The sequence below is a fragment of the Drosophila simulans genome, unplaced genomic scaffold, assembly GCF_016746395.2.
Source record: "Drosophila simulans strain w501 unplaced genomic scaffold, Prin_Dsim_3.1 Segkk87_quiver_pilon, whole genome shotgun sequence".
In the NCBI taxonomy this organism is placed as follows: Eukaryota; Metazoa; Arthropoda; class Insecta; order Diptera; family Drosophilidae; genus Drosophila; species Drosophila simulans.
The window spans coordinates 2129-67529 of record NW_025416883.1 but is presented as its reverse complement, the minus strand read 5'-3'; the positions used below and the strand labels follow the sequence as shown (position 1 = coordinate 67529).

The 65401-nt window shown below is 37.2% G+C and overlaps 1 protein-coding gene and 1 pseudogene across 10 annotated transcripts; both read right to left on the bottom strand.

Moving 5' to 3' along the window:
• Window positions 1–6074: 6074 nt before the first annotated feature.
• LOC27209227 lies at window positions 6075–7357 on the bottom strand (annotated as a pseudogene).
• A 12907-nt stretch (window positions 7358–20264) lies between these two features.
• Window positions 20265–56495, bottom strand: LOC27208688 (homeobox protein Nkx-2.1). Of its 10 annotated transcripts, none has more exons than XM_039298301.1 (8): window positions 56366–56495; window positions 56158–56190; window positions 54197–54665; window positions 52264–52475; window positions 45784–45935; window positions 40208–40303; window positions 32621–32707; window positions 20265–20943 (listed from the first exon to the last, which is right to left on the bottom strand). In XM_039298301.1, the coding sequence occupies exons 3-8, from the start codon at window positions 54622–54624 to the stop codon at window positions 20512–20514; spliced, it is 1407 nt and encodes a 468-aa protein (XP_039154235.1). In that variant the 5' UTR covers window positions 54625–54665; window positions 56158–56190; window positions 56366–56495; the 3' UTR covers window positions 20265–20511. The 10 variants fall into 10 exon arrangements, with proteins under 10 accessions (XP_039154235.1, XP_039154233.1, XP_039154236.1 ...); XM_039298299.1 differs by having other exon boundaries at window positions 56244–56477; XM_039298302.1 differs by lacking the exon at window positions 56158–56190 and having other exon boundaries at window positions 56366–56494.
• Window positions 56496–65401: the final 8906 nt, after the last annotated feature.

Genomic DNA, 65401 nt, shown 5'->3' with positions numbered 1-65401 from the left:
GTGAAATTTGGCAGATTTGTTGGCGTCGGTCGATAATTTTTAGAAGCGTGCGAATACGAAAGCATGAGTGAGGAGAAGAGAAAGGGACAGCGAGGTGCCGTTACACGATCGTCGGCAAAGCGAGGAGACGAAAATGGAAATGCAGAAGAGCAGCGTCTATCAGAAGTGTGTGGAGACGAAATAAAAGAGATGCAAGCAGAGAATAATAAAAGTCTACAAAAAAATAATTCAGCTGCTTACTCTTAAGATTCAAGCTGATGAGATTACCCAGAAAGAGCCGAAAGTGACTGCAGACAATTTTGCAAAAATTGTACCCGACTTCGATGGCGTTAGCATTCCAGTGAAAATTTGGCTTGAAAATTTTGAGCAGAGTGCAGATGCGTATGAGCTTATGGAAAAACAACGATATGTGCAGGCACGAGGAAAAATGGTTAAAATGGCCAAGTTGTTTCTGGAGTTGGTGAGCACATATAAGCAACTTAAAAATGCCCTAATTGGCGAATTAAAGCGCGCGTCGAAAAGTGCCGATGTACATGCAAAGTTGACGCACTGGAAGAAGAAGAGCGACGAGCATGCACGAATACATGCTAAAAATGAAAAAAATTGCAGCGCTCGGACAAGTCGATGTTGAGTCTATTATCGCTTATAAAGTTGACGGGCTGGATATTAAAAGCGAGTTCAAATTTGCATTGTACGTCAGCAAATCATACCGCGAACTATTGGAAAAATATGAGTTGTACGAGAGCAAGTGTGTTATCGAAAAACCGCAAATGCAATACAGTGGTGGCAGAAAAAATATAACCGATGGAAAAAGTATTTGTTGCTACAACTCCGGTTCTAATGAACACACGAGAAAAGACTGCAAGGCAGAAACAAAATGTTTTAAGTGTGCAGGCAGCGGTCATATATCTTCAAATTGTCCACAAGCTGTAAAAAGTGTTTAAGTCATAAAATAAACTAAGCGCATGAAAGTATTTTTGCTGAACGGTACAGAGGTCGCCTGCCTTGTGGACATAGGATCCGATGTGTCAATCGTATGTCAGTCTTTGTACAAGAAACTTCTAGGTACTGTGATGCAGAAGTGTTATTCCGCTCTACGAGGCCTTGGAAATGCTAAGACCCAGCCGCTAGGTTCATTTATGGGCAGAGTACACGTTGATGGGATCGAGGCCGTACAAAAGTTTGTTGTGATACCAAACAATCACATCGAGAACGACGTAATATTTGGCTTTGACTTTGCATCGCAGTTCTGCGTTACTTTGAATGACGGAGAATTCACCTTTACAAAGGCGTCAGCGCAGCCGGAATGCGCTGAATCAAAAGAGCTAAGTATGTACAATATTGTTGAGAATGGTAGTAACATAGATGCTTCTCCACAGTATAAGCCGATGATCGAGTCAATGATAGCTGAGTACAAGCCAGCCGAAAACAACGCTGAATGCCCATTTCGTCATCAACAAAGCCGTCACTCAGCTGTGGGATCCGAGTCGATCAGAAAAGAAGTTGACGTCTGGTTGCAGGATGGCATTATGCGCAAATCTTCATCGAACTTTGCCAGTCGAGTCGTCGTAGTAAAGAAGCTGAAGGAACTACGGGCGTTGAGTAAGGAGGCTGAGCGCAAGGTCAATGCCCTGGAGGCAGAAGTATTACAGCTGACTGAAGATCTGGCCAGCTCAGAGAGGGCGCGACGTGCTGCTGAAACGGAGCGTTATGCTTTAACTCTTCGCGTCGCCGAACTCACTGATCGTATCAGCAGCGTGGAAAAGGAACTGTTCCCGCTGCAGTGCAGCAACAAGGAACTGACATCGAAGATCGAGGAGCCTAATGTGGAGAACACCTCGCTCCGCACCGAGGCAATCAAGTGGCGGCAGCGTGCTGCGCTGGTAAAGAAGAGCAATCGCAACCCATGCGCAATTCAAGCGTCTGCAGGCTGAGCGCGAGCACCTGGCCAAGTTGCTGACCGCCGATAGAGCTGAATTACGCAAGGAGGTAAAAACACATATTCAGCAGGCGCAGCAAAAGTATAAAGACAGCTATGATCGCAAACGCAAGGGCGAGCGTACATATAAAAAGGGAGATAGGATGGCTTTTAAACGAACTCTGTGACTGGCAAAAAACTAGCTAGCAGTTTTTTCGGGCCATATGAAGTAGGGGCCATATGAAGTAAGGTAAAAAGAAACGGCCGATACGATGTACGAAAAGCAGCTCAGGTGGAAGGTCCTACAATAACCGCAACATGCGCAGAAAATATGAAGCTATGAAAGTACGCGTCTAGTACTGTAGATCTATAGTCGTCTGGGTCAGACGACAGTGATCAGGATGGCCGAATGTAACAATAATTATCGATATTCGATGGTCGATAATCATCGCAAAGGGTAGCGTCGTGAGCGCAAGTAGACATAAGAAAATAGAACAAGCATAGAGAGAGTCGAAGTAGAACAATGCGGGTTGAAAGTGGTTAGTTAAAAGATCTTAAAGCCGAAAGTGTCCGGAGTAAGGCAAAGTTCCGTTGTCGTCGTATGTCCGAAGAGCAAGAAGTCACGAGTCATCTTTTTAATTATTTTATTAAATTTTTAATTTTAATTATATTTAATTAATAATATAATTAATATAATAAGCAAACTGTCATAATATAAAAATATTGCTAAGATAAACAATTGTGCTAAACAATAAATATCCTATATATATACATTATATACTACATATACACTTAACAATTCCAAAATTGCTTTAACAAATATTGTCACTCGAAACCACATACATACATTCTTTACTTTACTAATGCATAAACAAATGTCAATATAAGTAAAAAACAAATCTCAAAATATACACAATCTCACACAATAATTATACTAAGATAAACCATTAGCTTTTAAACATACAACATTAATAAAATAGAAAAAAATACTAAAATATTTAAACTTATAAAAACATAAAGCACACTTACGCATTTACAATTTGTTCATAATAAATGTCAAAAAATTGGCAAAAAAAAAACTATAACAAAAACCACACTTTCTGTATTAGGATCTCATTTCAATACCGAACTTCCTAAAAAAGTTACCCGCTCCAGTACCCGACTAGTCAGTGAAGATACCCACGAAATCCCCTCTATACAACAAAACATGGCCTCGGGTAACATTTCCGACCCTTCTAGGTCACTAACCCCTACGGTTAGCAACACTAATAGCAACCTAGCAAGAACCTTCCAACCAAATGACATTATGACCTTTGTCAGCCACTTACCCCCGTTTAACGGTTCACCCAGATACCTTGATAGATTCATAACCAGCGTAGAAGAGATACTCATGCTTATTAAGGGAGCTGACCAGACACCTTACGGACTTCTTACACTCAGGGCAATATCATAGGATCAAAACATCATCATAGGAAGGGCAGACGAAACTCTAGAATTCGCCAACACTCCATTGATATGGGATGAGATTAAAAGTAACCTCACCAGAATGTATTCAAAGAAGGTAACTGAAGCTTGCCTTTTACGCGAACTTTAGCAATTCGAAGATAACCTCTGATTCTGTCAACTTATCCTTGGTATCTCAAAAATAAAAGCCAGCTTTTCTCATCATTTCAAAACAGCGGAGAACTCACTGCGGTAATTGAAGCAAAGAAAACTCTGTACAACCAAGTTTTTTTTTTGGTCTCCAACCAACCACATTCTTCAAAGGGCTAAAAGAACCATTTAAGACCTTAATTGGACTCAAAGACTCAAAGAGTATCGAACAAGCATATAAACAATACAAAGTCGAACAAACTTTGTCCTATAACAGGTGACCTTATTCTAACGCCCCGATTACAGAGCAAGGCATAAAACCCAACCCAAAATCAAAGCTATTCAAAACTACCCCTGCCCCAAGAACAGGAAAGTGATTAAATCCTTCCTGGGATTACCGAAAATGCATAATAGACTTTATCAAAATTAACAAACCAATGACAAAACAACTGAAAGGTAAAAAACACGTTACAGTTGACGACGAATTTCTGAAAGCTTTTGAATTTTCTAAAACTCTACTCTCAAATGACCCCATTTTACAGTACCCAGATCTTACCAAAAACTTCATGTTGCCTACGGCCGCAATCAATTTCGCCTTTGGAGCCGTCTTGTCCCAGGGTATACCACAATACAATAAGCCAGTCTGCTTCGCCAGCAGTCCCTTAACGACACCGAGATAAACTACTCGACCATCGAAAAAGAAATACAGGCTTTCATTTGGGCCGTACAGTGTTTCAGACCATATTTATTCTGTAAAAATTTAATATCGTGACGGATCACAAGCCTCTAATCTGGCTAATGAACTTCAAAGAACCTAATACTAAGATTATCCATTGGCGTCTTCAACTGCTGGAATATGAGTTCAGGATAATGCACAAAAAAGGCTCCCAAAATGTTATAGCTGATGCATTAAGCATGGCAGACGTTAACTTGAACCATAACGAAACCGTTCCCGAACCTGCCCCTAACCACCCTCAATCCGACAAACCTCTCAACGATACAGTTAACCCAGTTAACAGTTACACCGTTTAAAAAGAAAATTAAAAGAAAATACTACCAGCCCTTATTTGACTTTAACGATTGTGCAAATATACTCAAACAAACATTAAAGCCAAATAAGACATACGCTGTCTTTGCCGACGAAACCATTCTCAAAATACTGTAACAAGTACACGGCGACTTTTCTTCAGTTAAATACTTTTTCCCCCATATGAAGAACAGAATTTCGCAGTTAATCAACTAATGTGAAACTTGTCTAACACTTAAATACGAAAGACACCCCCAGAAAATCCAATTCTTAATTCCCCCAACACCTGGAAAACCGCTTGACATCATCCATATCGACATTTACTGTATCAACAACACATACAACCTGACTTTGATCGACAAATTTTTTAAATTCGCGACAGCTTACCCCATTGAAAATCGTAACTCCCTGAATATAGTAAAATAACTAAAACATTTCATAGGTTTATCCTCGGAATCACCGGAAAGATAGTCTATGACCAAGGCGCCGAATTCTCCGGCAACGTATTTAAAACATTTTGCTCACAATTGAAAATACTCTTGCACGAAAAATCCTTTCAACAATCTTCAAGCAATTCCCCCGTGGAACGCTTACGCTCCACTCTTACAGAAATATACAGAATAATCCCTTTACTCGCAAAGACCAATAACTAGTAACCGAACACTATGAATTATTACTGGCGGAATGCGATCCATTCTGCAACCAAGCTCACCCCATACGAACTGTTCACTAGCTGAACCCATTCATTCAACAAAAACACCGAATTTAGCACCGAACATGATTAGAAAAACTACATACTTTTCATTAAAAACTGTACTTAATCGTTAAAGAAAAACTTGAAACTAGAAAAACTTAATGGAAATAGAGAAGATCCCATCACAGTAGAACCTGGAAATATAGTGTTGAGGTAAAAATCAGGAGGAATAAAGTAACACCCAGGTTTTCTCTCACCAAGTCGGTAAAGACCACGGCACTACACAGACTACCATTAAAAGACAGAAACTACACAAATCATAGATCAGGAAACTAATATTTAAAAAAAAATAACTACTGACTGCTACCCTCCCCTCTCCCGTTAATTATTGCCGTTCCATGTTTACTTGGACCCATAAGTCGTTACATATTACAAAACATAATACTGCAACTCTTGTTAAAATAGACTTAGGAAAAGAACTCATATTAGAAAATTATAAAAACACAATACATGTAACTTAACTTAACTTAATCAAATACTCACCACCGTCAATTCTCTTCTGGAAGAAGACGCACTAATCGATTCTGTACTTATATTAAAGTCAAAGCTTTCTCAACTACAAACTAATAATCTAGATTCATTTGACTATATGTTAGGGTGTTAGGAGTCACCAAATATACAATGTACTAAGTAATATTCCCTTTTGTTGCTGACTCCGCAGCCAGAGTCATTCGTGTGGATAAGAATATAAGAATAATAAGAATATTACATAAAATATAATATGATTATTCCTCTTTTATATTTTAGCCGCTAAGAACAATCTGAAATAAACTTTACTGCTATCTCGACTTCGAAACTGTGCAGTTGATCTTTATTGTGGAAAGAACGAAAAATACAAAACTCCCCTCCAACCAACATTTACTGAATGGACATGCATCATGACTGCCGCTGTCGCGACGATTTCATGGGAGTCAAAAAAAAAAAAACAGAGCATTGTTGCACTTAGTTTAACCGAAGCTGAGTATGTGGGGCTTTCAACGGCAGCAATGGAGGCTGTGTACTTAATTAAGGTGGTGATGGGATAGGACTGATTCTAAGATGATTATCAGCAGTGATAATCACAACGCACAATAATATAACAAAAATTTTATTGACATCAAGTATGATTTCTGATATTCTTACTAACAATTTGAATAAAATCAAATATCTGATAGATAGGGGAACTGGACTACAGCATTATATATTGTTTTTGTGCTTTTTGCAAATAACTTACTTGCATCAAAAGCTTATACAAAAAGGGAAACCAACTACAGAAGCACAATTAGTATGAATTCACTGGGCAATAAATCATTTTGGCCCTATATATTTAGGAAAGGCATTTCATAGTTAAAACAGACCATAGACCCCTTAGTGTAAGCAGCTTTTCTGTTACTATTACGTTATCGTAGCTATATTTGGGTTTATTCTCTAAACTCTAATTTTTCTTTCTTACAAAATATCAATTTCTCTGACAACACCAAAACATAAACAAGTTACAAAAACAAAGTAATTCAGTGTTTAGCACGATTGCTTAAGTTCTGATATCCTGGGCCAGACGCGAAAAGATATGCAGCGTGCTGAATCCAATTACAGCAGCCACCGTCAGCCAAAGTCAAATTTTCAGAATGTGGAGCACGCCCTCCAGCCAGACGCCTTTGAAGACAGTCACCGCCAGAAGCAGACTAAAAAGCGGCTTTACTGCCTTGTCCAAATCGTGACGGGTAAAGATCCAGATCAGGGTGGCCGTAGGAATGTGCTGCACCAGAAGAACGTTCGACTCCAGGCACTTAAGCATGTAGATCCAGCTAAACTCGGTACCTCGGGCACCCAACCACACGATACTTCGGGAAAAAATCACTTCGGCGGTAGCCCATCCAAGTGCAGCTGTTATGAGCTTTGAGGTAAGGACGCATCCAATCAGATCGGTAATGTCCACGCTACATCGTAGGATCTCCGCGAAGAAGTTGAACTCATCGCTGGAGGATGGAGCGTCCAAGTAGAGGAATGTGGCCAGCACTAGCATCTTGACGAGCTGTGTGCTCCATTGAAAAGTAATGTTGGCACCTTTAACAATAAGGCAGAGGAATGATTAAATAGAAATTTTAATTTTTATTGTTGTGGTTATTTTTCGTGGCTATTGTTTAACAGTTTTTGATATGTCCATTGCCTCAGATTTACGTTCTGATCTTATAGTAAGATCTGGGCACTAGTTACTCTGAGTACTGTGGGTAACGTGTACTATTGAGTTGCTATTTTCTAGGACAAGAACGATTATTATTATTAGAAAGGTTTTTATGACTCCAGTATTATTAGAGCCAATTCTGTTCTGTCTCTCATACATATCTTTTTTGATAAAAAATATCTGTTTCAATTTCTGTTTTTGTCGTTGAGTACGATTTCTATGGATTAAATTCCTTAATTTCCTTCTAAACCTTGGCATAAATTAACAAATTCAACTACTGTCTGATTCTGTCTGGCAAGGGTGTCTGCATTAACGTTTTGGAAGCCCTTCTGGGGTTCAATACGAAAATCAAAACATTGTATTTGTCAGGTCTCGCAGCTGCCAGCAGCACCTAAATGCATATACTTTTACCAGCATTGGAGGCACAATTAGTAATTAAAGGCATTGATCCGATGGTTAAGCAAGATTGCGTATACATAAAAAGTTATATTTGTGCGCGTACATTGCCAAATAACGGAAGCTGGCGCTAATTATTCTTTGCGCTCATCTTCACGCTTGAACCAAATTTTGAGTCTGCCATTCCGTTCTTGTTGCTGTTGAAACGTTACCGCTGACGCAAACAACAGTGATACGTTGTTAAAACGCATGAAGACTGCAATATATGTATAATAAAGTGGAATGATTGATATTAATTTTAATGAGAAATTTTATGATGTTCTCGGGGAACTTATGAAGTCCTTAGTTCGGGGGAAAACTTCAAAGCGCGCCTCTCAAATGCAATCCCATTTAACCTTTGCTGATGCATTTGTTCATGGGATTGTGGCCATCAGCAGCGTTCACTCCGGAATAGGGCACCGTTGCAGCCCCCTCTTGAGATTTCAAGGGACCGGCGCGTCGTATTTGCTTATTAAAAATTAAAAGAAGTGGGTTTTCTAGTTCAAGAAGAAATCCTAAGTGTTATACTATTGTCAAGATTGCCTCAGTCGTTTGAAGGCTTCGTGATTGTACAAGAAGATCAAGTAAAAAATTGTGAGCAAACAGTTTTTGGAATTCGGTCCGCAAACGAAAATGACAAGAGCGATAATAAAAGAAACGGAGAAAAAGAACACAAGCAAGAAGCAAACTGTAAAAGAATAGTTACATGCTGGAACTGTGGAGGTAAGCTGCGAAGTGCAAAGCGAAGAAAAAATCGCAAGAGAGTAAGAAAGCAAATCCGAAATCATATTCAGCATTCTGCTTTGTCGCTCAGCTAGACAATTTGCGAAAAATATGTGGTGTTTGGAATCGGGTGCTACTGCTCAATTGTGCTCTGAGGAGAGATCAATATTTAAAAAAAAAAGAGAATATAAAGAGCGCATTCTCTTGGCTGGAAACAATTAAATTGTTTACATCTACATTCATAGATGACAAATCTCGATATGTATATGTCTGTTTCCTGAAGACGAGAGATGAAATTCTTGAAAAATTTTAAGAATTTGAAGCATTTGCGGAGAATAAGACCAACAAGAAGATTAAAGCCGTGAGAAGCGACAACGGGCGAAAGTATTTAAGTAAAGCGTTTCAGTCTTTCTTGACAGAAAATGGCATAAAGCGACAGTTGACGGTTCCACACACCCCTCAGCAAAATGGTGCGGCGGAACGTGCTAACCGAACTCTGGTAGAAATGGCTAGAAGTATGATGCTGCACTGTTGGTGTTTGGCTATGGGCAGAGGCTATTAACACTGCTGCCTATCTAAGCAATCGCGCCGAGACGTCTTCTTTACCAAGAATGACTCCATTTCAATAATAGACAGGGAAAAAGCCAACTGTGTCACACTTGAAGGTTTTTGGGTCTAAAACTGTCGTGCTGGACAAAACCCAAAAAAAAAAAGAAGTTCGATCCAAGAGGACAGGAGCACGTTTTGGTAGGATACTCTGAAATTTCGAAACCTTATCGTTTGTATAATCCTAGCAAGCGAAACGTCTGTGTGGCTCGGGACGTCATTGTATTTGAGAATGACCATGATGACTGTGCTCGGAACGAACAAGATTCTGGTACTTCCAACGTTCATCTTAAGAAGCTTAAAGCCGTTCCATTGCATCCCGAACTTGTCTAATGATCAAGACGATGATGCACCTGTCGGCGAGAACTTTGATGAAGAAGGAGGAGAGCTTTCCTCTGATTAGCTTCCCGCCGAACCAGCTAAATGGAGAGGTCGTGGGCGACCAAAGAAAGTGTACACTGGCCTACCCGGACGACCACGTAAGCAGTACAATATGGTCAATGCTGAAGAAGTCCCCATCCCTACGAGTGTGAACGAGGCAATGAGTATGGATAATTCTGCTGAATGGAGAGCTTCTATGCAGTAGGAGATGGAGAGTATTCAAGCCAATGCGATCTGGACGTAGGTGGATCTCCCAGAGGGTCAGAAAGCTATCGGATCGAAATGGGTGTTTGCAAGCGTGACAAGACTAAGGGCTAAGTAGAGCGAGAATGGAATGAGCGGTTAAATGCGGTGCTGCTCAAAATGGAATTTTTTGAAGCCAGTTCGAGCGAGCGTGAACTTGGGAAAATATAGCGTCTAATTGCAAAAGAATTTATAGTTGTGGACGGCTCTAAAATGAAGCATTTTTTGGGAATTGAAATCGAACGTGACGGCGAAACTGGAGGCATAGAGATTGAACGTAAGCAGTACATAGTGAGGCTCCTGAATGACTACAAGATGCAGGGCTGCAAGCCAAACGTTATACCCCTATAAGCTGGATTCCAAGTAAAATGCGACAGGGTTGGATAAAGTTGCCTACCAGTCATTAATTGGATCCCTAACGTATTCGGCAATAACTACTCGTCCTGATATAATGCATTCTGTGACTAAACTGGCACAGCAGAATGCAGACCCACATAAGGAGCATGAAGCTGCTGCGAAGCGGGTGCTGAGATATCTAAGAGGTACAACTGATTTGAAGCTGCACTACTAGCGTACTGGTTGGTGTACCAATACACTGCTTTGTCGACGCGGACTGGGCTGGTAATTCTACGGACAGAAAATCGTTCACCGGTTAAGTATTGATTGCTGCTGGAGCTGTTTTTACATGGGCTTCGAAAAAACAATCGATGGTTGCTAAAAGTAGCACAGAAGCGGAGTATGTGGCGCTCTCGACTGCGGCGAGGGAGGCGCCCATGTGCGAAAGCTGATAAATGAGATTGGCTTATTATTATTATTAAGCGGGTTTCTATGTGTACTGCGACCCAGTAGGATCTATCGTACTAACCCTTCATGACTTCAAAGATCTCCCTGAAGTCCAATGCACTGTATAAATGCCATAATTTTATTGGGGTTCAGGGATGAAATTGTTTTCCGTGAGACTACATACATGCCCAGGAGTCTGTTCCTCCTGATGGAAAGCGCCATGCAGTCACATATAATATGTGCAGAGCTCTCCTCCTCCAGGCAGCAGAAGCGCCAATCTTATGCAAATGACTGCGAAGTCGGCAGTGCCCCGTAAGAAGGCCAGTTAAAATGCGCACGGTGTTTTTCCCGTGTGTCATTAAGGTCTTGAATCTTTTATGGTTATATTCACGGAGGAGAATCTTAGACTGCCTAAGTCCTGGTAGGTGTTCCCAGAAGGACAGACGTTTTTCTTCCTCTATTGACTTAAGTAAGCCCAGTACTCTGTGGTGACCAACACCACAGAATGGTTCGGGCCCAATTAGAGGGTTCTCTGCCCCTTTCCTGGCTAGGTTGTCCGCTATCTCATTTCCCGGGATGTTGTTGTGTCCCGGGACCCACCTTATTGTGAGTTTGTTGACAGCTACTAGTTTGTCTAGGGCTGTCCTCACTCCATTTACTAGCTTAGATGTTATCTTAGCTTTGCTGAGCGCCTTTATGGCTGCTTGCCACGATAGTTCCTTTGCAGATTAAACTCCGCACAGCGTCCAATAGCACAGAAATCAGCTTGAAAAATGCTGGTGTATCTGCCCATTGATTCGTGGTAATTGAACCTGCGGCCTACAACCCCCAGCCCACTTCCCTCGTCGGTGAGGGATCCGTCTGTATACCACTTTATTGTTTGTGGTTTCATAAGGTGTACTTTCCCCAGGGTTGTCCAACTGCTTTTATTACTGAGATGAGTGCTGAATGTCTGAGCGAACCTGTGCTCAGCTGGCATCTCATCCCTTGGTTGCATCAGCAAAGGGATATCCCTCTTTAGGCTTTCAGCCTTTCTTGTGAGGTTGCAGTCATTTCCTGCTCCCTCAATTCTTATTAGGGTGGCTTTCCGTTTCATTTCAATGACGATATGAAGCGGCGTTACCTCCATTAGTACTTCTAGGGCTGCAGTGGGACAGGTACGCATTCCTCCTGTCATGCATATGCAGGCCATTCTTTGGAGCTTATGAAGTTTCACCTTAGTGGTGCTAAGGCGTGCTCTATCACCCCAGGCTATTACTCCATATGTTAGTATGGGTCTGACTACCATGAGGTACAGCCATCTTATTATGCGTGGTGAGGTTCCCCACGATTTTCCAGCAATTTTCCTACACGTGAAAAGTGCTCTGGTGCACTTATCAATTGTGTTATCGACATAAGTTTTTAAGCTAAGTTTGGAGTCGAGGGTTATCCCAAGATAATTAACTTCTTTGCTGGCCTCTATGTGACATTCTGACAGGTTTATTGCCTTCATTCTCTGTAGCTTGCACCTATTTGTGAAAGGAACAATAACAGTTTTGCTAGGATTTAGGCTCAGGCCTACTTCCTTGCACCATTCGCTGATCATATTGAGGACAAGTTGAATGATATCGCAGTGTTTCCTCATATTTACCTCTGGCTATAATGACAATATCGTCAGCATAGCCTTGGCAAAGTATACCTCTGCGGGTCAGTCTGTCCAGCAACTCGTCTACCAGCAAGCTCCACAAGAGAGGCGAGAGGACACCCCCTTGTGGTAGATACTGTGGACGACTGTCCTCCTAAAGTGGCTCGCCTAGATGCCAGTAGTGATTTGATCCATCTGCTGGTTGTTGCATCTAGTCCTCTTTTTGCCAGGGATGCGTTGTCTGTATGTCTAAGAAGGCACATAACGCCACTTCCTTATGAGTAAGTGAATCCTCAATAAGGCTTTTCAGGCGATATAGGGCAGTATCAATTGATCTGCCCGCCCTGTAGGCATACAGAAGGGCTTAAGAAATCTCCAAGTGCAGATTTATGGCGATAATCAAAGCGCACAATGTTTGGTAAAAAATGACACCATTCATGTAGTAAGCATATCGATATTAAGTATCATTATGTAAGAGAATTATATTGAAAAGATAATTGAAATTAAGTATGTGCCAACAGAGAACATGGTATCAGATGTATTAACAAAGAATTTGAATAGAGTTAAGCATAAAAGATGTATAAAAATGACGGATTGTATTGATTCTTGTATTGAGTAGAGATTGATTTTTTCAAATGAATATTAAATGTAATGTTAAATAAGCAACTTGCCATGTAGAGGTTGACATATTGCGTTGAGAAGAAGTGTTAAATTGATGTATGTATTTAAATAGCAACGCAATCGCAAATCAACGGAAAAACTTATGCTATAAGATCAACTCTTTAATTTGAAGTCACACTGAAGCGGGACTCTCTTATATTTTATCTCTTATGCTGTCAACTGCCTGCATGAAGTCATATTGTAACATACTACTTTAGTTCTAATAAAGTACCCAAATGAATAATTATTTTTAGTATTATTATTGTTAGTGTTATTATTATTATTTTTTTTTTTTTTTATTATTATAATTATTATTGTTTTTATAATTATTACTATTGTTGGGTCATGCAGCCGCCAAAACTGTGCAGTAGACTAATCTCATACTCTTTAATATTGTAAGCCGAATTAGTCAGTGGTAGCAGTTGCGATGCCCATAGTGCAAACCGTTGTTCTCGCACGCATTTATCTGTACGGCGCTCATTCCTTGTTCTTTTTTGTTATATACCTACGTTAAGCTTGGGCGCGGCATTTCGGTTGTCTGTCCCGCCATTTTTCCACTTCTTCGTGTTTCGGAAAAGACTAAACTTGTGCATTCGATATAGCTGCCGTAAACAATTCGCAAAATAACCAGTATCGTAAAATAAACAAACTTTCTTCGGCTATTTATTATTCGCAACAGCTATTGAAAAAGCTCAATAGCTAAACATTGGTGACCCCGACGTGATAGTGTTAATTTGCATGCAATAATTAATGCACTCATCCCGTTTATAAATAAATATAAATACATTAAATCGCAATCGGTTGGGCAAGTGAGTGGTGATTTCGGTGATAGTGGCTGTGTTTAAGCGAGCTAGCATTACATATATACATGCATACATTGCTACATATATCGTTGCGTGCATTGACTCCGCTTGCATTTTCGGCATTTATTTTGTGCTCATCTTCCCGCTGAACCGAATTAAAGGCGATTTGTTGCTATGCCCGCTGAAGGTGACAAAAACATGGTGACCTTTTTAAAGCGCAAAGCCAATGCGCTGTTCAGCAGGTTGCAGAGGCTACAAACGTCGCTGTCTAATGAGACGCTAAGCGTATACGACGAACCCACTCTTACGGTGAGGCTGGAGCAGATTGATGAGCTGCAAAGTGCCTTCAATGTTCTGCATACAGAACTGGAGGAATTGGATTTCGACGAATTTGGCAGTGAAATGAGCGAGTTTTCGATGAATTCATCGTTGAATTCAAGGCTAGTGTGCGCGCGGAAATAGCCAAACGCAATGTGCATTTCGCGCCGCACTCAACGCTTGCGGAAGGTGTTGTGCCCCACCAGTGTAGTGGTCCTCAAACGCAGCCGCGGCCGAGGCCGATGCCGTTGCCGCCTGTGCAGCTGCCAACGTTTGGCGGAGGCTACGCAAACTGAGCGGATTTTTACTCCGTGTTCACGAGCATAATCGACAGCCATCCGGACCTCTCCAACATTGAGAAATTTCAACATCTGCGGTCATGTTTGAGGGATTCAGCGCTGGAAACTATCCGATCATTGGAGATTTCAAACAGCAATTACGAAGCGGTTTTAGAGTTGCTTCAAAAAAGGTTTGATAATCGGCGTCTCGTTTTTCAGGCGCACATCACCGAGATTCTGGGTTTAAAGATAGTACGGAATGGTTCAGTGGCATCGCTTCGGGAATTGTCGGACAAGTTTAACGCTCACATTCGTGCGTTGAAGTGTTTGGCCACCACTGAGCAAATCGCTGGCTGTATCATAGTGCAAGTGCTGCTGCAAAAGCTGGATGCGGCGAGCCAAGCTAAGTGGGAGGAGCGCTTGGAGGATCCGCTCTATGCCAATCTTTTTCCGTCGTGGGAATCGAAGGCTGCATTCCTGGAACAGCGATGTAGGACTTTGGCCGTGGATTGCGCCATGGCAACCTATGCGCCAGGCGTTCAGGTGGGCAGAAATCGTTCGACGCTAGTTGGTACCACCCAAAATTCTCTTGGTTGCATGCTTTGCCATAGTGCAGAGCATGTCATATATTATTGCCCGCAATTTAGAGACTTAGCGCCAGTAGATCGTCTGCGCGAGGCAAAGAGACTAGCACTTTGCCTAAATTGCCTAAAGGCAGGTCATCAGCTACGGCAATGCAGCTCGAGCCGCTGCCGCACCTGTGGAATCAGGCATCATACGCTGCTCCATCTAGATGGTCCGCCTTCCTCGCAGCCACTTGTTCCGTTGTCTTCAAGATCCCACGCTGAGCCTTCTGCCCCGCTTTCGACTTCTTCTACTCTAATTGCCCAGGATCTCGGTAGTGATCTTGTGCTGCTAGCCACTGCAACCGTTCTAGTGCAGAATCGATCGGGACTGTTCGTTCCCTGCAGAGCCTTGTTAGATTCTGGCTCTCAATTGCACTTGGTCACCTCTCGGTTTGCAAATCAACTGCAACTTAAGAGGTCGAGGTCGTCCGGCTCCGTCACTGGAATAGGGGATTCCAATTTCGCGACTGATGGATTCTCGGTAGGAATTGCGATTCGGTCTGTCACTTCGGATTTCTCAACGAGCATAACAGCAGTTATCGCTCCCAATATCACAGATTGCCAGCCAAGTTTTAATGTGGACATTGGGGACTGGAAGATTACAGAAAACCTGCTGCTCGCCGACCCGGAATTTCATAAAGCTGAGGGCCCCGCCTAGAAGCAAGGGCGGTCGGGCGATCGCCTATTCGCCTGCCCACCCGAAGTCCGAGGCGTAGAGACGGGATCGAGCGAGGTGAAGACCCGGAGATGATAGTCACATTCGAGGGAAGCGACCTAGAATGGGAGGAGGACCCAGTCGAGGAAAAGAGAAGATGGAGGCTGGACATGGCCAGGGACCCGGCTGCAGACCGGTACCTACCGAAGACCGCCCCAGACTTTAAAGAGGGGAAGTGGAATGCCAAAGGGAGCGAGGAGACGTCGGGCGTTATAGTGGACGCGAACGTCAGGCTGTGCAAGCTGAAAGCTGACCGATTGGAGGCAATAAGGGCCCCACGGCCCGACCGCTTGGCAGCACGGAAGGAGTACGAGGCCGCCAAGGCGAGGATCCACATGCAGAAGAGTCGTCCTGGAGGGAGGTGGCCTGTCCTCGGGCAGAAGATGGTGATGTTGTATGACGAAGGCAGGTCTTCGCCCATCCTTACCTCCAGGGAGACACCGTTCCACTTACTGAGGCTGGGGACTGCTGATTGCAGCCACTCAGCAGTGGTTGCGTTGCGGCAGTCCACTATCAGGTGGCCCACCCTGAAGTGGATTCCTCCAAACTTGATTGGAGAATCCCAACCGGAGAGGACTATTTCCTCCAGTAGTGCGTCCTCGAGCTGTGAGAGGTTCTCACTGCTAAGGACGACTTTGGGGTACCCCTCTGGTACGACCGCAACTTTAATGGCCCCAGTTACGGTCGCACATGATGGCTTGCGTACCTCAGTTGCCTTTGCAGCCCTTGAGGTACTTGGGCCATCGAAAGGAGTAGTCAGTGGCCTGCTCTTCTCCACCTTCTGCCTCTTTAATCGTTTCCGTCGGAAGCGTCAGGGTAGAGTTTGCCCGCTTCAAAGCAGAGTTGGGCCTTTGCTCTAGCGGCTGCGGTGTCTTGGCCCACCCAGCAGCGCAGCCCGCAGTTTGAGGAAAGGTTTAGGGTGGAAATTTCGTCTTTTACAAGGCGTCTTGCCCCACGGACTTCGGCGTAAACCGGAAGACTGCACGGAGCGGCCGCCGCACCAGCTTGAGGAAAGGGTTAGGATGGAACGTCCTCAGGGACTTCGGCGTAATCCGGGAGATTGCACGGAGCGTCTGTAGGAACTGAACAGGGACTGGAGGTTGCGACTAGCAAGGCGTTCGCCTTGTAAGCGTGGCCAAAAAGCTACTTTTTTGATTACGCCATTATGTTAGTATAAGATTCGACTTTAGTGTTGCGTACCAGGAATTTAAAAAAATACCTAACGAGTAAGATACCAGCTGTATACAAGCGCACAATCGCTTTTAAATTAAAAAAAAAAAGGAACAAAGAAAAGTTTTTATTAAACAAGTGATAATGGGAGCGAAAGGAACTTTCCCTGTAGTTGAGTGTTGTAAGCGATTTTAGGTGTATTCGCAGAAACAAAAACTAATGTTTAACTAGAGATTTAAACATTATATTCACCTAACTTCACCATAATATATAAACTGTGTTGTAGGTAATTTAGTTCATTTGAATGTGATCTTAAAGTTTTCTTGCAATTAACCTCCAAAGCAGAGGCTGCTGATGAATTGTTTAATTAATTTTTAATTAATTTGTTTGTTATTATTTATAAAATAATAAATAATGCAATCATTAAAACGAAATCAGTTGTTTTTTGCTTGGACTAGAAGAAGCAGACGAAATTAGAGAAATTCCTATACAAAATTAGTTAATTAAATATAAAGGGGAGGTGCCATGACCACAATTTTTGGTATCTAAAAGATATGGGCTAGTGTAACCCAATGCAAAAAAAAAAAAATAATTTAAATATCATCCTCCGTTCCGGAGTTACCATCTAAAAAATATATAGGGGCGCTGCCACGACCACATTTTTTGGTATCATATAAGATGTGGTCTAGTATAACTCAATACAACTCTTTCCGTTTTGAAGTTATTAGTTTTGTCTACAGAATGGTACCATTCAGCCTCTAGTGCATCGCCCAAAATGGCGAGTCCACTCTTCTGTAGATTTTTCTTTTTGTCAAGCTACTCGGCGTCACAAATACCCCTCCAGATAGGCAATTCGTTCTTCTGCACCGTGCGCAATCTTGTCACTTGACTTTATACGTCCAACACAAACTTGTTGCGCTGCTCTCCGATCAATCGCTTATCAATCACCTCCTATGTAGCTGACATCAAACCTCAGGTCAAAACCTAGGTCGGTTTCTCTATCATTCCCTCACGTTGCAGCAAGAAAATTTCACAATAATCTATGTGCAACTTTGCCATTTCGATAGTACCAACGAATAGCACAACGGTTTATCCAATTTTTACACACACAGTTTGATGACTGATTTTCCAAATATTTCCGACTGAGCCCCCAAAATTGTAGCTCCAGGGTTGCGTTTAATGAGAAAAGAATTATTATTAATATTAAGCAAAACATGTGTGTGTGATTGTAAGCTGTAATAGTTTGAAATGTGTGAATAGTTAAATTTCTGTTTGAATAGAAAATTTGTTCCGTAGTGGCCAAGGTGCAAATTGCCCGCAAATCTGAATTCATGCAATCACTGAACTCCCAAAGACCATTTGGTGATTCGTTCTCGACACCTTTTAAACCAAATATTGGCGGAACGTGTGACTGAAGTGTAAAACTCCATGAAAACGAGCAATTTCCAAAATTGGCAACCAAGGCTTCCTAGTTCGATCCGCATTGCTTATAATGTCAATGGATGTTGACTTGGCAGCGATTAAAGCCGTCAATCAGCAAAGCAGCTATTCCTCGGTTCAGTTTCGCGTTCACATCCATACAAACTACAAACGGAAAATTCAAGCCGGTGGGCACTCGATTTCTCTGTAAAATGTAATTTTTTCAACGATGTCTGCGCCAAATCAAACGCCAAGCTTAGGGAAGTGATCCGTTGCACTCGCGAAGAAAAGATAACTTCATCGAGTTTTCCGTAAAAAAAACAAAAATAACCAATATGCCACCCTTAGGACTAACATTAATAAAAATGCAGAAAAATGCTAATATTATTGTATTTGTAGCTCTACTTTGTTTGGAGATGCAGACTGGATTAAGTAAAAGCTTGGCTTCATAATATGAACCCCTAGGCATATCCACAAAGTAGTTTAGCTGAATAAATAGCGCGACAGCTCTAGCGAGATAAGAAAGAAAGGGGAGAAGAGAGACTCCATGAGCGCTTTAAGTACAGATGCGCGCATGGCTAGACGCTGGCGATCTGCTCCGAAATCTATTGTTGCCAAAGTGCATCAAAAGATTATAGTGTGGGCAACATGAAAAACTTTTTGTTAACGTCCTGAATATTAAAAAGGTCGTAAGCGTTATTGTCAGCGTCGGTTTCGTCTATCTGACCTACGTAGTCGTCCAAGTTGTCGTTAATGTTGTTATAATCTTCGTACTCTGCAATAGCTCGTTCATAGTCTATCCTTGTCGATAGACTCTCGGTGTGTCATGTTTCGTTTTCCTCAACTTTAGTTGTATATTAAAGTTCTTTTGCCGCTTCAACCCATCTGGCATTGGACCTGGTACAAAACGAGGTCTGTTCATATAGGTAACCATCCGATTTATCGATTTTAAAAGGTGAAAGGCAAAGGTGTAATGCTGATGATAAGTCTTAAGCTACATTTTTGTCTTTAACCCTTCTGCTTCTCTTCCTAATCCCATACGGATGATCTTGTTAGGGATTAGGGATAGATGCTTTTAAAGTGCTTGATGGAATTCTTCCACCGATTGATTAGCACTTTGTATACGGATTGTCATTTGGTATTCTGAGGTCTTAATGTCGCATTTTTCCGCGTAATGACTGATCGCCAGTTAAATGAGGTACTGTAGGATTCCAGAGCCATGTCCGCATGCCCTACAATCTTATTACGTATCGTATGTAAGATACCATAGTATTTTGCAGTACTCCGAAAAGCACTATACGCTTATAAAATATGGTCTTCGGTCTACACCTGAAAACTGTCGGATATTTTTTATTATATGTGTTACTCTTTTAACGTTTCCTAAGTTCGCTGCGTGTTCTGCGGCCATTATGTGTTGAATGTTTTTTTTGGCAAATCGATAGAAATTCACAAGAAATTTAAAGTGATGAAGAAATATCAGGAAATTTTTCAAAAGTGTGCGCGTGGCAGTTTTTGCCGGTTTGTGGGAGTTAGACGGGGCGTGGCAGCAGGGGCCAACAAACTTGCGCTGCGTCTATGTCTCTAGAATCTGTATGCTGAATCTAAACATTCTCTTTATATGGTATGAAACGCTTCTGTTACATACTTTTTAACGAACCTAGTATGCCTTTTATTCTACGCGTACAAAATAAAAAAAATTGAAGTGAGAACAACGTCATTATTTATTAAAATCCAATTAGAAACTTAACTACACATGCTGTCTCTAACAAGCTGCGAGTATTAAGCAGTCTGCTGTGCCGCCCTACTTGGCAAAGGATCGATGTCGGTTCGCTATTTCCAATGGCCCACGATGAACTGCAGTCTTCTTGTAATCACAAGCACTGGTGGCGGAAGTCATTGCTAAACATATTCTTGGAGCTCTGCGTGTGCAGACGGTGAGATTGCATATTAGGGTTTGTTGTTGTTTGTTGTTCTAGATGTTGACATTATTGTTGTTATTATATCCAGGAATACCAATGAAATAAATATTTCCAATAATAATTAAAATTTATTTAATACATTGGTCTATTTATTTACACTTACAAATACATTTATTATTTGAGCATTTGCTTATATAATTTTTTTTACTATTGACGTTTCGATAGGTCTATACTACAAATACTCATTTTTCATTTTATGAATCTAATTTCCGATATAACATTTTTTAAATTGTATATATCTCACTTACATAACCGAATGGAGTACACTTAGGTAAAAATCGATTTTCTTCCATGTTTACCATGCCCGGCCTTGTAAGGGCAGGTAACCGCCACATTGCTGTTGATGTCCATTAGAAATAAAGTTATTTTGGTTTCTGTATGCCATTGCCAAGCTATTCGACATCAAAGTATTATTGCAAGGTTGCTGTAACATAGCAACGTTAGAACCTCCAACAGTCCCATAACTAGCTAGTAAAGATGACGATGTGTCCGGTGAGTGGGAGTTGGGAGCGTCTCCTGTTATAAGATTGAGACCACTCGAAACATTTGCAGTTACCGAAACTATTCCACTATTGGCATTTCCACTATTTGCTGAACCGGTATTATTGCCTGCTGACGTCGAATTGGTTCCATGCTGTTGCGATTGACTTGAACTGTTATTTCCAGAGCACGGTTTACCGTCTTTTACCAGTACAGGAACAGCAACTCGCCTTGGTGAGCTTGCAGGCTAAAATAAAAAGAAAACAAAAAAATGTCACAAATTTCGCTTTATAATATTTAGAGTACCAGAAAGAAATATTTTGAATATAAAAACATTTATTTGTTTTTAAGGGTCAAAAGGTTGTTTAAAGTATGTATCACGTAGAAGGAAGCGCTTCCGAAAGTATATATATTCTTGATCAAGATCAATAGATCCTGAGCAATGATCCTGAAAAAATATATATACATTAAATGGGCGAAAACGCTTCCGTCTATCTTCATTTTCTATTGTTACCTATTCAATGCTGGACTTGATGGATAAATAGCCGAGTCGAACCGGCCATGTCCGTCTGTATGTCCGTTCGTAGGAACGTCGATATCTCAGGAACTATAAAAACTAGAAGGTTAATGTTGCCACGCCCAGTCTATCGTCCACAAACCGCCCAAAACTGTCACGCCCACACCTTTATAAAATGTTTTGATATTTTTTCATATTTTTATTAGTTTTGTAAATTTCTATCGATTTACCAAAAAAATATTTGGACACGCCCACCCCAATGCCCACAAAGTTGCCAACCCCAAAACTTTATTTTATTGTTTGTCCTGCCAATTAATATACCATACCTAATATCGCCAAATACGATCACGCCCACACTTTTAAAATTTTTTTTTTGATGATCGGGGAAACTCGACTCTACAATTATCTCCTATTGTATATTAACAGAACACATGGGGAAATATGTTCGACTCGTCACTACCGTAAGTTTGTTTTGATCATCATCATCAAATGATGATTGATCCAGGGAAGGCTAAGAAACAAAACTTTGTTTCTATAGTCGAACCACCGAGGCGGGTTTTGTCACTGCTGATAGTGTTCCTGAACGGCCAGCTTTTGCCGGTAACCCGGACTCAGTTCTGGAACCTTTTGGTGGTAAACTAATCGGTTGTGATTACTGGTTGTGAAACCAGTGCCAACGAATCATAAGGTCTAGTGGTCCCAAGCTGCACTCCCTCAACCGCGGATTGGTCGTATTGCTACGAATCTTTTCTAGCTCCATACCTTACCAACATTTAAAAGTCATCTGAAATCGACAGCAGTCCAGTTATTTTAGATTGTTCAGTCATTGTAAACAGATAACAACCAAAGTACCACGAGAGCTCAGAACTTTCTACTTTCTATACAATCCACTACCAAATGTGCTAGTTTAAGTCAATCAAAAGAAATCTATATCTCCTTGTTGTTAGCCTTAATTATGGAAACATTATCTGTAGGTCGACTTTGAAAATATGCCTCTGTGTATGGTGCCTCCAATGGTTAATGTGGTTGATGGTCGGAGAAGGTCGTATTATTCGAATCTTTTATCTGAATGCAAATAGGAATGCGGAAGGATCCGCATTAAAGAATTTGTTGAGACGGCATAATGTAACTTCATATATATCCGGCAGCTAAATTAAGATTTTCCTTGAAACATGTACGTAGTCCTAAAAGTGCAGCTGTGTGCATTGTGCGGATTAGACTGCATTGAAGGTCCAAATCAAGCGTGTTGATCAAGGATTTGTTTGCTGCATACAACAACCAACTGCTTGCCTTAAGATTATGTTTAATAAGAGTTCGAGGAATCACGGAGCCGGAGTCTATTAGAATTCGAATTCTTGATCGTAAATATATAATCGGTGTCCGAAAACTCCCTAGGATTAGCTTGGTAATCAGTTTTGAGTCGTACTAGTTTAAAGACGTGCAGAATGTGAATGTTTCCCTGCACTTTCAAGCGTTGGTGGTAGTAACAAAGCTCAGAATCGAGTTCTGCCCGACCGCTCTTGTTTCCAGAAATAAGCGATCTACCAGAATGTCGACTAAATGTTAATGTATTTATACTATTGATCTCGTCGTTCAGGGTATTTAACCGTCGGGACAAGGCACGTAGTAAATTTGCAACTTCTAGGTTGCTAGACTGCATTTACGGAATTCTTCAAAGGCTGAAAATTGTAAGATGCAATTGTATAAATAGTAGTAGGAGTCATCCAAGCTTCTAGCTTTTTATAGGCCACTTTCGCAAGTTTTTCCAAATCTGATTCCTTGAAACGGTTAAAGTTAGTAGAATAGATTGTGGCATCTCTACAAGAATCTGGGTACGTAATATGTTTTAAGGCGCAAGGCGTAGCATGTGTGTGAAAATTTCGGATGGTTATGATTGTTGTGTCTCAGAAAATTTGTCAACCTGTTAGGTCTTCAGAGCAAGGTATATCTTGTCAATCGGAGGACGTGTTACTATGTTCTCCACATATGCGAAACGAGCGTTAGACTTGTTCAAGCCACACTTAGCCACTAAGACTTATTACGTCCGAAATTTCGAAAACTTTACCAAGACACGCTAAGAGGGCACATGTGGACCCGGGTGCTGCTATTGGGCTTGAGAAGCGTTTGTTTGCAACGCTTCCAGCTACTGATGGAGCTCACGAAAATAGGCCGTAACTTCGTCAGGATTTGGAGTTGCGGTCTTGGTTCTCATTGTCAGTGAAACTAAGTCTTCCCGAAATCAGTGAACGCATGAACGCATGTTGTGGCGCGACTCAGCCATTAATCGGACTTAATGTCGATTAAATGTTTCGGCTGCATAAGCAACAAATATTGAAATTCAAGCGTGACCACTTTAGCATCACTACTAAGACCATTGCATAGGTTAATATTATTTCTTTATTTTCACAAGAAGGCCTTTTACATGTGACGAAGTATATGCGTTCAAGAGGCACATCCGAATTTTTCTGCTTACTTGACATATCTTAACAGATTCATAGTTTTTCTGGGATATCGATAGATATTAGTGTGTGTATAAAAGTGTGGGCGGGACCGTTTTGGTCGTTTTTTAGGTGAGAAAGGAGGGCGTGGTACACCAATAAAATTGGCTAGACAAACAAAAAAAACGAAATAAAAATCTAAACATTTTTCAAAAGTGTGAGATTGGCAGCTTGGGGCGGTTTTAGGCCGTTAGAGTGGGCGGGGCAAAAAGTTCTTCTAAAAACTCCATCCATCCAATAAATTTTCAAGACTAATATAAATATGAAAAAAAATCAAAACTTTTTTAAAATTGTTGGCGTGCCAGTTTTGAGCGGTTTGTGGGCGTTAAAGTGGGCGTGGGCCAAAAAGGTTCCGCTGCCTCTTTGTCTCTACAATCTGTATGCTGAATATCAACATTCTAGCCTTTAAAGTTCCTTAGATATCGACGTTCATACGGACAGACGGACGATTTTCAACGGACCTTTGACTCTACGTGTAATGGGTATAATTATACGGTTATTACAACGTTTAGGGTTTCCTTTAACAACATACGGATTTAATGCACGCTTGCGGCTGTTTCTGCTGAATTCCACACTTCTGCTTCTCTCCTCGCGCTCTTGCTCGGACCCTTTCTTACATTCGGCCATTCCGCCATGCCACTAATCATCTGTCCCAGATGAGCAATCATCCTCGTTGTTCTGGACTTACCGCTACAACTTCATATAATAACAGCTGGTATAAGTATTAGATGGGCCTTCAAAATCTGCTGCTTTCTGAACGTCGTATCTACCATTCCTCTGACCCTTGAAACTGCGTACGGTCCTATATATTCATCAGTCAACTTCTTGTCGCGCTGCTTTTCCTCACGCGCCGCCTTCTTCTCCTTGCTTATTGGATTTCTCGTACTTCTTCCGTGTTCCGCATCAGCACACTCTTGTTCAGATCGCGCTGAACCTGCTCCTTCTCCGTCTGCTGGGACTCCATTCGGTGCTGCAGGACACGCAGCTCCGCTCTCAGCCGGCTGACATGCTTCTCACTGCAGCAGCAGTTTCACCTTCTCGTCAGCAATCACAAATCTATTGTATTGATGAAAAAGTAGATTTCACCATCCGGGATGATCCCCCAGTGGGGAAGAAAACTTGTAACCGTCGGCCGACAGCGTAAAGTCTAGCTTTGAGACGAAATTAAATCCGAGCAGTGCGACATACTCGATGTCCTCATCATCAACTACGACGAACTTGTGTGGCGTCATCTCCGTATCTACTGCAACCTCAGCCAAAAAGTAGCCAACTGGGCACGTGATCTTCTTTCCCAGCCCACAAAGCTTCGACGCACATTTCTCTAATACCACATTCGGTATTTTGCTTAAGATTTACTTGCGCATAATAAATACATCGGCTCCCGTATCTACCAGACCCTCCACTTCCACTACAACTTGGACGCCAGCAGCGGACCCTAGACAATCTCTTGGCATAAGCCCCTCCTTGTTGCAACTGAGACATTTAACGGCAGACCTGCACATCTTGCGAAGATGGTTTAATGATCCGCAATTGAAACAGTGACTTTTCCTCCCGCTGAAGGTTCGACGTACACTTTCCATCGTTCGGCTTAAACGGCTTTTCGCCACGCGGTCGTACACCTCATACTGCTATTGTTTCCAAGTGAAGCTATCTTTTTCATCTGCAGTTCGTATTCGTGAAATGATTCCTGCTTGCGTTTCTTCCGATCGCGGAACTGCTCGTGCACATCCGCGCTGCACACATATTGTCGGGTGAAATCCGTCTCCAGCCGCATACGCATTTCTGAATATTGGTGTAGGAACGTGGAATCCAAAAACAACTTCGCTATGTTCGTCATGATGGCGCGAGCCTGCACATAAATCTGTCTTATGTTAAGGTCGTAGGCAGCAGTATTCAGCTCAAAATCATGAAACCAATTTTTCACCGGTGTGGACCAGCCGACAATCTCCGGAATGATTTTCGCAAAGCTTTCCGCCGTAATCGAGCCATCGTTGTTTCGTTCATCCGGCTACAGCCAGCAGCTGAACCAAATCCTTCAACGTTTTTGTATTTTCGTCGATCGATCTTCTTTTAATTAAACCAGCTGCGCCACTTTGCTCTCCACTTGCTTCGACACGATTCTGCATTTTGCTTCTTTATTAATCACTCATTGTATTATTTTCCACTGCTGCAGCTACTGATTTAGTTTAATACGCCTGTTTTCCTGTTTAAATTGATATCTTTGAATATTCTCTCTTTATTATCTTGAAAATTTAAAATTACACGGTTATTATAAGTTTTAGTTTTTCCTTGACAACTTTCGGGTTTACTACACACTTCCGGTTGTCTCTGCTGAATTCCACACAACGAATACCGCCTTATATGTTCCCTCTGGTCCTTTTTGCTGTCGCTTATCCTGCAGATCTGTTTTTATTGCTGTTTCTCTTGTTGCGCTCCATAGACCATATTTACTTGTTTTTTGTGTGCCACGTTTGGTTTATTGTGCAATATGTTGGCGCACGTACATAATTCCAACAGCTGTCTAGTAACACCCAGGATCCAGATCCAACACGTCGAGATCTTGTCGCCCAGGATTAGAGTGTCGGGTAAGTTTGACGGAACAGTCATTCTTTTTATATATTATCTATACATATATTCTCGTGCCAACTGTCTTTCTTTTTACGATTAATATATTTATACCCGTTACTCGTAGAATGAGAGGATATACTAGTTTCTTTGAAAAGTATGTAATAGGCAGAAGGAAGCGTTTCCGAATATATAAAGTATATATATTCTTGATCAGGATCAATAGCAAAGTCGATCTGACCATGTCAGTCTCTCCATCTGTCCGTAGGAACGTCGATATCTCAGAAACTGTAAGAGCTAAAGGTTGAGATTCAGCATACAGCAAATTTCTATCGATTTGCCAAAAATCTTTTTCCCCCGACCACAATCCGCCTAAAACTGCCACGCACACACACACCTTTCAAAATTTTTTAGATATTTTTTTCGCGTATATGATAGTCGGGGAACTCGACTATATCAATCTTTATTGTTTTTTAATAGTGTTAACTAAAAGGTATTATTATATTAGAAGATATTTTATTGTTAAAGAGGCTAACAATGGCAATGCATTTTATTTTTAAAAATATTGCCCGATCGTTTTACGATCAAGCGACAGCTAAGCTGGAGGGGCAATGAGGACTAATGACTGACGAGCGATACGAATCAAATTATTTTACGGCACTTCTAATATTTGTATACCCGTTACTTGTAGAGTAAAAGTGTATACTAGATTCTTTGAAAAGTATGTAACAGGAACTATAAAAGCTAGAAGGTACAGATTCAAAGACGCAGCGCAAGTTTGTTGACCCATTTTGCCACTTTCGAAAAACGTGTTGATATTTTTTCACATTTTTATTACTCTTGTAAATTTTTATCGATTTGCCAAAAACTTTTTTGCCACGCCCAATCTAACGGCCTTAAGCCGCCCAAAACTCACACGCCCACATTTTTGAAATATTGTTGGATATTTTTTCACAATTTTATTAGTTTTGTAAATTTCTATCGATTTGCCAAAAAACTTTTTACCACGCCCATTCTAACAACCTAAAGAACCCGAACCGGACACTCCCGCACTTCTGAACAATTATTAAATGTTTTCTCATTTTATTCCCCAATATCTATGATGAAGTGCCTCCAGCAGATACATTGCCATCATTCAAAGGGTTCAATCGAAGATACTATGAACAATCCGTAGGGCACCCTGTATTATCTCAAACAAAAACATACAAAGAGACCTGTTCCGGTCTTCTGTGAAGAAGAATAAAACATTCATAGTTTGCGGAACTTTTAAAAGAGGTTTAATTTCAGGTTTTGGTGTGTGAACTTCTGTTTTTTTTTAATGTTTTTCATAAGTGTGACTGTCTCTTTTGGTAAAAAAAAAAAATATATATATATACGTGCGGCGCAGGGCAACAGAATTACTAAAATTCGTATATAGTAAACATCGATATAATTCGTTCATCAACATCCCGGCCCCCCTGAAACATGGATCCTGAAGAGGGGACTATATTATGCCAGCGAGTTCTCTTTTCAGTTGCTATCTATAGCCTTACAGAGCGCACGAGTCCATCTGGTCCAGGATACTTTTCAACAACGCGTTCTAAAAGCCAAACGGCTGTTGGCTGATTCGAATCCTTGACCAGTATCAGGTTCTCTGCAGATATATTGGGGATATATATCCCCAATGTGGTGAATGGTATGGTATACCTCGTCCATTTGATTCCATCGTTAGCCAAGGACTGTGCAACCAAAGACTCTAGAATAACAAGATGCGTAACGCCATACGATTTTTTGGCACACGATTTTTTCGGCGTGGCTCTAGAGGTGGCTCCAGGCTCTCTCGAATTTTTGTTCAAGAGCGAGAGAGCAGAGAGCTCTACAGCGAACAGCTCTTTTCTAGGCATACAGTGTTAGCAGACAACTGTATGTGTGCACACGTATGCTCATGCATTGTAAATTTGACAAAATATGCCCTTCACCTTAGAAATTCTGAGACTTTAAAATCTTAGATTTAAAATCTATATTATTTTTGATCAATTGGCAACATGTGAAAAATTCTTGTTTTGCATTGCCTTAACGTTATTATTATTTAAATATAGCTTAGAAATAGTAATAGCCGAATCATAATATCACAAAATAAATTTTAAAAATGACTTTATAGTAGAATATTTGTTATTAGAGTATTCAGCGTGCAATAAGCAGTTTTCATAATTTTATTTATTTATAAATTTTTATTTTCTACTACGTATTATTTTTATGAAATATTTATTTCTCAATGCAATGACTACCTTTTTTCCATACTCTAATTATAATAATTTCCTTTTTATATGGTTTAATTATTTAGTATATTTATTAAGTCATATGACTTAATATGATGGATGTAAATGATCCATTTTTATTATTTAAAACGCGCATTATATTTAGTTGTTTTCAGTTTCAGTTTTTTTTTTTTTGTTATATTCCAATTTGATATTTTTAAAATGCGCGCAATTATATCATATTGCTACGAAATTGGCCAAAACTCCCCAAATATGTAAATTCGTTTCTTCGATCAGAATTGAAATTTCGGACCGAAAATCGTCTTCTAGCAAAACAACGCACACACACATATACACGTTCTCGTCTATTGTTTTTACTCACACAAGAAAGCAAATTCTATTTTTAGATTTCTTACGCTCTCAACGTAAGCGAGCGGACAGAGAGCAATTTTGGCCGTCACCAAAAAAGTGGCTGCATAGTGCTAAACCAAAGACACTAGAATAACAAGATGCGTAACGGCCATACATTCGTTTGGCACTATGCAGCCACTTTTTTGGTAAAGGCCAAATTTGCTCTCTTTCCGCTCGCTCACGCTGAGAGCGTAAGAAATCTAATAATAGAATTTGCTTGCTTGTGTGTGTTGTGCTAGAAGACGATTTTCGGGCCGAAATCAATTCTGATCGAAGAAACGAATTTACATATTTGGAGTTGTGGCCAATTTCGTAGCAATATCATGAAATAAAATAAAAATTCCCTGACTATTATAATTTTAAAGTTTTTAAATTCGTTTGTTAAAATCGCCGCTCGAATTAGCTACCGTTTACATATTTATATTTTATTTTTATTTTATTTATATTATAAATAAATAAATATGAAATAAATATTTCATAAAAATAATAATTATTTTTTAATTTCATAAAAAAATATTAATTTTATTCATAAATAATAAAAATAATATTTCATAATAATAATTCATAAAAAATAATAATACGTAGTAGAAAATAAAAATTAATAAAATAAATACAAATATGAAAATAGTTCGTTGCAAAAGTCATATCGTCAGGCACGAAGTGCGGACACAAGCACTCAACAATCATTGCCTTATTAATTTTTCTCACGCCGCAAGCTGAATACCCTAATGACAAGTATTCTAATATAAAGTCATTTTCGAAATTTATTTTGTGATGTACATAGATTCGTCTATTACTATTTCTAAGCTTTATTTAAATAATAATAACGTTGAGGCAATGCAAAACAAGAATTTTTCGCATGGTGCCAATTGATAAAAAATAATATAGATTTAAAGTCAACGAACTTCTAAGGTGAAGGGCATATTTTGTCAAATTTACAATGCATGAGCACACGTATGCACACATACAGTTGTATGCTATCACTGTATGCGTAGAAAAGAGCTGTTTGCTGTAGCGCTCTCCGCTCTTTCTCTCTCGAACAAAAACTCAAGAGAGCCTGGAGCCACCTCTAGAGCCACGGCCAAAAAATCGCGTGCCAAAAATTTGTATGGCCGTTACGCATCTTGTTATTCTAGTGTCTTTGGCTAAACCAATGTATGGCCGTTACGCATCTTGTTATTGTAGTGCCTTTGGTGCAACGGTTTATAGTGTATGGTGCTGCGACTGGAAAAGGTGATGCATTATATCAAAAAAGCGTTTTGCACCCACAAAATGTGTGCCATTGTGAAAAACATTTTATGCAGTCGTGGACCAGATTTCTTATTTGATTGCTGCGACAAAGATCGAATATTTTTGCGGTACAATGACAAACAGTGCAGAAACACCTGGATGTGTGTTTGCCCAGTTTTCATGCGATGTTACTTTGGCAGCAAAATAGGATGTTTGACATCTGACGGTAGCTGCGTATTTCCTAATCTGTCTCCCACTCTTAAAATGCCGTCCTTGCATACAATCGGAGAAAATTTAAGAAGTTGGGAACGGCTTCGAAACTGCTTGTTATCCAATAATTAGTTACGATCCTCATTATAGCAACCCTATGCCTATCGAAGACAAACGATGCTAGTGCTGTGTGACCAAAGCCAAATTTTTCAATTTCCTTGTCCGCGATTTTCTGAAAGGGAAGAACAGAACCACAATGGGCTTGTCCACCAAAGGTCAAAATTGAGCATTTCAGTTGCGAGCATGCCCGGGTTTTCCTTGGTGTTGATATGATGCCATGAATTGCCCATGAATAGCATCGAGAATTTCTGATGTTCTATGTGCTACAAACGTTTTAATTTCGATGGTTGATGTGATACCCAAGGTAGAACCATTGATTGGTCGTACCAAGCGTGAATTTCAATCTTCTCATGCTGCAAGGAAAACCAAGCCGCAATCGAAACACCGCATAGTTCGAGGCGCTGTAGCGATGAGTGAAACGGATAGAGTGCCATCTTCATACACTTCTCGACTGTAGACGACCGCAGAATATGCTTTGATGGATGCATCCGAAAATCCGTGTACTTCAATGTGTTCCTGTTTGTTGTGGCATTTGTTCCACCATTCAGCGAGTTTTTGTGGAAGTGGATTATGCCAGCCAAGATCGACCATATTTCTTGAAAAAGTATGCCAAGTGGGTCAAAGATGCGTCACCACGTCAGAAAGCACTTGCTGTTTTGTGCTTTTCGCATTTGATGTGAGGCAAACTAAGTAGTATATAGTGTCATATTCTCGATACCAATGAATACCAAGAATCTTTGCTGACGAAGCATTATTTGCCTTGGCCGTCCTAATTAGTTTTCCGTGCAATCATCAGTTTATGATGTATCAGTTTATGTCGATCTTCTTCGGTGTATGTTCTAGTGAGTACGTCATCTATGTAAAACTCCTCCTTAAGTATACTTGCATCTGTAGAAAACTCGGGTTGATGGTCGTGAGCTAGCTGATCCAGTACCCTTACTGCTAAGAAGGGTGCGCTAGATCTTCCGTATGTTATAGTAGACAGTTAGTAGAGTTCGATAGGCAAGTGTTTATCATATGATACGTAATGATTGTCGGCCACCCAGATTTATCTATACATTTTAACAATATCTGCATTGTATATTCTGAAACGTATACAAATGGTAAACAAATTTCTCAGAATACTGGGGCCCATATGCAGAGCGTCCTTTAGAGAGTGTCCATTTGTGTTCTTAACGAAGCCGTCAAATACTATCCTAAATTTTTGAGTAATCACAGGGCGATGTGGCAAGTAAAAGCTGGGCTTCTGGTCGATTTCCTCGGGCGATAGCCTTCGCATGTGACCAGGATTCAAATAACGTAGAGTGTTCAGAATGTTTCGAGGACGATTGTGGCGGTTAAATAAACTTCTCCAGTATCGTAAGCTAAGTCCGTCATAGAACAAGAATGTTGACCCATATTGCAAACTTTTGAAATATGTTTTGATATTTTTTCATATTTTTATTAGTCTTGAATAATTTAATCAATTAGTCAAAAAACTTTTTACCAAAACTGCCACGCCCACATTTTAATAGCTGAGACGACCTAGCCATGTCCGTCTGTTCGCCTGTATAAACGCGAAGATCTCAGGAACTATAAACGCTGGAAGCTTGATATTAAGCATACAAATCGTAGAGACATAGACGCGGCGCAAGTTTGTTGACCCATTGTGCCCACAAACCGCTCATAACAGCCACCCTTTCGAAAAATGTTTATTTTTTGTTGTGTTATAATTTGTTTTACGAATTCTCGCCAATTTGTGTCTTTGAATTTGAATTCGTGTCAAAGAAAACTTGAGAGTTCTTGTTTCCACTCCGACCAGATGTTTAACGGGTATCTGTTAGTCGAAGAACTCGTTATCTCTTTTAATTATTCTTTATATTATCGTTGCATTTTTAACATTAAAATTATAAAGTGACACTAGTTAACAGTGAGGGTAGAAAAAATCGTATATAATTCCTTTTAACATAACAATTTTAAACATAACTTTACACAATATTTACGATTTATCAGGCAATCAAATTCGAATTCAATTTATAATCAACTAAAACAATAAACGGCATTAAAATACAGAGAAATGAATATCAGTAAAACCAAAAACGAATTTAAGAAGTCTGGCAATATAGTTGAGGAGAGATTTTTGCGTAAAAGGATTACCTGATTATGTTGATTTTGTTCAGCCATTGCCTTTTCTTTCGCTTGTCTTTTACATTTGTACCTGTGATTTTGGAACCAAATTTTCACCTAAAAATAAAGAGAAATCACAAAACTATACTAAGCAAGCTAATTAAATCTCGCAGAATACGTTCCTGTTAAATTGTTGGTATTATTTGTGAACCCTTTTTCTATCATTAGTCTGCATAAACTTTTCTGGAGTAAAAGTGTAAACTTTTCCTTCGTTGAAAATTTAACATGCAGAAGGAAGCATTTCCAACCCGATAAAGTGTTTATATTCTCGATAACTATCAGTAGCCGGCCGAGACGATCTAACAATGTCCGTCCGTTTTTCCATCTGCCTGTCCGTATAAACGTATTGATCTTGGAAACCTTACAAGCTAGAAATTTTAGATAAAGCTCTCCAAACTGTCATTCCCACATATTTGGATTTTGCTTTATTAGCTTAGCTTAGCTTCAGTATAAATTATAGCTTTATTATAAATTGGCAAGACAAACATTAAGAGAGAATGCTATAGTCGAGTTCCCCGACTATCATATAACCGTTACATAGCTACTGGAAATGCAAACGAGAAATTTTATCATTTTTCTGGGATATCGACAAATAAATCACTTCAAATTGTTCAAAAGTGTGGGTGTGACCGTTTTGTGCGGTTTGTAGGTGTAAGGAGGGTCGGGGCCAAAGTGTTTTTTGTATACCAATAGAAATTGGCAAGACAAACAATAAAACAATGAGCAATCAAAACATTTTTCCATGGTGTGGGCGTGGCAGTTTTGGGTGGTTTGTGGGCGTTAGAATGGGTGTGACAAAAAGTTTTTTGGAAAATCGATAGAAATTTAAAAGACTAATAAAAATATTACAAAAATTCAAATATTTTTCAAAAGTGTGGGTGTGGGAACATCAATCGTCTCTGGAATCTGTATGAGAAATCTTTCCTGAGATCCCGACGTTCATATGGACGGACAGATAGACGGACAGTCGGACATGGGCAGATCAACTAGGTTAGTGATCAACAATCCTGATCAACAACATATATTTCTGGAAACGCTTCACTCTACCTGTTACAGTTAACGAAAGCGAAAAGTGTATATTAGGCTTTTACTCTAAAAGTATCGTGTATTAAAAGTACATTGATGGTACAAAATTACTTATTTTAATACCTCTATTGGACAAAACCAGTTGCTTGCCCTTTTTAAAACGCCAAACCGGATTATTGGCTAGTCAAGTAAATATAAAAAAATTTCATATTATTTCCATATTTCCAATTTGCGTATTTCCAATCAATTTCACTAAAATTTTGAATAACCTTTTAGCAAGAATAAATGAAATGTAATATTTATCCTGGTTTTCTCCTTTTGCCACAAATCCTTTCGGTATGAAATCGGTTTTTATCTGGTAGGTGATAAAACTATTATTGCCTCAGATCCTATTAGCTCAATACTGACAGAAGATCTTTATGCAGAAAGATTTGCTAACTGGTAATAAGTCACAATAACAAAGATTTTCGGAAAAGAACATGGTTACCAGTCGTTATTCAGCGTCGCCGAATAAATTATTATTGGTTGCAGCAGAACAGTTATAATATATATTCTATAATATTTATATTGAGGGGAAATGTCATTCACGCAAGGATTCTCAATCGCAATTAACACCGCTAAGAAAAAAGAACAATTTTGCAATTTAATGGTGTAACCGTTTTAAAAAAGAATCTAAATATATCATAGCCGTCTTGAGCAGAAGGCAATCTACATTAGGCTGAAAATAGAGGCTAAAAAGGATCAAGATAGATACGATAGGTCATTTAGTGTTTTGGGCCCACGTAAATTCTACAACCAGATCATTATAAGAAAATTGCAGTTCTCAAAAGTCCCGTACTGAAATTTATAGTCATCGGTTCATTGGCAATAAAAATTGGATATAAAATTTCGATAAAAAGTAAAAACTAAAAATAAAAACTGGATCTAGAAATAACGATTTTTAAAAACTTAGCGTGACAGTTGTAAAAAATAGTTTTTCATTGTGCTATCTGCTATCTGTCGAATATTCCTTCCATGAGAGAAACTTGGACTGTCAGATCCTCACCTATAAGAATTGCAAGGGACCTATTATACTTGTTACCGTAGAATTACTCTTTTACTCTGGGTACCTAGAAAAGCGTGTAACGAAGGATACCTTATAAAGTATACGTATTCTATATTCGTATGTAGCAGGGAGAACTAAGTGTTTCCGACCATTAAAAGTATATATACTTTTGATCAGGATCAATAGCCGAGTCGATCTAGACATGTGCGTCTGTCCGTATGAATGTCGAGATCTCAGGAACTAGAAAAGCTAGAAGATTGAGATTCAGCATACAGATTCTAGAGACAAAATGCTATAGTCGAGTTCCCCGACTATCAGATACCCGTTACTCAGCTAGTGGGAATGGGAACGCGAAATTCTATAATTTTTCTGGGATATCGATAGATATTGGTAAATAAAACGAGAAAAAATGGGCATGACTGTTTTGGCGGCATTAGGTCGTAAGAATGGGCGTGGCAAAAAGTTGTTTGGCAAATCTGGCAAAAAAAAAAGTTTTAGGGCGTCAAAGTGGGCGTGGTAAAGTTTTTTTTGGTAAGTTAATAGAAATTTACTAAACTAATAAAAATATGAAAAAATATCAAAACAAGTGTGGCCGTGGCAGTTCTGGGCGGTTGGTTGACGTTAGAGCGGGCGAGGCAAGATGAATCAACAAACTTGCGCTGCGTCTACGTTTCATGAAAGTGTATGCTTCATCTGAACTATCTAGCTTCTATAGTTCCTGTTACACACTTTTCAACGAATCTAGATAACCCTTTTATTCTACGAGTAACGGGTATAAGAAAAAAAGATTTGCAAGCTTATCTAGAAGTCGCAAAGAATCTATTTTAGAAATTCAAGCCTTTTGGTGAATTTTATATTTACAACTTGGTACAGTCTGTTCTAAAAGTTATAGACCGTAAGGGGAATATATTTGTTACACTTTTTAAGTTGACTTTTTCTTTCAATTAATTTATTTGTCTAAATACTTATGACACTACTAATTTGTAAAAAAGTAATTTTTCTAAAATCAACAATCAGTTCAATTAAGTAATCAATATGTTTAAATTAATTAATTTAACTACGATAGTCTACTTATTTACTAAAATTAGTAAACAGTTTTCCTTCAAATAAACAAAAAGTTACAAACAAATATATTGAATATTTTCCTAACTTAAATACTTATGCCCACCATTCTTGATCAAAATCAACATCCTAGTCCGTCCGTTTCTACGAAAACTAGCCTCCTACTTTTAAAACTTTCAAAATGAACATTCGGGAAATTAAAGCAAGTTATAGATAAAAAATCGTAGTTTCGCTGTATTTCATTATTTAAATAAGTGTTCTTTTTCGGTAAAGATAAAATTTTTTTAAATATAATTTGATCAAATTCGTATTACTGAATGGGTAATAATAATAAGGTTCGATTTGTTGAGCAAGCTTTATTTCTTGTCAAATCTTTAATGTTTTTCATAGATTTAATAAATGAATGAAAACTCGAACAGTTTTATAACTAAGGTACTTTACTACCTTTACATAAACACAATACCCATGCCAATTACTTAGGAAGAGCATGCTCAAACAATGGCTAGTTTTAGGGGTGTGTTTCATTGTCCCTTAATGCAGTTTTATCTTTCAAAAACAGAGACTGTTGGGAATACACATATTTTGTTTGCTTTATTCAGGGGTAATAAAAATCTATGCTTATGTGGGTATTCATTGAAGAAAATTTCCGCAAAATACCTCGGAAGGGTGACAACACAATTCAAATGTTTTTATTGTTATAACACGTCGCATCTTGAACCTTTTGTGCAGACCGCAAAAGTAATTGCTTAACCTAATGACAATTATGTGTTAAGTGGTGGGCATTGTTTGTATCACACCCTAACGTCTCTGGGGTATCTTTATACTCGGATGCCTACTATTGCACTATATTTTAAAAATTAGGTAAAGAAATTAAGCAAATGAAAGGCTAGTGATCCTAATCAAGAATATATGCCTAAAAATGCAATTACCAGTTAGCGAAAATAATTTGTATGATAATTAAAATAAAATCGAATCATACACAATTTAATATTTTAGATCCTTTATTAACAATACAATTAATATAGGTGTCAATAGCATCCATAAGGCATAATTGAAGTAATGCACTAATCCAGCGGTGGCTTTTTATAAATTCTTTAATAACATATATTAATATATTGCACACATAATTATTAAAACTTTTTCTTTTTATTTGTGAAATAATTTAAATAAATTAAAGAAATCCTTTGCTTTTCTGCGCTCTTGTGGTACATTTAACAGCTCGCTTGCAAGTTTCAATTTTGTGTTTTTGTTCAGTGGTCCGAATAGAAACATGAGAGAATGCTATAGTCAAGTTCCCCGACTATCAGATACCCGTTACTCAGCTAGTATGAATGCGATCGCGAAATTTCATATTTTTTCTGGGATATCGATAGATATTGGTAAATAAAATGAGAAAAAATTAAAAAAATTTTCAAAAGTGTGGGCGTGACCGGTGTGGCGGCTTTACGGCGTTAGAGTGGGCGTGGCAAAAAGTTTTTTGGGAAATCGATAGAAATTTAAACAATTAATAAAACTATCGAAAAGTTTTTCAAAAATGTTTTATAAAAAGTGTGAGCGTGGCAGCATTGCGATGCGTCCGTGTCTCTAGAATCTGTATGCTGAATCTCCTGAGATCTCAACGTTCATACGGACAGACGGACATGGCCAGATTGACTCGGTTATTTATCCTGATTAGGAGTATATATACTTAATATATTCGGAAACGCTTCCTTCTGCGTGTTACATACTTTTCAACTATATTCAACTATACTTTTCAACTTTACTCTACTACTAACGAATATAAAAATATGGAAACTAATGATTTCTGATTTACGGGTTTAAAGCCAAAAATCACTTGTTGGTTGTGTTTGATGTCCTAGCTCAGGGACCGAATCTTAAATACTGTTGTGCTTGCCTAGGCAAGATGAAATCGTCGGTCCAAGCGAATTCCTTGTTTTCGCAGCGAAAACTATCTGAGGCTAAATAATTTTATTGCTGGCTTAAATTGGTCCGATCTTTACTCCTACCACATTATGGCGGATGCCATAAATTATTTTTATACCGCAATTAAGCTATTTTGTAACTCATGTGTTCTGATGTACTGTCCGTCAATAACTAACAAACCTTTTTGGTTTAATAAAGAGTTGACACACCTAAGAAATGTCCAGAAAAATGTCCACATTTTTAAATAATTTAAAAATACCGGTACTCAGTCAATCCTTTCTAAATATTTAAGTGCTCGGTTAAATTGTACCGTGCTTAATTCTCAGTGTTACAAGAACTATTTAAACCGTTACCATTTACTAACCGTTACTATTAACCAAGTTTTATTTACCAGCCTTACTCTTACTCTTGCACTCTTATCAAAAGCTCGCTGCTTAACGATATTTAGCGAGTTAGGCCTGCCTATTGGATGCAAGCAACACCAGTGGAATCCCTCCAGGTCAATTATATCACCTTGCCAGAACGCTTTTATGAAAGGCAGATCAATAAACCTTTGGGAGCTTACTTCTTTCGTAATACAGGGCTTCAAAAATAATCTTCAAACAGATGTCATCTACACTGACTGATTCTGTTAATAATTCTTTCTAGTAAGGAAAATTAGTTCACTAGGTTTCAATATTAATCTTCTGCTGTGTATGTTCAAAGTAGCACTCCCAAATTATCAACAGCTGTCAACACACTTCATTGTCAGATCCAACATTTGATCTCAGATAGAATATCGGCAGTCGAGTACTCGGCGCGCCAGGCGACTCACCCACCGCGCATCAAGCAGACACGAATATTTATTTATCATCTTGTATCTAGTTCGTATAATAAACAAGCGATTAATATTAAAGCTTTGTTAATATCTTAATATCTTCTAATATCTAATATCTTAATATCTTCTAAATTTGATTTTAAGTTATATGATTAGCAAGATGGGTCCTTTTAAAAACTATCTTTTTGTAATTTCCGAGTAACATCCGGTCTCACAAGGGAGCCGACCTTCCCGTAGTAATTAAACATTCGCGTGTAATTATGTATACAGACGATGTTAAATTATGCATCCAGTGAAAGGAAATTTCTTGCCGTTTGGACTTACAATCCGATCTAGATAGCTTTTAAATATGGTGTCTTTATACCGTACAATGCGGACACCATCAAAACACTGGGTATGTACTGGTTGCCCAAGCAAGATTGCTTCACTTATAAATTACAAGCAAATACTCCAGCCGGTATAACAAAACGGGAAATCCTATCGACCATAGCACGTTTATTTGATCCTCTTGGATTAATCGCTCCAGTTGTAATTTCAGCAAAGATTATATTGAAAGAAATTACACTAGCGAAGCAATATCGCGAGGACGGATCGAGTACATCACTGGATTGGGATGAGCCAGTTCCCAACACCATTGCCGTCAAATGGCAACAATTTCGACAGCAACTAATGAATGTTAACACGATCAAAATACCACGCAGCGTCAAATTTACGCCACAATTTAGTAGTGAGATACAACTGCACACCTTTTGCCATGGATCCTCCAGTGCTTACGCAGCAGCAGTGTATGCACGCATCCAACAGTCTGATGGGACTTTCTATACAACTCTCATCGTCGCAAAATCAAAAATTTCGCCAACCAAGCCGTTAACAATACCGCGCACTGAGCTATGCGGTGCAGTATTAGCTACCAAACTCACTAAATGGGTGCTGGAGAATAACCGATGCACACATATCTACCTTTTACTGGACCGATGCTACCATTGTTCTGCACTGCACTATGGGAAGAACCTAAATGGCTCCACGTGTAAAGTTATGACCTTTTGTCGTGTCTACACAATGCATGCGAATTACACTCTAATTTGGTGTTCTTTGGACCATAAACTTGCATTTTCATTTTCATTTCGCTAGTCCGTCCGATTCTAGATTATGGATAACCTGTATGGACAATAGGCAGTTCGCTAGGACTGCATTGAATCGGAAAAACTTCTTACTGTTTACCTTGCGGCGCCCAAATTGGGATGCACGCCTTATATTCTCCTTAACCCAGAAGACTACCTTCAATTAATTTAACTTCCCTAGCTAACCGTAGAACGATGATTTGAACAGTCTTTATTTGTAAGCTTATTCGTGGTGGAGTTAATAGTCCCTGGCTGTGCTAGTCCACTTAACTTCTCTGTCTATGAGTTACATGACCCCAACAGAGTATTATGTTTTGACTTTAATAAACTTTATACAATTATCTGTAATCCTGACTCTCTGCCGCTAACTAAATAGATCTTACTAATTTTTATATTATTCATAGCTGGAGTAAAACATAGTGGTGCACAAATATTGTGCATTTTCAAAATGTTTACCTTTTCAGTCTAAATACAGTCTCTCCTAAGCCATTACAGTTTTTCAAAATTTGGATCCTGTTATTTCTTCTTGGTGTTGCATAAGTTTTGTGTAATGTTTAACTCACCTGCGTTGGGGTTAAGTGAATAAGACTAGCCAAGTGTTCTCGTTCTGGTGCTGAAAGATATCTCTGCTGCTTAAATCTTCTTTCAAGTTCATACACCTAAAATTGGTTAAACAAAACTAAAATTAATTTCCATTTAAAGGAAGTGACGAATATAAGCCAAGAGCCGGCAATATTCTGAGCATAACACATGTTTATATAGTGGTGTGCAAGCCGTCTCGGCCAAAGTTAAAAATAGACTAACCCAGCGCATATACCACGACAAACTTCATAAAGTGACAGTCATTGGCTGTTTGTGGCAATTTTCCAAAGGAAGCTTACACTCCGTGGAGGTTTCTAAAATATACATGCTTCTCTAACTTGCTAACTTCTATTGACGGTTATACATACATAGATACATACATACATAGTATCTTAACAAATCTAGTATACACTTTAACTTTAAGAGTAATGGATATACTTATGGTCAGATTGGTCAGAATATTGCTATCTGAATATGTCCGCCTGACTGTTCATTTCGAGATGAAATCGAGCTCAACATCGATAATTTTAGACTCGGGGTTTAGTTCGAAAAGAGAGTTGTGAGGGGGAACTAAGAAATAAGAGAGAGAAAAATGGCAACAAGATCTTTTCTCGAAATTATCGGAAAGCAATCGATGTTTGATTCGATGTGTGTCGATTAAATTTTTTGCTGATCTTTTTGTCCAAAAAGTTAAGTTAAATGCATTGTAAAAAACGCGACGAACAATAAGACCTTCTTTTTATTAAGTTCGAACTAGAAAAAACTCTTATTAACAACTGTAGCCTATTACAGTGGCGTACACCATTCATTATACCATTCCAATTTTATTATATTTATTAAATTTGTTACATATACCAAACAGTCCAAATAAATGAAAACTTTTGCCTTGTCCCGTTACTCAACTTTCAGGAGTCCTGGGAATATGTTTTAAAGTTTTATTTATTTATTGGTACGTTGTAGACAAAAGTTTTAAACTTATGTTACAATAGATATCGGTCATAGCTGCTGGGGCTTTCGGTCGAACTTCTTTAATATTTATTTAACTCACAACATTACTTACAATTATTTACAATATATTTGCAGATTTGCTTATTGTACTATGAAGGAATATTTACAGATTTGTTGCTCTATTTAGAAATTTAAGTAAATGTTTGATATTTCCAGATGTGGGGATTTTTAAATTGTCTGTTGATTGATCTATTAAGTTGATTGATCTATTTGTTTGGAGAGCGATGCAATCGTCTAGGATGTGGGGAATTGACATGCGGGTATGCTCCGGTAGTCGAATTCGTAAGAATTTTACGATTTCGATTTGAAATCGCAAAATCGGTGCTATGGTTTTCGAATGCGTAACATTTTTTTGATATGTTAAATGGACACTTTTGTCTGGCCGAAATAAAATATAAATGATTTTTTTTTATATAAATCAGAATTTATTTACTCAATAGTCTATTGATGTTTATTCCACACAACCAGAACCTGAGGACCAGACCTTTCTGACCACCTCAGAACATTTTGCCATCGGCAACAAATATTTTCAGTTTGGCAAGAGGTCGATAAGTACGTCGCCAAAAGTTATCGCGAAGGTTGCCATACTGTTGGTGAAACGAAAAATCCAGGTAAAAATAATTGTAAATTATCAAAGAATTCAATTTTTAATTTAAAGGAGGGACAAAAGTGTTGTTCGTAAACCATTATTTTTAATTTAATTACTTAAATGGTCCAAGTGCAGTGAAAAAGTAATTCCGGGCATCAAAATTAAAATTATAAAAAAGGTGTCAGTTCTGTTTTTGGAAAACTGCAATTTTTGCATTTTTGGGACTCCAATCGGTTCATGTCAAAAGCGAAATGGGTTCCTCTTTATACCAAGATCGGTTCTTCTCGATAGCGAAAAAACAATTCGATAAAAATGTCGATGATCATTTGCAACCTGAGAATGCTTCGATCAGAGTAAGATAATCATGTTTCGATCTTTTGAGATCGAAAATAGTCAAATCGAGATCCTTGAGAATGGGGTTTTATCTGTTGGAGCTTACGATATAAATGTTAAGAAATATTATAAAAAAAGAAATGGAGTAAAAGCAAACACATTAGAATATCAAGATATCATACGATTGGTGCTGGCATAGAGCTGGCTGCAAGCTCTCTCGAATTTTTGTTCCAAGGCCAGAGAGCGGAGAGCTCTAAAACCAGCAGCTCTCTTGTACAGAGACAGCCAACCACCACAATTATACCGCACGTCGTGCCTCAAGAAACCAATTTTGAAATAAACAGGTCGCATATTTGTATTTATTTTATAAATATTAATTTTTAACTATTTTATTTATATATATTATATTTTTTAAAATGTATTTCCTTTTCTTTAAAATTGATGTTTTTAATTAAAATTTATATTCATATTTTATAATATTTCCTCTTCCTACTCATCCTACGACTTTAAATTTCTTAATTTTTTCGCACTCGCAATTCCCCTAGCTGAGTACCGGCTACGTGATAGTCGGGGAACATGACCCGATTTCACATTTTAAGTAAAAAAATTAGTTTGCCACGTTACGACCACAAGCCGCTCAAAACTGCCACGCCCAAACTTTTGCTAAATGTTTTGAAATTTTGTCATATTTTTATCAGTTTTGTAAATTTATTTCGATTTGCCAAACAACTTTTTGAAACGACCACTCAAAATGTTGTTTTTTTCATATTTTTATTAGTCTTGTAAATTTTTTTTCAATCTGACAAAAAACTTTTATCCACGCCCACTCTTACTCCCACTACCCGCCCAATACTGCCCCACTCACACTTTTGCAAAATGTTTTGGTATTTTTCCAAATGTTTATTATTCTTGTGAATTTCTATCGATTTTCCAAAAAACTTTTTGCCACGCCCACTCTAACACCCACAAGTCTACCAAATCTGTCACGCCCACTATTCTGAAAAAAGTTTTGATTTTTTTCGTTTTATTGTTTGTCCTAAGCCACGCCTCTTCTAACGCCTTGAACCGTCTAAAACAGTCACGCCCACAATTTTGAAAAAAAAAAATGAGTAACGGGTATCTGACACCCGTTTCTCCCTTGCTTTTTTCTATTTTATTACTGAAATCGAAATTTCCTACACGACATTCCCGCTAGCCAAGCAACTGCTATTCGAGGATATAGCGATTCTCTTGTCATTTTTCTTATATACATATAAGTATATACATATAAGTATATACATATAAATATATACATATAAGTATATACATATAAGTATATAAATATAAGTATATACATATAAGTATATACATATAAGTATATACATACAAGTACATACTTGTAGTTATAGTTTTCACTCAATTTTACTGGAAGTAAAGCAAAACAAAGACCATTTTAAAATGTTGGGAATGTTATAATGAAAAATGTATTTTTTATTTACCATCTACTTGACGACTTGGAGGCTTAAATAAATACAAATAATATTAAGATTTTGTATTTAAATTGAGCAAATACTTGCTTGCCAATGCAGTACGTTTCTTTCTGATGTTTGGCAAGCATACACATACATAAGTATTTGAACAAATAAAAACACACGGATATAAAATCGTATTTAAGGGTACCTTTCAAGAGGTACTCAAATGCAGGCTGTGCAACACAGTTGTACACTTTTTTTAATAAAATGTATTATAAGGGTTAATTTCCTAAAAGCATCAAGTGTCGTTGCATGGCAATCAAACATTTTTGTAATACAAAATGCTCGGACTGTACATTTAAGATTTTAAGTTATTACACTTTTGCAAAAAAAAATACTATCTAATTATTTTAATTTTTTAATGCGAATGATTTGTAAAATTTATTAATCTATATTCCTTTTTTGTTTGTCGGAAATCGAGATTTCAAAAAGTTGGATGCAGTTTTAGAGACTTCTACATGCAAAAAAATGTCCACAAGTGTCAAATTTGAAAACTATCAAAAACTTCCTTGTCAAGGTAAAATGCTGACTTTCTTTTATTTTGAATATTCCAGAGTATCTAGTGATTTCATTTAGAGGTGTGCAACGTAGTAAGTACCTTAACTCAGTTCTAAGGGTACCTGAATGGCGGAATACGTCGGATCGGAGCACTATATAACATAGCTGCCATAGGAATTCCGGAAAATACTTAGATAATACCAACGGCCACAACAGTCACGCAATTTTGTGATCCATCTTTCCACACGTTTGAAAATGTTTTGTTTTCTTTTTTATTTTACTATTTTTCCTGCCAACTTTTATCTCTATGCCAAATATAACTTTAAAATATACACCAGACTGACCCATAAGCATAATTTCTCCCAGCCAATCAACAGCCAATGCCGTTTCTGCAATGACACCATAAGGCATGCTCCAGTAATCGGATTTGTTCTGAATTCGATTTTGGAAAAATCTTTTGATTTCGTTTTAAGGTGGTCTCGGTTTTGCAAAAATGTTTGCTATCGAAATGTTTTCTTTCTTGATGCTCAACAACTGACTTATTTACTTTGCCAAAACCAAACAACGTAAAAATGCCTTTTATATTTGCAATTGCTTGTTTTGAAGCCAGTAGTAACCAGAAATTGCTGTTTGCATTCATCAGAAAACTGCTGTTAAAGCTGTTTTCCAGACAATAGAACTGCCACGTTTTTTTACAGTTTTAATCTTCACATCGCCTCGACTAACTAAGTTATTAAATTAAATATAAATATTTACGAACTACACTTTTCTCTTTTTCTTTCTTTAATAATTTACAAGTATTTTTACCTGCATTTTTCGCTTCAACAACAGTATGGCAACGTTCGGGACAACTTTTGGCGACGTACTTATCGACCCCATGCCAAATTTATAAAATTTGTTGCCGACGGAAAAATTTTGTATGACAAATCTGCGGTGGGGTTTCTGACCTTTTTTTAAAAATAACTAATTGACAGAAGGATCTGGTGGTGGTGTGGTATAAAAAAAGGCATTTATATTTATTTCGGCCAGACAATAGTGTTTGTTTAACATATCAACAAATTTTACGCATTCAAAAACCATAGCACCGATTTTGCGATTTCAAATCAAAATCGTCAAATTCTTACGAATTCGACTACCGGAGCATACCCGCATGTCAATTCCCCACATCCTAGACGATTGCATCGCTCTCCAAACACATACATAGACCAATCAACTTAAACCTTACAGACAATTTAAAAATCCCCACATCTGGAAATATCAAACATTTACTTAAATTTCTAAATAGAGCAACAAATCTGTAAATATTCCTTCATAGTACAATAAGCAAATCTGCAAATATATTGTAAATAATTGTAAGTAATGTTGTGAGTTAAATAAATATTAAAGAAGTTCGACCGAAAGCCCCAGCAGCCATGACCGATATCTATTGTAACATAAGCTTAAAACTTTTGTCTACAACGTACCAATAAAAAAAATAAAACTTTAAAACATATTCCCAGTTTAAAATATATCCCCCAGGTCGAGGAAATCGTCTTCTTTTATATTGCCTGTAGAAAGTACACTCTTTCCATTCGGTAAATATTTTTTTAAGTAGCAAACTAAGGATGTAAGTACCAACCTGGGCTTGTGTAAACAAAACTCTTCGCTTTCTTCTTTGGGCTAAAGGAAACTGTAGCGGTTTTGTATCGCTTACACTGCAAGCTGCTAGTCCACTCATATTTCCCATATGGCTCATTGTTCCACTGGCTGATGAACTCATTAGACGTGATACTGAAATATTTTGAAATAATGCTTATTTGTTTATTTCTATTTATTTATTTATTATTTAAAAAGATAAAGAGAAGACAGATACCCAGCTAAATGAAGGAAAATGCAGGATATTTTTAAAACTGAGAGGCTACTTTGCGCATAAATGGGCGCTCATGTCCTTATCAACTCGGCCATTGATAATAATCATTAAAATATATATATACTCGGCCATTGATAATAATTTTTATCAATATATTTTATATATTATATATATATATATATATATTTTAATGATATAATATATATATATATTTTAATGATATAATATATATATATATTTTAATGATTATTATCAATGGCCGAGTTGATAAGGACATATATATATATAATCTATATATGGCCCTTTCGTTTTATTTAGTGCGTTACCATGTTATGACTTAAATCATTACTCATTATATATTTATTACTTTTCTATAGCCAAGTTCCCCGACTATTAGATACCCGTTATTCCTCTAGTATGAATGCAAACGCGAAATTTCCTATTTTTTCTGGGATATCGATTGATATTGTGGAATAAGATGAGAAAAAGATTAAAAATGGTATCAAAGTGTGCGCGGGATCGGTTATTTATGCGGCTTTAGAGTGAGCGTGGAAACGAGTTTTTTTTGGCAAATCAATAGAAATTTACAAGACTAATAATATTATGAAAAAATATCCAACAATTTTTCAAAAATGTGGGCATGGCAGTTCTGGGCGGTTTAAGGTGGGTGTGGCAAAAAAGGTTTTGGTGAAGATTTTTACAAAACTAATAAAAATGTAAAAAAATATTATCACATTTTGCAAAAGTGTGGGCGTGGCAGTTTTGTGCGGCTTGTGGTCGTGAGGATGGGCGTGACAACATGGGTCAACACACCCTGCGTCTTTGCCTATAGAATTTGTATTTTTTGCTTAATCTCAACCTTCTAGCTTTAATAGTTTCTGAGATATCGACGTTCATACGGACAGATGGACAGACGGACATGGCTAGATCGACTCGGCTATTGATCCTGATCAAGAATATATATACTTTATGTGGTCGCTTTGGCTCTTCTACCTGTTACATACTTTTCAGCGAATCTGGTATACTTTTACTCTTCGAGTTATACCCGTTAACAAGAGAATACGCTATAATCGAGTTTCAGTTTCTTTCTTTCCGACTATCAAGTACCCGTTTCTCCGCTAGTGGGAGTGTAAACAAGAAATATCAACATATTTTGGCATATCGATAGAAATTGGCCACAAATTACAAAATGGGAAACAACAAAATTTCAATGGGAAGGGTGCAGGAGTTTTGTCGATGTGGGCATTAGAGTGGGCGTGGCAACGATCTGAAACCAACTTGCATATCGTGCACGTCGCTATCACATCCTAATTTTACTTTTTTTTTGACATTTGGCACATTTTGTCAGTGGAACTTTAAAAAGCCTTGATATGGTAGTATCAATTCTTTTCTATTTGTTTTGTGTTTGTAAAATAAACTGAAAAATTAACAGACACATATTTTTTCATTGAAAATGAAAAATATACAATAAAATGTTTGAAATATGGTTTTTTTTTGAATTGGCATAACTTTTCTGACAAGACTAAAATACCAAAAAAAAAAAGTTTTAATAAATCTGGAGATAAGAAGAATTAAAACAGCTTATAAAATATATGTCACAATTGGCATAAATAAAGTTGTAGTCGGACTGAATCCACCAACTGTTCTTAGATGTTCTCAATATTATTTAAAGCTGGCCTTAAGGTGTCCAGATTAAAACGCTACCGATAACATCGTGGGTTATTTTGCGGGTCTTGTGGAATGAAGCCTAATAAAAAGAAGCTAAATAAATGACTACCCGATCAGCCTATCTCAAGAAGTCAATGCATTTTCGTTTGGGGTCGTCAAATATTGTCATTGGTTCAGTTGATCCCAGCCGGAGATCGGGAGCAAGTCATTCAAGGCCCACAAGCCGCCAAAGACATCCACACCCACACTTTTGAAAAGGGTTTTGAAATTTTGTTATATTTATATTAGACTTTCTATCGATTTGAAATTTTTATTTTCTTTCTCATTTCATCCCTTATTACTCTGTCATCAGCTGGGTATCTGATTGTGGGGAACTGGACTATAGCTCTCTCTCTTATTTGCATTTCAATATTAATCCCCAAAATCCAAAAATTTCTCTGTCTTTCCGTTTTATTATTTGTCTTGCAAATTCCTACAGATATGGAAAAAAGCCACTTCCCAAATTGGCCAAAACTGTCAAACTTATTCTATTGTTATGCAAACAAAATAATAGAAATTTTTTTAGCGGGTATATTCCACAATATATGATTATTAATATTTTTTGTGGATGCTGTTACCCTTTTCATATATGTATGTACATATATATATATATGAATATATAGCTATCAAACACTTTCCTGGTGCGCGTTGTCATTACAAGAACTGCCTTCCACAGTGATGAGATGTTAATCAAACTGATTATAATACAACTGTTAAGAGGCCATCGAGATGATCCTGATAGTATAACGGATGAAGTATTAAGAGATGCAACAGTCGTTGCAGAGACAATTGGGTTGGAGGGGGATATGACATCACTTCCTCGTATATTTGGCAAGCAATGTCACAGAAATAACCATCCAGCTGAAAATAGCTCACAGTATTGGAGGAGGTCATTGATTATTCCTTACTTGGACTCGATAATCGGTATTCCGATGAAAATAATGTATCATTTTTTTTGTTCTATTTACATCCGGCAAAAATGCAAATAATGTCAACAGACTCACTTATAATTTCGCAGTTTTACGATTTACCCAGCCTTAAAAATAAAATTGAGCTTTGGCAACAAATGCGGCGCTGTAAGGAAACAAATGTATCTGAGATGACTGTTCTTGATTCGATTCAGCCCGCAAATGAATTCTATCCCGATATTCAAAGAGCTCCGAAGATTTTAATCGCTTTACCGTGTACAACTTGTTCAGTTGAGCGATCATTTAGCAGCTTAAGACGTATAAAGACTTGGCTGCGAAGTACAATGGTAGAAAGTCGTCTTAATGGGATGACTTTGATGAGTGTTCACCGACGACTAATTATTGACGATTTGGATGAATTCAATAACAAAGTTTTAAAAGAATTTAGTAAAAACCACAGAAAGTTGTGTTTTTCTTAAGCTTTGTTTCATTAAAAAGAAAAATTGTAGTTTAAAAAACTTATTTGTTATTTATTTACCCTTACTTATTTACCCTTCACTCAAAAAGTGAATATTTAGTTAGGAGGTGTCGCAGACCCGACGTTGCTTATACTTATTTGCACAGATGCCAAAAATACCATAAAGCTGTTATATTCGAAAATATCTTAACCAAATGATGTCTCATGAAATCGGGTTATCCAACCGCGATATAGGCAACGAAACTTGTATAAAGAGAAGGAAGTTAAGGGTATCCGCTCGTGGTAGTCGAGGACCACTTTCCCACATTTTTAAAATTATAATTCTACTATGGCTGACGGCCTGGCGACGCCCTTGTAATCAATCCCTATTTTTAACAACAGTTATGTAAAGTGAAGTGTTCTGCACCGCCTTACAACCTTCTGACTAAAATCCATAAACCCTCTGCATGGGTATACTAAACTTTTGCACAATATATTTCCAATTATATGGGCCTTTTCACATCTGCCTGCGTAATTCCTTGCAGCAAACCATAAAATGCCAAATTAAATCGAAATTGACAAAGAATATGTTTATGTATATTTATATGTATGTATGAGATTTTGCAATATAATACAATGACTTAATAATACGTCACACCCGCCCAAAGAAAGTTGTCATTTGTTTTGTGGCGTTCTGACGCAATGGAAAGATTCATAACTGCCTAACCTAGTACTTCATAAATAATTGTTTTGTATTTGAAGCCCTGAACTAAGAGTAAATTATTCAGAGATATAACTGTTTAATATACTATTTTCCTAAAACAAGTTTAAAAGTGAAAGTTTTAGAAGCTGTCTCTGTTTTTTTTTTTAATATTATTATGCAACTAATTAGCATTTCATATTCATTATTTATATAAAAACCTCTTTCAATCTTAACAAGAGTCCATCCTCTTATAATTTATTTAATATTTTATTTAATAAATATGCCAAACACATTTTGGCAACGCCCACAACTGCCACAAACTGTAAGGTCCTCTGTTTTGTAAATTGTTTTGATTTTATCCATTTTTATCGATATCAGGTTGAAACAAACAATTGCCAAGTGACAAAAAGCATATCTGTTATTTTGCAGTTATACAAAAAATTTAAACAATTTTCCTTCAAGCTGATGAAGAGTGTAACTAGGAGGGTTATACTCTACTTCAGGTAAAAAGGCGATCGGAAAAAGCAATTGAATTTAAAATTATTTCGTTGTCATTGTTTACTTAAGAAATGGAAAGATGATTGTTGATTTTGCCTTTATGACCCTACTCCCAAAGAGGTTATTATTCTTGAATGGTATATAAACACAAATAACCTTATTTGGATGTGTGTATGAATATTTTTTGTATAGATCTCTGTAAATATATTTATAATTGTGTATATAGGTGTAAAAGCGATTCCAAGGAAAAATAAAATTCACTTCATCTACTTAAGATTTTCATGACCAACGCGTAAACCTTGATTTACCCGTTTACATTCCTTTTAAGATAGTATGCTGTATACGATGACTCAAAACATATTACTTTTCTTACACCCATGCAGAAGCCCTTGTTACAACCATTTCATGCATTTCATTTTTAACCGTTGTCCATTTCATATTTCCGTAGTCCCTCAATGAAGTCAATTAGTTTATATAAGCACGTCAAATATTCCTTCCTAACACTTTAAAAAACTGTAAAGCACAAGCACTAATATTTTTTAAAACAATTTTGGAGTTATTTTTGCTACAGTCAGATCATTCAAAAGGTACTTTCGCCCAATAAGACGATAATACCATACAAAAAACAAAGTTGAAATTTTTAATTTCAAAATTTTTTTCCATTAAACCTATGAGTCATACCGCGCCGACATACCGCCCAAAGCTACCACTTTTGAGGAATGTTTGTACCATGTTACTCGTAGATTAAAAGGGTATTCTTGATTTGTTGAAAAACAGGTAGAAGTAAGCGTTTCCAACCCTTTAAGTATATATATTCTTAGTCAAAATTAATAACAGAGTCGATCTGGCTACGTCCGTGAATATGATCGCTGCCAAATAAATCTGTAATCTGCGTCTTTTGTATTAACATTGTATCTTTTATATTTTTTAAGACTTTGACGTTCATACCTATGGACGGCCATGGATGGATTGACACTGCTAATGATTCTGATCAAGAATATTTATACCTTATCTGATCTAAGATTCTTTTCAACGAATCCTTTTACCATACGAGTAATAGGCATGCGAACATATACTTCCTAGCAATTCCATTTGCTGAGTGTTGGGTATCTTATAGTCGAGGAAATAGGAGTAATTAATGTATAAAGACTTAAAGGCAATGAAATCAGAGGGTGGGTACCAGTATGTACGAGTATAACCGCCTCTTTCCTATCTCCATGGCTATCTCTTACCTATTTGTTCAGAAACTGGTAAATCGAGATAAGGTTTTCTCATAATTTCCTATAAATGGAATTATTATTTGTTCATAAAATTCTTTTAAATGCTTGATATTAGCTTAAAATGTATCTTGTTGGAATATTGTACCATTCTTCTTAAAAGTGACTTTTTGGCTTCAGCCAATAAAGCTTTAATGTTAAAGCGAAAAAGTAACTTTAAGGAAGAGTGATACAATATTCTAAAAAGATATAATATATATATATATATATAAAATTTTGAAAATTTTGAAATATATATATAGACAATACATATATGTATATATATGTACATATATATACAATATATATGTCTATATATATACAATATATATGTCTATATATATATATTTAGACAATATATACGTATATATATATATATATATATTTAGACAATATATACATATATATATATATATATATATATTTAGACAATATATACATATATATTGGTCAGAAGCAGGGCCTATTCACTGTTATTGAAAAAATATATTGTTATCTAAAATAATTACTATAATTTTGATAGCTAAATATGAAAGATTTCCAAACAGAGGAAATATAACTTTCTGGGGCTAGATCGTTAGAAAACTAACTGATCTGTAATCAGCTATCGGTTATCTTAAATTGAAGGAACCTGGTCTTAGTCTCAAAATCATTTTATGTGTAATAAATTTATCGGCTATGTGAATCCATAGAACTTTTAGTATGTTGTCCCATACTTACTTGCAAATCTTGGGTCGTTAGCTGTTGATCCGTACCATGATGCGGAATTTCTCATGTCAGTGTAGTGACCAGCCAGAGAGAGGTTATCGGTAGGTCCGCAATAGGTCTGAACACCTGGGCTATGATATAGGGTTCCCATAGCGTACGGATTCGCCATAGTTGATGTAGTTAGTGTTCCAGGAGAATTAATACTGCTGCTACTAGAGTTTGACCTGAAAGCAGGTTACAGTATTTTGTAATATTCTCTCGAATTAGCTGTCTACTAAGATGTAGTATCATTGAACATATTTCGATTTATTTTTTAAAATATTACTGCACTGAATTAAATACTATTTGGACAGTATTACAGTTTTGTTACTATATAAACTTGTTAGTATATGATTAGAAATTATATCTTAACTCAAATTCTTTTTATTACCGCTACTCGTCGAATGAAAGGTTAAATTGCATTCGTTAAAAGGCATGTAATAAGTAAATAGATGAGCTTATGATTCAATAAGGTATATATTCTTGATTAGGATCTAGGACAAACACTTCCACTGTCTATCCGTTAGTTTGAATGCCGAGATCTTGAAAACTATAAAAGCTAATAAGTTAAGACTGGACGTGACGCATATACTGCCCAAGTTTATTTCAGAACGTAGCCAGCCGTTCATTCTTAATGAAAACTTTTAAAAAATTTTTTTGATATTTTTCCGTTTTGTTATAAGTCGTCCAAAAAATGAGTAAGTAAAACAAAATAATTTGTTTACTCGTCACTCTTGCAGTAAAGGGGAATATTTGAATCAAAGAAATGTATGTAACATGTAACCAGGATGCAGAATAAACGTGGCAAAAATGTTTTTGGTATACCCCTAGATATAAGCAAAACAAATAATAAAACGAAAAAAAATCTAAACTTTCAAAAGTGTGCCGAGGCAACGTTCTGAAACACACTTTCGCACTGTAGACGTCACTAAAATCTACATGTCTAGTCTCAACGTTCTAGCTTTAATGTTTTTCGGGATCTCGACGTTCAGACTTCGCTATTGATTCTGATTAAGAATTACACACTTTATAGGATTGGAGACGCTTCGCTCTAACTTTTCAACAAAACTAGTATAGTATCTTAAAATATAGAGAACAGATTCTTCTTTAATTGCTCCGTTTAGTTCAACAGGAAAATGTTAGTCTTTGTTATTTTAAACGTATTAGAATAATAATTCGGTCGTTTAAATATATACACGAAGTTTTATTATTATAAAAACACCCATAGCTTTCGGTATGAAAATGTGATAAATGTCGTCACCCAGAAACTGAGTAAAGTAATAACAAGGAATTGCGCGTCCTAAGGAGGCCAGAGTAGGCTAATTAATTATACTAATAAGTCCAAATAGGAACCTTTTGCAGTAAAGGTAAACTTGTTTTCAAGGAAATTTGCACCTTAGTAGTAGTATTTTATTCTTAAAAATTTTAATTTTAAATGAAGAAGTTTGTTAATATGTCTGAGGTTTAATATTGGTGACACAACGCAGTACAACAATTAAATTGATGGACGCAGAATGGTGCGTATTATTGTTTTAGTACGAATAATTCTTAAGAAAATATGTATTCCACATATTCATATTATGTCTCAATAAAAAATTCTACATAAAGGGAAAACAATTTTATTTAATTATTAATCTGTCATCATTTTACGCGTAGAGTAAAAGCGTATACTAGATTCGTTGGACAGCATATCACCGAATGACAGTCGGATTCTAGAGACGCCGACGTAGCGTAAGTTTATTTGAGAATATTTCTACGTCCATCATAGCGTCCATAAACCACCCACAACGGTCACTTTAAAACAGTCTGTGTTTCCCAATATTTTGATATGAGCATAAATATAATATATATGATATATAAAATATATGATATAAATATGTAGATGTAACGATCTGCTTATATTTACCGAAACGGAGATGGTGGATTTCCGTTCAGTTCCAGTTTGCGATACGATTCTTCAATTGGACTTAAGATATCGGTCACGCTAAAGGGTGTTGAGTGATTACTATTAAATAAAGTACTCTGATGCTGACTATGCAGATTTTGGAGGTGGTGAATACTAGAAAGGTTGTGGTGGTGATGTGCAACCGCTGCCGCGGCTGCTGTAGATACGGTATTTTGTGTCGATGTTTCGTTTGTATTTAATTTAGTAGAAGTATCCACTTGATGGTGCTGGGAAATGGCAGTATGTATAAGTATGTCCTTTGGAGATAAACTCATAACCAAATCTTCTTCATTTGGCGCAGTTACAAAATATTGATCTCTATTGATTTGTAGTTCTCTATAAGACTTTCTTTCAATTCTTGTTGTGTAAGCAAGGCCGTGCGATGACATGCGTAACAATTGTTTTACAAGTTGGTAGTAGGCTTTTACCGCTAAAATACAAAAAAATACATTAATACCATTTTTCATCAATTTACTAACTTTTTTATTTATTTCTCCTAGGATATTCCACTGACATACAAAAAAACAAGAGAGCATGCTGTAGTCGAGTTCCCCGACTATCAGATGCCCGTTACTCGGCTATTGTGAATGCGAACGCGAAATTTCTTCATTTTTCTGGGATATCGATATCGATAGATATTGTTGAATAAGATGAGAAAAAGTTTTGTTCCAAGGTGATCAGTTTTTTATGCGGCTTTAGAGTGTCGTTAGAGTGAGCGTGGAAACGAGTTTTTTTTGGCAAATCAATAGAAATTTACAAGACTAATAATATTATGAAAAATTATCCAACAATTTTTCAAAAATGTGGGCATGGCAGTTTTGGGCTGTTTAAGGTGGGTGTGGCAAAAAATGTTTTGGAAAAGATTTTTACAAGACTTATAAAAATGTGAAAATCATCAACACATCAAGTGTGGGCGTGGCAGTTTTGTGCAACAATGCTTTGTCAACAATGCTGAATCTCAACCTTTTATAGCTCCTGCGGGCTTGACGTCCATACGGACAGACGGACCTGGCTAAATTGACTCGGCTGTTGATCCTGATCAAGAATATATATAATTAGAGTCGGAAACGCTTCCTTCTGCCTGTTACATATTTTTTAACGAATCTAGTATACCTCTAGTATATACCTCTTTTCGAAAGTAGAAAATGTTCGACATCAAATCTTAAATATAAATAAGGCCTTCGCCGAGTTACAGATATATTGTTGCTAAATAAAGTATCAGCCATATCAACATAGCAGATGGTATACATAAATTAATATTAGCCAGTATTCAGGAAGCCAAAGTTCAAGATTTAAGAACCGCTTAAAACAGATACAAATAAAAAAAAATACCAAAAAAACTAATAGGCCCCGAAACGGAACACGTTTTAAGCGTATAAAGGAAATGTTTGGCAAAAAATCATTTAAGATCATTAGTTTACTGGTGCTAGAGTTATCTGCTGAGACTACATGCTTAATTAAAAGTCGAACTTAAAACTACGACACAAAGACTAACGGGCTAATAATTAGTAATAGCATCAAGCTTATTTATTTGAAAAATTACACAATAGTACAAATATATGAAAATAATTGAACCTAGAAGTAAAGTGTTTTTTTTTAATCTATTGTATTACTGTTGGGCTTATACATATAATCTTAATATGCCCAACATATTCGATAAGCTACATATATGTTTTGATGTTTCCCAATACAATTGCTGTGAAATGTTTTTAAGTTATTGAAAAATTATTGACTTATTTAAGGAAAACACCATATGAACACAATAAAATCTGATTTTCAGATAATTAAATTTATGGACATATGTATATATCGTCATAGAATAAATAGATTTCATGAGACACGATATAATTTGTAGAGCCTGAATCTTGTATATAATAATTTGTTATTCTCTAATGATTTTTTAGTAATTAGATTTCACTCACTCAATTTTATTTCTTTTTATGCACCTTAATTTCCTAAAACAAAGTGATATTAAATTTTATTCGGAAGATTGTTAACAGAGATGTACTTTAAAAGACGATTTATTCACGATATTTGTATTGCCAAATCACATAGAATATGCAAAATCTGATTCTTGTTTCTTTAGCACAATATAAGTATGTATGTAAATTACAACACATAGAAGCTCACGTCAGTGAATTTATTATGAATATCCACTCGACACGATTCCGTCAAATGAAATAAGAGGTCTGAACAGTACTGACGAGTACTCCTCAGATGGCTTCTGGATAGCCCTCGAATAAGTTTTTCCTATTAACGATGACTTTGTGCTGTGTTTGGTACTGGCTACATACTTGGGTGAATAAAACAAACAGAAAATATTGCTTATTCATTTTACTTCAGACAGCCAATACCAGCTCTAGAAATAAAAGGGGCTGATCCGACAGCAAGCGCTCTGAAAGGTCACTGCTGCTTGCTACTATCTTCGTTTCACGATGTAGGTCTTGTTTCATTCGCACTCCAACCCAAGGGAAAATGAAATGAGCCGAAAAGGGACGGACATAGCTTTCGTTTATCGTTAAATTCTCAGGTACGTGTTAAAATTGTGAGCCGAATCGGGCAGGCAGCCAATGGCATTGTCGTTCACAATCCTACCCCCGATGCAAACATTCTAGAAAGGCAGTAAATTCCAATTGAATTAATTTTACTGTCACTGCAATCAAGAAAAAATGTTAGCTTAGCTTATATTTCCCACAATTTTACAAAGAGTCGTACTGAAAACGGCCAAAGGGATAATGTGGTTTTGCATTTCGGATGGGTTTAGCTTTAGCTTACGACTGTGAAATACAACTATAATTAGATATAAAACCATATTTATAATATTTAAAGTTGCCTATCCCATGTATGGAAACGAAAATGCAAATCCTTCACTAGAATATAAATTCATATTTATACAAAATAATCATCAGTGTATTACAATCTCCTTTATTTTGTAATAATACTTGTTACTTTTTAATATTTTATGTATTACTTTTTTATCAGCATTTTCTGAGTAGTTTTTACAGACTGCATGCCCCACTAACCCCGTTGGGGTTGCGTTCGTTATTTTTTTATAAATGGTATAATAGATGGGTTGAAAAGTATGTAAGACGCGTTTCTGAGCATATAAAGTATATATATATTCTTGATCAGGATCAATAGCCGAGTCGATCTGGTCCTGCCCGTCTATCCGTCCGTAAGAACGTCGAGATCTCAGGAATCATTGAAGCTAGAGACATAGACGCAGCGCAAATTTGTCGACCAACGTTGCCACGCCCATTCTAACGCCCCAAAACGGACACGCCCACTTTTTCGAAAATTTGTTTGATATATTTTCATAATTTTATTGGTCTTGTAAATTTTTATCGTTTTGTCAAAAAAAAGTATTCTTAACATTTTAAGACAGTAGGGTCTTAAAAAACAAAACTGATTTGAATCTTCTAATTCTAGGTAAATTTATGTTTAACGAAAAACGTTTTTAGCTTGGCTTAATTCAATTCTTGAGCGATAACTTTATTTAATCTTAAGGATATGCGGCTTTACCTAATGTTATTAAACAAGAGATCGCGTAGCATTTGTGGTCATTGGATGATCACCAACGTTATATCCGTTGCTCGTAGAGTAAAATGGAATACTATTGTCATTTTCAGGTTTTGCTCAAGATACCTAGCGAAGCAAAAGTAACCATGTCCATCCGTCCGCCTTTCTATCTGTCCGTATGAACGTTCAGATCTCGCCAAATGTAAAACTAAACAAGAGAGAATGCTGTAGGCGAGTTCCCCGACTATCAGATACCCGTTACTCAGCTGAATGCGAACGCGAAATTTGATCATTTTTCCGGGATATCGATAGATATTGGGGAATAAAATAAGAAAAAATGTATAAATTTGTTCAGAGTGTGGGCGTGACCGTTTTGTGCGTTAGAGTGGGGTTGGCAATTAGTTTTGTGACGAATCGATTAAAATATTAAAGACTAATAAAAATATGGAAAAATATCAAAACACTTTTCAAAAGTGTAGGCGTGGCAGTTTTGGCCTGTTTTGGGTAAAAGGTATTTTTTAAAAATCGATAGCAACTTACAAGACCTGGCCAGTTTGTTGGCGTGGAAACAATCTTGCGCAGCGTCTATGTCTCTGGAAGCATGCTGCATGATTAATCTCAACATTATACCTTTGATAGTTCCAGTGATCGAGACGTTCATACGGACAGACGTTCGGACAGACAGTCGGACAGGGAGGAGTAGACGACACAAATGTTTGTCTCAGAAGGTTGCCCGCAAAAAAGATCCCGACGGTGAACATTGATTAAAAATTGGCACAAGCCAATTTAGATGGTATTGCAGTCTTATGAAAAATTTCGCATCACCAGCAGTAAAAAAAAGCGCAAAAAAGCAATTTTGTTTTTCATTTACCCTTTTTTTATTTCGGAGACCCGTGCTAACTGGAGTCAGTTAAGTACAAGACGAGGTAAACATAAAGTTAGTATCCCTTCTCAACATACAAATGTGTTTTATTTAACTTTCGTACTCTCCTTGGACTAAATGTGAAAAACATATATTTAAAATTTGACATTATTAATTGTTAAAGGCTATTGTAGCATAACATGTGGATGGATGAATTAAATCAATTTTTCAGTAGACCTTGCGAATATTTTTAAAATTCCAAAGACACGTTTTGTTTTTCTCCTTTTGCTTTGCATACTCAAATGGCTCCATTATCCAAAAATGTGAATTGTTATATATTTGCAGAGGGTACATTAATTTCATTCAGATGTTTGCAGCGCAGTACAGTGGATAATTGCGACCATATAAAAAACATATATTTCTGTATGTATGTGATTGGTATCAACCGCCGTCCGTTTCGACGCGAATTGTCTCTCAGTTTTAAAGCTACCCATCCATATAAACCTATCCCGAAGGACTTTTTCCTGTAATATTTATTTCAAAACCTTTTCCTGATCGATAAAAATAAACAACAAAAGACAATAAAACAAAGAAAAATGTGAACATTTTTCAAAAGCGTGGGCGTGGCAGCTTATGGCGGCTTTAGGGCGTTAGAGTGGGCACAAAAAGTTTTTTGGCAAATCGATAGAAATTTATAAACTAATAAAATTAGGAAAATATATCCAACAATTTTTCATTAATGTTGGCGTGCCAGTTTCTTGCGGCTTTAGGGCGTTAGAGTGGGCGTGGCAACATGAATCCTAATTCAAGAATATATATATACTTTATATGGACTTGAACGCTTCCTTCTGCCTCCTACATACTTTTCAACGAATCTAGTATATCATTTTACTCTACAAGTAACGGAAAATTACAATGTTGGAACATAAAACTTAGAGAGCTCGCTTATAAAATAAGGTAGCAGAAGCGTTGTCAAGAATTACACATATATCTAAAGTCGATAAAATTAAGGAAGTATTCCATAAAACCGGATGTGATATATGTAGGTTCAACCACAGAAATGTTGCACAGAGCACAAGAAGATACTGGTGATTGCAGACAAATTACCGAACGACCTATTAACGTATTTAATTACCAACATGTGCATGTATTTGGAAAGGAACGACCCACTAGATTAATGAAACTATTAATAAAATAATTCACAGTAACATAACTTAACATTTAGCAAACGATTTTGGATTGTGATTTTTTGTTGTGAACATTAATAATGACGCAGACTTTGGAATTTTTGATGATTACCCCAAATACGGGGACGAAATTAATGAAAACATCTGTAATACTTTCAAACTTGCCCAAATATGCAAACTCCATGGACAAATATTAAAAATACATAAGAAGACTATATATCTAGGTTTTAAAAAGACTTACGACGATTTTACAACAACATACTATTCCCCAAACTTAAAGAAACTCCTTCAAAATATCATTAATAAACGTGAAGTTTGTAATTTATGAGTCAGAGCAGAGCACCGAACACAGAACAAACTCTTCCTTTTATAAAAAACTCAGAAAACGCAAAAATATTCGCGAAAAGTACTTCATAGACTATTATTTTATTGTTCAAGGAAAATTTGTATCATGCATCGACATTCATTTAATGTTCATTTCCATTATTAAAAAAAAGCACGGATTGGATTGAAAGTTAAATTTGCCTTCCGAAAAATTTCAATTCGATAGGTAAGCCAAAAACTATTTGAATGGATAAAGACCCCGGCCTAGTATCTAAATCATTACGAAATTGGTTACAAAAAGAGAATATTAGAGAATATCAAAAACAATTTACCAGACCTAAAAATATAAATAAAGATTTTTCAAAAGTGTGGGCGTGACAGCTTGGTGCGCTTGATGGTGAGTGATAGTAAGCGTGAGTTCCGTCGACAAAAGTACGGTTTCAGAAATGAAAAAGAACATTTAGCAATTATTTTGGAAAAAGCTATCGCTTACGCTTGACCAACCAAAACAAGGAGGATTCGGAAGCACAAGTGTTGGTAATGCTGCCCGCCGAGCATCGTCACCGATATAACTGGCGTTGACACCCAAATTATTTTAAACTTGAGGACAATTTTCGTATGTGTGTCACGTTGCTAATAGACCTGTATAATTTTGAACAACTGTTCCATAAGACCGGGAAACTTATTATTGACCAGCTTCCCTGGCTTCCAATAACAGCGACCGTTCACAAGATTTTGGTTTACTCGAAATTGATTTTTGAAAACACAGTTCTTCCAGTCGGTTATTTTGGAGAAGAGGCTGCACAATCCAGAAATAAAATGTACAAATCCGACAGACTTAATCATTCCAGAAAGCACAGCTTGAAGAATTTTAAAATTTGTTCTCATTTTATTCCCAAATATCTATCGATAGAAAAGTTATGAAATTTCGCGTTCGCATTTACACTAGCTGAGTAACGGGTGTCGGACAATCGGGGAACTCGACTATAGCGTGCTCTCTTGTTTTTTTTTTAGTCTTGTAAATTTCTATCGACTTGCCAAAGAAATAGTATCGAGATTGGCGTTCTGGAAAATACAGTGATTGAAGGATGGAGTAGATTTGGCAGATATGCTTGCCGACGGCATAATTAACCACCGATCAAACAAGTGGTACATAAGAATTTTTCAATGGTGCTTGGGAACATCAGTTACAAAACATATTCCCCTTATAAAATTTCAATCGGAAATTGCTCATGAACTTTTACATTCCACTGGCGCTACTCCATTTAAAACAAGAGAGGTCGACAAAAAAATGCAGAAAAAGAAAGCTCTGTAGCATCATTGCGATCCCCAAGCAGTGTTTCTTCGCAGAAAAATGTTTAATATTCTGTGAATTATAAAAAACAATGCATATACACCACTACTGCCCAACGTTGCTCAAGAACAACTTTCGGTACGTCCCAAACTAATGGGGGAGGGACGTACTAAAATTTGTTGCAAAATTTTTCTAAAAATAAATGAAAAAACATTAATGATAAAAAAAATGTCTAATTTCACCGGGAAAAGGGGTCGAAAAGCTAATATTTGTTGAAAATATGATGAATCAAGCGATGATTTGCTAGTGCATAAACAGCGGAGAGAAAATGAAAAATTAGGTTATGGAACTACGATAGGCACGGGGTTCCTATTTAGTGCAAAGGTTGTGTCTTTAAGCTACATTAATATCAACAATTTAATTTAATCTTCTAACCAAAAATAAGAAAATGTATTGTAAAGAAAATGTATTTGTACCTGTTGATAAAATTTTTAAATTATAGTTAAATAAATGTTTATTTTTTTTTTGACCGTTTTTAAAAATCCCAGCATAGAAGACCTTGAGATTATAAACTATTGGTTAAAAGCACTATTCGAATAGGGAATTTTAATTTTTTTTTTACTCGAAGAGTAAGGCGGTATACTAGATTTGTTGAAAAGTATGTAACCATGACATCGATGTTTTTTATGGTTTTGGCGATGTTTGTGATTTTTCGAAAACATCGATGACGTCGATGTTGGCATCAATGTTTCTCCACTTCTATCGATCTGGCCAGTCTGTCCACCCACCTGTCCGCCCGTATGAACATCGAGATCTCAGGAACTATGAAAGCTAGAAGGTTGACAATAAGCATTCTCTAGAGATATAACGCCCACCAGCAGCCAAAATCTGCCACGCCCATACTTTTAAAATTTTTTTTGATATTCGTTTATATTTTGATTATTCTTGTAAATTTCTCTCTTTTCATATTTTTATTGGTGTTGTAAACTCCAATCGATATTATAAAAAAAAAATGTTTGCCACGCTTATTATAATTCCCAAAAACCGACCAAAACTGCAAAAAATGCATAAATTATTGTTATTGTGGGAAAAAATCAAAATAGCTTATTGATTTGGTTACTAACCTTAATTTAACTTAGTTAAATTATTTCGAATATATATATTTTTTAATTATTACAATAAATTGTTACCTGATTAAAAATTAAACATTGTTAAGTTAAAGCCTTAAAGCTTCGAAGAAAGAAAAAGAACAATTCGACAATAGAAAAAGTAACAATTCGACAATAGGACATTGTATAACCAAAGATACTAGAATAAGGCATCTTGTTATTCTAGTGTCTCTGGTATAACGTTGTATTGGCATAGCGTCAGCAATTTTCAAAGTACATACATCACAAATACATAATTATATAAAATGTCATTTAAATTCAATTTAAATAAATATTTTAAACTGTTCCTTATAAAAAGGTACTTAGGGGAAACATCACGATATACTGATGATTTTTTCAGTTGACAGGTGTAACCAACAGGTGGGTTAGCTCAGTACTTATAGCTCCAAGCGAGGCAAGGTCTCCTTTGCTGATGGTGCCACCTAGTGATTTGGGTCAAAGCATACGGACGGGGATTGTTCTTGTACGTGGCTCTAAATTATGCTGGTGATCCGTTAGCTTCCTTGAATGCATTAAGGTAAACTTTTTCATAAAATATATGCCTAGGAATTTGAATTGTATTTAAAGTTTGTGGTTCAGTGCGGCAGCTATTCAGTATTTTTTAAGATTCGACGTCCAAAACCCAGTTCGGCCACCTAAGCGTCAGCTTAAGTACAACAATGGGATAACTAGTCCAACATAACTAGTAATATTGCAAACATCTTGCCTTGGACAGTGAGTCTGCAGCACTCTACATATCGTTAAATCTTTTATTGGTTGTGGTTTTGCAGTTATCAACGATATTCAGAAAATATGACTTTGTCTCATGTGTTTCCGAACTTTAAAATCTACCATCGAGAAGAAATGAGTAGGTGGTTGGTAATTTGCGTCGTCTCCACTTTCGCACACGCAGAACGCGAGCTTTCGATCATACGATAGCACCGTTAACCCAAACTTCCAAGAGGCTTACTCCTGGTACTTAATTGCACATACATAGGTCCAAATCTGATTCTATTCGCTGTTAGCAAGCTGTTGATCTTACCGAGAAGCTACTTGGAAATTGTATATAGCATATTGTGACACTGATACATAGGTAACTTTCTAGGAAATATATATAAAAACATCATAAATCAGCACTTTCGGAGGAAATACAGAGTGGCGAATCCCATGGAATGTACGCAATCCACATCCGCTAGCTGTATACAATTAATATCCCAGTGGGGGGCGATCTCGCTCCAGAAACAATGTAAACAAAACGGCAGTTTAAGAAAGATTTTTGTCACTAACATTTAGTCTCAAGCTGAGATGAAAAGAATAGGGAGGTGATAACTAATTCAACGATAATATTTTATTTCTTGGCGTTGTCCTTAGTCCACTAACGGGGTCAGTTCGACTCAATAATATACAAACATTTCACTATATGTATTGTATGTATGCCACCTTTCTCAATAATTTGTATATATAGTTGGTGAAACTATACAAGCTTATGCAATAAAAGTTTCCTCTGGGCAATGCCTCTAAAATTATTTGTATAATTTTTGAAACTTTACTGCTTTACGGCATTAGAGTGGGCGTGGCAAAAGGATTTTTGGCGAAGCGATAGAAATTTACATGTCTAACAAAATTATGAAAAAATGCCCAACAATTTTTAAAAAATGTGGGGCTGGCAGTTTTGGGCGGCTTTAGAGAGTTAGAGTGCGAGGTAATAATTTTTTTGCAAGTGGATTGAAATTCACAAGTTAATAAAAATGTGAAAAAATATCAACACATTTTTCAAAAGTGTGGGCGGGGCAGTTTTATGCTGTTTGTGGGCGTTAAAGTGGCAACATTGTTCAACAAACTTGCGCTCTCAACCTTCTAGCTTTTATAGTTCCTGAGAACTCGACGTTTATATGGAAAGACGGAGAGACGGATAGATAAATCGACTAGGCTATTGATCCTGATCAAGAATATACATACATACTTTATATCGCCGAACACGTTTCCATCTGCCTGTTACGTACTTTTCAACGAATCTAGTATGCCTTTTTACTCTACGAGTATTGTATTTAGTCGTAAGCGGTGTATTTGTGTCCCTTTTGCCAAACGTTTCAATAGCATATAGTATGGTTTACTATTCCAATTTCGATCAATTTATAACCTTTATGATTGAAAATACCTAAGCTTTATTTCTTTTCCATTTATTAGATTCATTTTTCGACTGTTCTTGTGCCAGTCGTCCGATATTTATTAATATGGAATTATTTTTTTTCGGAAAACTAGTGTTTACCAAAGAAGAACGCTTGACGATTAGAAACAATTATATGCTATGACCCTTTAATAAATTAGCTAGTACCTTTCTGACTACCATAAAATCGTATATATCCGTACGATTTTGATTAATTAAAACCGGATATAAATATTGTCAAAAGACTTAGCGCAAGTTTGCACACCCACAAAACGCACAAAACTGCCACGCCCACACTTTTAAACCCATATCAAAAATATTTCCATAATTTTTTTAGTCTTGAAAATTTCTATAAATTTGGAAAAAAATAGTTTTGCCACGCCAACTCTAACGCCTAAAGCCGCCGAACCGGTCACGCCCACACTTTGGAACAGTTCTAAAAATATTTCTCATTTTATTCGCCAATATCTATCGATATCCCAGAAAAATTATGAAATTTCGCGTTCGCATTCACACTAGATGAGTATACATATATCTGATATGTGATAGTCGGGTGAACTCGACTATAGCATTCGGCATTGTTTCAGCATTCTATTAGAAATAATTTTCAACAAAATGAAAATAAAATGTAAGCGTTTTCTTCAAATGTAATGGCGCAAAGCAGA

Coding starts and splice junctions, on each gene's coding strand:
- LOC27208688 (XM_039298301.1), bottom strand. CDS start 54,624: ATGTCATCGCACGGCCTTGCTTACACAACAAGAATTGAAAGAAAGTCT. Junction 52,476..54,196: donor AATCCACCATCTCCGTTTCG/GTAAATATAAGC, acceptor ACCTGCTTTCAG/GTCAAACTCTAGTAGCAGCA. Junction 40,304..45,783: donor TTTTGTTTACACAAGCCCAG/GTTGGTACTTAC, acceptor AACCAATTTTAG/GTGTATGAACTTGAAAGAAG.